Source organism: Camelina sativa, chromosome 18 (assembly GCF_030686135.1).
Source record: "Camelina sativa cultivar CO46 ecotype springtype chromosome 18, ASM3068613v1".
NCBI lineage: Eukaryota > Viridiplantae > Streptophyta > Magnoliopsida > Brassicales > Brassicaceae > Camelina > Camelina sativa.
In genome coordinates this window covers 5,463,519-5,532,390 of record NC_141897.1, presented here as the reverse complement: position 1 = coordinate 5,532,390, position 68,872 = coordinate 5,463,519, and the positions used below count along the sequence as shown (strand labels likewise).

General features: G+C 36.0%; 11 protein-coding genes across 11 annotated transcripts; 5 read left to right on the top strand and 6 right to left on the bottom strand.

Moving 5' to 3' along the window:
* Positions 1-1,187: 1,187 nt before the first annotated feature.
* Positions 1,188-8,446, top strand: LOC104760662 (protein ESSENTIAL FOR POTEXVIRUS ACCUMULATION 1). The gene is made up of 10 exons (XM_087499201.1): positions 1,188-1,457; positions 2,016-2,104; positions 2,192-3,061; positions 3,144-3,264; positions 3,349-3,444; positions 3,717-4,493; positions 4,606-7,108; positions 7,286-7,476; positions 7,556-7,615; positions 7,817-8,446. The coding sequence occupies exons 1-10, from the start codon at positions 1,376-1,378 to the stop codon at positions 8,185-8,187; spliced, it is 5,160 nt and encodes a 1,719-aa protein (XP_087355327.1). The 5' UTR covers positions 1,188-1,375; the 3' UTR covers positions 8,188-8,446.
* Positions 8,447-11,899: 3,453 nt separating this feature from the next.
* Positions 11,900-13,272, top strand: LOC104760660 (outer envelope pore protein 24B, chloroplastic). Its single transcript, XM_010483619.3, has 3 exons — positions 11,900-12,296; positions 12,483-12,839; positions 13,077-13,272. Exons 1-3 carry the CDS (start codon positions 12,093-12,095, stop codon positions 13,155-13,157), a joined length of 642 nt encoding a protein of 213 aa, XP_010481921.1. The 5' UTR covers positions 11,900-12,092; the 3' UTR covers positions 13,158-13,272.
* A 126-nt stretch (positions 13,273-13,398) lies between these two features.
* Positions 13,399-16,905, bottom strand: LOC104760659 (COP9 signalosome complex subunit 4). The gene is made up of 13 exons (XM_010483618.3): positions 16,605-16,905; positions 16,362-16,513; positions 15,999-16,102; positions 15,850-15,910; positions 15,306-15,398; positions 15,122-15,222; positions 14,798-14,906; positions 14,663-14,707; positions 14,367-14,435; positions 14,182-14,273; positions 14,007-14,109; positions 13,834-13,893; positions 13,399-13,743 (listed from the first exon to the last, which is right to left on the bottom strand). The coding sequence occupies exons 1-13, from the start codon at positions 16,903-16,905 to the stop codon at positions 13,669-13,671; spliced, it is 1,365 nt and encodes a 454-aa protein (XP_010481920.2). The 3' UTR covers positions 13,399-13,668.
* A 2,323-nt stretch (positions 16,906-19,228) lies between these two features.
* LOC104760658 (thioredoxin H3) lies at positions 19,229-20,517 on the top strand. The gene is made up of 3 exons (XM_010483617.3): positions 19,229-19,381; positions 19,948-20,070; positions 20,175-20,517. The coding sequence occupies exons 1-3, from the start codon at positions 19,295-19,297 to the stop codon at positions 20,316-20,318; spliced, it is 354 nt and encodes a 117-aa protein (XP_010481919.1). The 5' UTR covers positions 19,229-19,294; the 3' UTR covers positions 20,319-20,517.
* A 549-nt stretch (positions 20,518-21,066) lies between these two features.
* LOC104760657 (putative ubiquitin-conjugating enzyme E2 18) lies at positions 21,067-23,303 on the bottom strand. Its single transcript, XM_010483616.3, has 6 exons — positions 22,970-23,303; positions 22,784-22,887; positions 22,569-22,671; positions 22,294-22,357; positions 21,597-21,685; positions 21,067-21,491 (listed from the first exon to the last, which is right to left on the bottom strand). Exons 1-6 carry the CDS (start codon positions 22,997-22,999, stop codon positions 21,396-21,398), a joined length of 486 nt encoding a protein of 161 aa, XP_010481918.1. The 5' UTR covers positions 23,000-23,303; the 3' UTR covers positions 21,067-21,395.
* Positions 23,304-23,442: 139 nt separating this feature from the next.
* On the bottom strand, positions 23,443-24,115 carry LOC104760656 (uncharacterized). Its single transcript, XM_010483615.2, has one exon. The coding sequence runs from the start codon at positions 24,113-24,115 to the stop codon at positions 23,453-23,455; it is 663 nt and encodes a 220-aa protein (XP_010481917.2). The 3' UTR covers positions 23,443-23,452.
* A 4,264-nt stretch (positions 24,116-28,379) lies between these two features.
* On the bottom strand, positions 28,380-31,393 carry LOC104760655 (26S proteasome regulatory subunit 10B homolog A). The gene is made up of 10 exons (XM_010483614.3): positions 30,972-31,393; positions 30,572-30,691; positions 30,301-30,437; positions 30,043-30,204; positions 29,809-29,895; positions 29,638-29,724; positions 29,408-29,545; positions 28,983-29,174; positions 28,789-28,887; positions 28,380-28,700 (listed from the first exon to the last, which is right to left on the bottom strand). The coding sequence occupies exons 1-10, from the start codon at positions 31,072-31,074 to the stop codon at positions 28,626-28,628; spliced, it is 1,200 nt and encodes a 399-aa protein (XP_010481916.1). The 5' UTR covers positions 31,075-31,393; the 3' UTR covers positions 28,380-28,625.
* A 1,296-nt stretch (positions 31,394-32,689) lies between these two features.
* LOC104760654 (large ribosomal subunit protein eL14y) lies at positions 32,690-33,793 on the top strand. Its single transcript, XM_010483613.3, has 5 exons — positions 32,690-32,812; positions 32,915-33,016; positions 33,160-33,289; positions 33,369-33,481; positions 33,567-33,793. Exons 1-5 carry the CDS (start codon positions 32,810-32,812, stop codon positions 33,621-33,623), a joined length of 405 nt encoding a protein of 134 aa, XP_010481915.1. The 5' UTR covers positions 32,690-32,809; the 3' UTR covers positions 33,624-33,793.
* A 13,950-nt stretch (positions 33,794-47,743) lies between these two features.
* On the bottom strand, positions 47,744-50,930 carry LOC104760653 (putative inactive receptor kinase At5g67200). The gene is made up of 2 exons (XM_010483611.3): positions 49,058-50,930; positions 47,744-48,496 (listed from the first exon to the last, which is right to left on the bottom strand). Exons 1-2 carry the CDS (start codon positions 50,457-50,459, stop codon positions 47,874-47,876), a joined length of 2,025 nt encoding a protein of 674 aa, XP_010481913.2. The 5' UTR covers positions 50,460-50,930; the 3' UTR covers positions 47,744-47,873.
* Positions 50,931-56,496: 5,566 nt separating this feature from the next.
* LOC104760652 (uncharacterized) lies at positions 56,497-57,618 on the top strand. Its single transcript, XM_010483610.3, has 2 exons — positions 56,497-56,637; positions 56,927-57,618. Exon 2 carries the CDS (start codon positions 56,928-56,930, stop codon positions 57,405-57,407), a length of 480 nt encoding a protein of 159 aa, XP_010481912.1. The 5' UTR covers positions 56,497-56,637; position 56,927; the 3' UTR covers positions 57,408-57,618.
* Positions 57,619-58,395: 777 nt separating this feature from the next.
* LOC104760651 (putative cysteine protease RD21B) lies at positions 58,396-61,213 on the bottom strand. The gene is made up of 5 exons (XM_010483609.3): positions 60,418-61,213; positions 59,621-59,856; positions 59,372-59,512; positions 58,817-59,266; positions 58,396-58,724 (listed from the first exon to the last, which is right to left on the bottom strand). The coding sequence occupies exons 1-5, from the start codon at positions 60,905-60,907 to the stop codon at positions 58,638-58,640; spliced, it is 1,404 nt and encodes a 467-aa protein (XP_010481911.1). The 5' UTR covers positions 60,908-61,213; the 3' UTR covers positions 58,396-58,637.
* Between the last annotated feature and the right edge of the window lie 7,659 nt (positions 61,214-68,872).

Genomic DNA, 68,872 nt, shown 5'->3' with positions numbered 1-68,872 from the left:
ATGAGATCGTAGCCATCGAGCAACGCACGTACTTGACGACTCCACATCAAGAAGTTTGTACTGGTGAGCTTATTCACGTTCATTATGTTGACGGAAAGGATGTTTTGTGTCGCAGACACAACAATGGTCTAACCGGAAGAGGATGACATGGTGAGCTGCGTGAGAAAAACAGAAAAATTTAAGGTTTTTAGGTAGAGAGATCGCGGCTCTGATACCATATAATATGTGAGGCTGAATGATTCTTATTAGATGGAGAGATTACATTATATAGTAGGACTACAACATAGATTAGGGTTTTCTAACATTTACAATTATATCCTTTCCATATATACATTCTACATGACTTATATAGGAATATCCGTATATTCATAATAAAAAATTTAAATTCTTAAATTAATTAAAAATTAAATTAAGAGATGTGGCACAATTTTATATACAAATCATATTTTAATAATTTCAGATACATTTTTGTTTTAATGATATTAAGAAATTAATGTTTAACAAGAGAGAATTAATAATTTATATTTTTCTTACAAATAATTATTACTAATGTAGATATAAGATTAAATTTATGAGAAAACTACCCAAGTTCGAAAATGATTTTTTTATTATTTTAATAAGAAAATGGTTGTTTGTTTTTACTTAACCGATGGTTGTGATCATATTAAAAAAAAAAAAAAAAGTTAGAAGTTGTCAAAACGTGACATTTACAAACCACACATAAAGATACTCCCATACGCATGTGGTGGTGTATCAGTAGTACACACACAACCAGTCTGAAAGTCAAAACCCAATCCAAAACCGTCCTGCTCTGCCTCTTTAATTCCCGGATTAGGGTTCTTTCGTAGTAGCAACTCTCTCTATTCATACATGACCCAAGAGACGCCACGCTTCGTATCACAAAGGACTCGGTAAAACAAAAAACCAAAAAAAAAGTTCGAGCGAGAACAACAAAAACAAGCTAGTTTAACACACAAATTAACATCAATCTCATCTTCTCGTTCACTATACGGCGCGTACACAACACGTGGACTAATATTCAAAGGCAACTTCTACAACGCGCGTGTGCTCAGACACAAAGTGGATAATCATGGGGAAACTGTCTAAACCCTAAAGAGAAAAAGAAAAAAAAAAAAAAGATTTTAAATTTTTTTTTTTTTTTAATAGATTACCAAAGGAAATAGAGAATACTAAAATACGCTGGATATGAAAGAGCTTTAACGTACGCCGTTGTTTAGTCGTTCCTCTATGGGGGTCTCTCTCTTTTAAACCTACGTTCCTCTTCACCCTTAATCTCTCTCTCTCTCTATTCTCCTTTGTTGCTTCATCTCTCTCTCTCTTTGTAAACTCTGTAACTTACGAAACCGATCAATCCATGGCGAACTCCTCCGCTGGCTCCGCCGCAGACCACCGCAACAAGCACCTCACCGTCAATCCACCGCACCAGATCTTCAAGGGTATTTCCCCATTCTCAATCGTTTCTTTTTCCTTAGCTCCCCCCCACGATGATTGTGTGTGTTTTTAGTCTTCTTCTCATTACGGAGACTCGAAGACAAATCTTAATTTTTTTTAGTGTGATTGCAGCAGCTCCTTCTCTGATTGAATTAGCGTTAACAGAGTTTTATATAACTCTTTAATTAGGGTTTTTGGTTTCTTTGGATCGCTCTTCGTTTGAGAGCAAAAGCCATATCATTACAAAGTTTTTAGCTCTTGGGGTTTTGATTTTGTGACTGATTTTTTTTAATATTTGGAATCGTTTAAAGGAATTATTTTTTTGATGGTACCATGAGCTCTATGTGTGCTTGTTATCAATTTTATATGGATTCATTGCCTTGGAAGACAACTGTTGTTTTAAGTTCGTTGTTGTTGTTTAGTATTGTTGCAGATCCACTAGATGTGGATTGTTTCAGTCTTGTATGTCAGACCTTTTTGTGATTCATGGTGTGTCAATGTAACTCATACTGTGTCTTTTACTAGTGGGATGAGAGTGACATTTGTGGCCTTATCATGTGCAGATATCCAGGGTTCTGACAATGCGATTCCTCTTTCACCTCAGTGGCTTCTCTCCAAACCAGGGGAGAACAAGACTGGAATGGGAACTGGGGTATTGTTTATGTTGCTTATGCGTGCAGTTTTTTTTGTTTTGTTTTATCTTCGCTTTTTAACATGTGAACTGGCTTAACTATTACAGGATCCAAATCCTCATGGGAATCAGGATGTTGTGAGACCAACAGGAAATGGGGAGGAGACACCAGATAATCTGAAGAAAAAAGATGTTTTCCGGCCATCCTTACTTGATGCCGAAAGTGGTCGTCCTGATCGTTGGCGTGATGAGGAAAGGGATACCTTGTCCACTGTCAGAAAAGACCGCTGGCGGAATGGCGAGAAAGACTCTGCTGCTGATAATAAGAAGGTGGACAGGTGGGATAATGTGGCTCCTAAATTTGGAGAACCACGACGTGGTCAGAATGACCGGTGGACTGATTCAGGAAACAAGGATGCTGTGCCAGAGCAGCGGCGTGAGAGCAAGTGGAACTCTCGCTGGGGACCTGATGATAAGGAAGCTGAGATTCCGCGTAATAGGTGGGATGAACCTGGTAAGGACGGTGAAGTCATTCGTGAGAAGGGTCCATCTCTTCCCACTGGTGATGGAGACCATTACCGGCCCTGGAGACCCTCTCAAGGTCGAGGAAGAGGGGAAGCACTTCACAGCCAATCAACACCAAACAAGCAGGTTCCAGCCTTTTCTCACAGTAGGGGGCGCGGAGACAACACTGCTATCTTTTCAGCTGGACGTGGAAGGTTGAGTCCTGGTGGAAGCCTTTTTACTAGCGCGTCAAACCAGTCTCACGCCCCTGGATCTGCCTCTGACAAGGGGGAAAGTGGTCCTGGACAGCCTCCCCATCTGAGATATAGCAGAATGAAACTGTTGGATGTGTACAGGATGGCTGACTCAGAGTGTTATGAAAAGTTTCCAGATGGGTTCATTGAGGTTCCTTCCCTTACGTGTGATCAGCCATCGGATCCTTTGGCTCTTTGCGCCCCAAGTTCCGATGAAGTGGTGAGTATTTCCTAATTTAGTTGATCTTTTTCTTCCTAAAATATCTCAACTCTCATCTATATGTCCTTGTTGTTACTCACAGAATGTTCTGGATGCGATTGAGAAAGGAAAAATAGTGAGCAGTGGTGCCCCTCAGACGACCAAGGAGGGCACCGGTGGACGAAATCCAGCTGAATTTTCACAACCTAGGCGAATCAGGCCGAGTAAGAATTCTGTGAAAGACATCTAAGCTTCTAGTGTTTTGTATATGACATAAATGAGTAAAATTTGTGAATGCCTTGGTGCAGCTGGAAGCAGAGAAGATATGACATTCGCCGCTGAAGAATCTAAAGATGAAAGTAATGAAACAAGAAACTATCCAGATGATAAGTTTAGGCCTGAAGGTATGCGTTGCCATATTGGCGCTTTCATGCAGCTTTGTTGACTCGAAAGTCAAAAAAAAAAAAAAAAAAGTGCAGCTTTTTTTACTCTTGTTGGTGCTGTTAGATAAAAGCTGGTATTGGAATTGAGTGAATGTCGATTTCCATACTCAAATTCATTAAAATCCTATAAGCAGTGTTGTCAAAGCTGAAAATGCTAACATTTAATCTAGATGATTCAAGTTCTTTTTATGTCCCTACTAGCCTCTCACATTATGGTTTCTTTCTTTTTGCAGCTTCTCATGAAGGTTATGCACCTTTTAGGAAAGGCAATGAGGTACCTGTCAGAGAACAGAAAGAACTCAGTATGCAGGGAAATACTCATGTTCAATCTGTCTCTCCATGGCGTCAGCCTTCTGCGGGAGAAAGGTCAAATAGAAACTCACATGATTGGAATGACCCTTCAGCTGATAGCAGGCTGAAATCTTCTGACAGCGTCTGGTCGCATCCTAAAGATTCAATAATTCATTTAGGCAGCAATAATATGATCTTGCCACAATCCAAAGGTGACTCAAGATGGCAAATCAATGAAGATCCTGCACTTAGAAGGCAGCCATCTTTGGTGTTTGACAGGGACCAGGAAGTCAGAAAGCATCTGCCACCTTCACCTGAAGAACTTTCACTCTATTATAAAGATCCTCAGGGTCTAATTCAAGGCCCTTTTTCTGGATCTGATATCATTGGATGGTTTGAGGCTGGATATTTTGGCATAGATTTGCTAGTTCGTGTTGCAACTGCACCAAATGATTCTCCTTTTTCATTACTTGGTGATGTAATGCCACATTTGCGGGCTAAGTCGGGTCCACCACCTGGTTTTACTGGTGCCAAGCAAAACGAATTTGTTGATGCAGTTGGTCCATCAGCCTTCCCTGGTGTGGGAAATGTTCATTCTGGGATGGGTGAGGCTCAGATGGTGCAAAATGATATGAGGTATAAGCATGTTGCAGGGACTGTAGCGGAGAATCAGTTTATTGAATCATTGATGTCTGGGGGTTTGAACAGTTCAGCTCAAGGTAGTCCTAGCGTTAGTTATTTAAAGTGTTCTAAGAATATATTTTGTTATACTATTAGCTGTCCAGACCAGTAACTTTATTTGCTTTCTCTGTTTCAATGTTGTCTCTGTAGGTGTTCAAGGATATGGAGTAAATAGTTCCGGTGGGTTATCTTTACCAGTTACTGATGGTGGGGCTGACATGTATCTCTTGGCCAAGAAACTGGAACTTGAGAGGCAGAGATCAATACCTAGTCCATATTCGTATTGGCCTGGTCGAGAATCTGCAAACCTGATGCCAGGATCAGAGAATGTGTCAGAAAATGTTCAACAACCTGTCCGTTCTCCGAGTTCTGATTTGTTGTCCATCCTCCAAGGTGTAACTGATAGGTCGTCTCCTGCTGTTAGTGGTCCTCTTCCTGCTTGGTCACAATCCAATCAAAAGGAAAGTGATTTGCATCAATCCAAAAGTTTCCAAACGCAAACTCCATTTGGGGCCCAACAGCAGAGACTGCCAGAGCATAATATACCTTTGGCAGGTTTACTGGGTCAGCCTATTGAAAATAATCCTGCTGGCATGTTATCTCCTGATATGATGCTTGCCACTGGACTCTCTCAAGATCAGCAATCGCTCAATCTGTTGCAGCAGCAACAGCTCTTGTTGCGGTTGAATGCTCAGACACCACTTTCTGCCCAACATCAGCGTCTATTGGTGGAAAAGATGCTCTTGCTTAAACACCAACAGAAACAGGAAGAGCAGCAGCAGTTGTTACGACAGCAACAGCAGCTGTTTTCCCAGGTTCTGGCAGATCAACAACGTTCTCAGCAAAGGTTTGGAGAGCCATCTTATGGGCAGTTGCAGGCATCTTTTGATGCACTTAGGCTGCAACCATCAAAAGATATGTCACAGGTCAATCAACAGATGCAGGTTCCTGTTTCCCATGAGGAGAGAGGTGCCAACTTAGCTGATTTGCTCCCGGTAACTCATGCAAGTAATCAGAATGTTGCTTCGTTCGAAACCTCCTCTCGGCACCTGCAACACCAGCTGTTTGGTAATGTTGACCCTAGGATGAACGAGGGGATGGCTCTTGCTGATCAAATTGATGATACCCATAAAAATGATTCAAAATCAGAATATGAAAGAACGGTTTCTGCAGATTACATGAACAGCATGTCTTCTGAAAAGCCTGTCTTCCCACATGGCTATCATGCTACACATAATATGGATGAACCTGTGAGCTGTGCAACCAACGAAAGCTCCACTGCTACTGTAACAGCTCCCGAAACATGTGATAGTAAGTTGCTGGAGGAGCAGGCTAAGGACGTGTGTGCTGGACAGGGAGAGACCAGTAGTGAGTTATCTGTGGAGATTCCTGCAACTGAAGTTAAAAACAATGAAGTTTCTGGAGGACGGAAGACTTCTGAGAAGAAGTCCAGGAAGCAGCGGGCTAAGCAGTCTGCTGACCTGGCTAAGATAACGTCTAGAGCTCCTCTGCAGGAGGCGAAGCAACCTGAACCAGGAAGTGCTGATGATTCTGAGATAAAGGGAAAAGCTAGAAAGACGGTTGACACTTCGATAGACAGTGACACTCACCTCATTAAGAGCTCCACTGTCACAGCTTCTAACACCTCCCAAATGAGTTCCGAAGCAGGTTCAGTCAGGGGAGAAGAGTCTTCAATTCAAAACACACGAACACAACCAGCGCGAGCTTGGAAGCCTGCTCCTGGCTTTAAACCGAAGTCATTGCTAGAAATTCAAATGGAAGAACAGAGGGAAGCACAAGCAGAAGCTTTAGCTCCAAAAATTTCTACAACTGTGAGTTCAGTGGGTTCGGCTGCTCCTTGGGCTGGGATTGTTGCCCATTCAGATCCTAACATACTAAGAGAGACTCATGCAGAGTCAGCTAATACTCAAACCGGTGTTGTAAAGCCTGAAAGTGTCGCTGCTCTTAAGGCTAAGAAAAGCCACTTGCATGACTTGCTGGCTGATGATGTTTATGCCAAATCCAGTGACAAAGAGAGGGAAGTAAAGGAAATCAATTCTGACAATGATGCATTTATGAAAGTCACAACCACTAATACAGAGTCTTTAGACGATGACAACTTTATTGAGGCTAAGGAAACGAAAAAGAGCCGCAAGAAATCTGCGAGAGCTAAGAATTCTGGGGCAAAAATTGCTGCACATGTTCCTACTGTAGATACATCCCTCCAAACAAACTCGGTTGAGAAGGGAAAAAGTTCTCGTGTTGTACAGCAGCAGGAGAAGGAAGTTTTGCCTGCTATTCCTTCTGGGCCTTCTCTGGGAGATTTTGTTCTCTGGAAAGGAGAGACTGTAAACAATCCTCCACCGGCTGCTGCATGGTCTACTGGTCCGAAAAAATCCACAAAACCTAGCTCGCTTAGGGACATCGTGAGGGAGCAGGAGAAGATGACGACCTCGTCTCATCCACCCCCTAGTCCAGTACCTATCACCCAGAAATCTACTCCATCACAGGCTCATCAGGGCGGTGCTTCCTGGTCACGTTCTGCATCTTCCCCTTCGCAGGCGATTTCTCAATCTTCCTCTCAGTCAAAATCCAAAGGAGATGATGACCTTTTCTGGGGTCCAGTTGAGCAATCAACCCAGGAATCAAAACAGTACGAACCCATTTCTTGTTCCTTGAATTCTCAAGTTGTCATATGTGATGCTGTATTACTAAATATATTGAAGGAGCAGCTTTCCCTTATACTTTCTACATGCTATATGAGTTTGCATTTTATTACATCTTATATGTGTTGAAGATATAAGACTAACTGAGAGTTCTTTGCGAGCAGGGGAGACTTTCCTCATCTTACAAGTCAAAGCAGTTGGGGAACCAAAAACACTACTGGAAAAGTCAATGCGGGAACTTCACTGAATCGACAGAAATCAGTTTCAACTGGATCTGCAGATCGGGTTTTGTCTTCACCTGTTGTCACTCAGGCGTCACAAAAAGGGAAAAAGGAGGCAGTGACAAAACTCACAGGTATGCTTTTTACTGACAATCACTTTGTGTGTCTGAAACTCTTGGCTTGTTTTTCTTATGTGGATCTGTGGTTTTCCAGAGGCGGATGGCTTCAGAGATTGGTGCAAAGGCGAATGTCTCAGACTTCTTGGTTCAGAAGGTAAAAAGTTCATATTACATTGTAGTCTTCAATTTGTATTTGGTCTCTCATTTTCTGCGAGTTCTAGGTGAGCCTGCCCTAGGCAAACTGTCTTGTAACCTTTTGTTGGGACTGATTGAAGAACATATACGGGAACATCCTCTCTTTCCTTAGATCAAACATCTATTCTGTTTTTAATGTCGTGTGTATCTCTTTTGCCAGATACAAGTGTCTTGGAATTTTGTCTGAAGCTATCCCGATCAGAAGCTGAAACTCTTCTGACAGAAAACCTGGGGTCGCGTGATCCGGACCACAAGTTCATCGACAAATTTCTCAACTACAAAGACCTGTTACCTTCAGAAGTAGTTGAGATTGCATTTCAAACAAAAGGCTCGGGAGTCGGGACCCCGAACAACACAGGAGATGACTATTATTATAATAACACTAGTGCTGCAAATGACGGCTTCTCAAAAGTTGGAGGAAAGAAAAAGGCAAAGAAAGGGAAGAAGGTAAGCTTGAGCGCATCAGTTCTGGGATTTAATGTGGTTAGTAACAGGATCATGATGGGAGAGATTCAGACAATTGATGATTAAGAGGAGGAAGTTGGAGAGATGTTTATACACTTTTGGGCTTCAGTTTTCATTGTACATTTGGTTTTTTAGGACAAATCTTGGTCTCTTTAATTTTATATGGGATGGAACTTGTTTTATCTCTCTAGGAAGTTTTGTTAGACCACTTTCAGCGAGATGAGGTTTTTTCATGTTCCTCTTCCCTTTTTAGTCGCAACCCAAAAGAGATGTTGGATTTTGTTTGTTGTTTAACGTATTAGACACACCTTTTTGTTCACCCAAATATTCTTTTTCTTTTTTTTTTTCACAAGAGTTCAAGTTTTATTTATAGTCATCACAAATTTTTACAACTACAGAGGACTGAAGCCAACCATTGTGACAAAAGAAAGTCGTAAACCTTCCTAAAAGATAAGGTTCTTTCAATTCTTAGAAGAAGAAAAAGTTGAAAACTTTTTGAGTAATATACAAAAACATATTATTCTGAAAAATCAAAATATATATAGAATTTAATTTCATTCTAGAATAATATTATTGGTTACTCTTTATATGCCAACTTTAAGATATTCTTCGAATATTAATGGGAAAGTTTATATTATATACAAAAAATATATATATATATATATATATATATTCAAACTAAAGTTATTCATCAGAGAAATTCCCTTTGGTTCATATTGCATTATTTTTAAAAAACATATAAATATATATATGGAAAGAAAATAGAAACATATATCAATTTATTCGGTCAAAGTAGTATAAGCAGTACATGTTTTAAGTAATTTTAGAGTTTGGGACACAATAATTCAATACGCCACCTCTCTTCTTCAAATATTGTGCTTGATGGACAATTAAACTGGTCTGTCAGCAATAATAAGTGCACTTTTCCTTCTTTGACGAGAACTTTGCAAGTTGCAACAAAGAACATAGATGGTTTCATTTCCAAAGAAAACAACGACAATATTCAATACATACTTATGAGTGATTTTGACAAGACAAGTACATCCATAATGATTATCAGTAAAAAGCATACCTGTGAGTTTAACAAAACAGGAACAAAGACACACGTCAAAGTTGCAACAATGAATATCTTAGTAATCTGAGACTTAGGTGACACAAAATTTGCAGATTTCAAAGTTCATTTTACTGAAAAGTATTTTGTTCACCAATCACAAAATATGATGTCATTTGCGTTTTTGTAAGAAAAAATAAAAATAAATAAGCTGTTTGCGGTTTTGTAGAAGCATAGTTTACTCATGGGCCGCACATTTTTGGTTCTCTATCTATTACCCAGCGGTTTATGTCAAATTCGGCAGTGTCAACATATTTTTTTTTTTTTTTAATTTTGATTGGCAAAAGAAAGTTAAATATTCAACACATATTTTAATGATGAATCTATGCTAAATGTATTCTATAATTTATGGTTTTTATTTTTATTTTAGATCAGTTAAGATATTTTTAATTTATAAGTATATCAAATTTTTCTTTATTAACAAAAAGACTTACAAGAATTTAGAACTGAATTCTACCAATAAAAAATAATTTAGAGCTACATTAATTATTAAATACTTATTTACTACTCCTGTTTTAAATTATTTTTCGTTTAAGATTTTTATTTATAAATAAATTTTGGTATTTAAAATTTAGAAATTAAATTTTGTTTAGTTATTAATACAAAAAATGAAAATATATAATTATACTAGTTATTAATAAAATAATATGAAATCTGTACCGCAAATTGTTTCACCAATCAAATATTATTTTATACCGCTTATTTTGGAGTAACCGCACTTGTCTCGCAAATATGTTTATCCCGCACGTACCTCAGTTAAACCGTACCGCACAATCAAATTGTTTGTCCTGCATTACTATATATATATATATGTATGATTAAAAATTTTGAAAATGTGTTAGAAATACTCTTATGAATTATCTATATCATTTTTTTAACATTTTTATTTTTGCTTTGTTTTACACAATTATAGTACATTAAATTAATTTTTAGATTTGAATTCTTTATTTTATATTTATTGTCTAGCTTTGAAACGTTAGGATGGTCGATTGGTTGTAAGGTAAGGATAGCATGATTGACTGGTCGCAGGTCTTTTGAAAATGACTCATAATTTTTTTAGAAAGGTAATTCTCTCCTTGAGAAAATCAATTGGACCACTGGTACTCACTTTGGTTGACTTCTCGCCAAATCTGTATTTGAATTTGATCACTCTAACTAAAAGAGAATGCGTATAATTTGTAATATCATCAAAAAAAAAGTTAGGAGTTTTAATCTAAGGGACAGTCAAAATGTAATTATCATACAACATGTGTCAATGTTAAAAAAAACGTTTATTTAACTCTAAAATACTACTCGCTTTGTTTTATAAAGAACTAGATAAAGGCCCGCACGATGTGCGGGTTTAAAAATTGTTGGATAAAATAAATCCTTAAACAATTTTTTGAAAATATATAAAGAAATTTTATTTTCTAAAGTAAATATAAATAATTTAAGTTAGAAAATATTTGTATTTATCTTCATACATTTATTTCTGTTTTGAGAAAACACATATAATATAAGTAACTTACAATGGAAAATATATTAGTTTTGTTAATTTTCTTTTTTGATTTAGAATTTTTTTTAAGATATAAATATGTAAATTTTATTTAGATTTGATGTTATTTTCTTAATTATCTATTTTGAAAAATAATATTTTTTGACACGTGTCAATATCCCATCAGTGATCTTGACACGTATCATAATCATGTTAATGACTAATTTGAAAACTCTATTTTATATAGTAAGATTTTTAGTATAATAAAAAAAATAGTTCAAACTTCAATTCAAGCTTTTTTCCCAAGACTGCCCATCAGATTTTTCATGATTTTCATTTTCTTCATTTTCTTCGCATGTGCCTTCACAAATCTTGTTGCACCACTCAGTGTCCGAAATTGGCTAACCATAGAGACATAAAGTTTATATATTTTTTTTTGTGAAATATGGATGGCATATAGTATATTTTGTTTTACCATATAGTGGTTGAAAATCTTTTGTAACAGTGAAACTTTGATATGGATGACACATAGTATATTTATCTTAGTTGTTTTTTTTAATATAATAAGATTACAATTATCTTACGCTTTCTTTTATCAAGCTTTAAAACTGTGATTTCTTATCGTTAAAATTGACACGTGTCACGATCGGGTGAATTTTAAACTTTGATATTTGATCGTTAAAACTAACACGTATCACGATCCGGTGAGTTACTAACTTTGAGAACCAATGTTTATATAATAAGATGTCATTAATTTTATTTTTGTTTCACAAAAATATCATTTTACATTTCTAGTGCATTATTTTATATTTTTATGTATCTTTTATATTAGATTTCATAATGTTATCCTTAACCTATAACTAAATTAACCCATTAATTACTTATTAAATAAAGGATTATATGTATTATATTTTAATGTTTTTTAATTTTTATGAAATATATGTCAAAATGACATAATTACAAAGAGTCTATTAGATTCATTAAAAAAATTTAATGATTTTGAAAACCATGTATGTATTGATCAACTATCATAATTAAAGAGTAAAGATTATATAAAAGAGTGTATCCCAAAAAATCATGTAAAGCATTGGAATTTGAAAAATACATCAATCTTTCAAAACTAGAGGGATCTTGACGTACCTCAACAGTTTGATTTATAAAAAAAAACTCAAATGTTTGAAATTTATATATTTATCATGTATGTTTTCTTAACACCTCCTCTACCAAAGCAAGGTTTTAAAGCCCCAAAGAGGCTAATTCGCACGTGCGAACGAGGAACACGCGAGCGGAGAAGAAAAAACACCGTGCCTTAGTTTCTTTTTTCTTTTTTTATCGTCTCCTCCTCTTTCGCCGCTCTCTCTCTCACCAAACCTCTGCTCTGCGAAAATGGCGATGAAGGCTTCTCTCAAAGGCAAGTACGATGCTGACAAGACCAGTGGAATCGGTTCAATCGCCTTTAACGCCGGCGATATTAAACTACGTGCAACTATGACCGATGCTACCCTCGTCGCCGGCCCTACTTTGAACGGCCTCTCTCTCGCCGTCGAAAAGCCTGGTTCCTTCATCGTCGAGTACAACGTCCCTAAGAAGGTCAAATCCTTGCTTCTCCCCTTTCAATTAAGTCAAAGTTCCTTTATTTTTCAATTGATTGCTTCAAATCAGTTTAATTTCTGAAGAATTGATACACAATCAAAACAATTGCAGTAGAACTAAGAGTTTTAGGGTTTAGGGTTTGGTGTAATCTGATTTGGTCTGTGTGTGTTTTGGGGTTAACAGGATGTTAGGTTTCAGTTCATGAACACAGTAAGGATTGCTGAGAAGCCTTTGAATTTGACTTACATTCATAGCAGAGCAGATAACAGAACAATTCTCGATGGGAGTCTTTTGATTGATTCTGCAAACAAACTCTCTGCTAACTACATGGTTGGCACTAACAACTGTAAGCTTAAGTATTCTTATGCTCATGATGGGTTAGCTACCTTTGAGCCGTGCTATGACTTGGCGAAAAATACATGGGATTTCGCGGTTTCTCGGAGGTTTTACAGTGGTGACACTGTCAAGGCAACTTATCAGACGTCTAGTAAGTTGCTTGGTATGGAATGGTCGAAGAACACCAAAACAAGTGGATTCAAGGTATATATTGTTAGCTATCTTTGTTCTTTAAAGTTAAATGGTGATATCAGTGACTTATAACCTTATAAACAAACGATTAGATTGTTTGGCATGTAAAATAAGGTTTATGTTCATCATAATTAACGATTACATTCTTTTGTGTATTGGCATATCATATTTAGACATTGAGTTTTTTGCTTTCTTCCAAGCAACAACTATCTAGTTAAGCTTTATGGATTTTTCTTCTTGTTTCGACAGGTATGTGCATCTGTGAATCTGGCGGACGAAGTGAAAAACCCGAAATTGACTGCAGAAACTACATGGAACCTCGAAATGTAGTCTCCTTTTTTCACACACTTACCCGAGTTTCACTTCACATTGTTATGCTCATTATAATTACTAGCAGTTCTTCTTCGTCCATTATCTTTATAATGATTTCTAAAAATTTGCAATAGTTTTGTTGGTTCACGAATTAATCTTCAAGCAAGTAAACATCTAGAAGATTTAACAACTAAATGGACCAATATGTTAAAAGTAAATACTATTTTCATCATTCTCTTGCACCAAAAAGCTTCATATATGCATAAAATAATTTGTTCTGAGGTAATAATGTACCCTGAACAACCTCCTTTTTAACTTTCTTTCTTAAAAGCGTCTTTCAATGCTCATTCTTTTCCTCTGTATCAATTAACCTAAAGGCATAGAAATGAATTTGCAAGAAAGCAAATGAGGTGAAATAACTGTCCAGAAAACATAGCAATTTGGCAAAAACTTAGGTATGAGACTCGATCTGTTGGGCTCGACTAATACAAATTAATCATCACGAGACGGTCTCACTGCTTGGAATCAATCAGACAGGAACAGGCAGGCCTTTCTTTGCCATGCCATCCAGAATATCATTGAGAGCTTGGCATAATCCCGATATCTGCACAAATTCCACTTTTCATTATATTCCACACCAATAAAACAAACAGACATATATAGCTGCTCTAAAGAGAGGGAAGGGGGAGAGAACCTGTTGATCCCATTGTTGTAGTTCCTCAATGTCATCCTCAAAATGTATCACAGCCTCCTCCTGGACAGTAACATAACATATTTAGACACCACCTTAATAATCAACAATAACAAGATTTCTCTTCAGGGCTTTGCTTACAAAGCTCAACCGACAGTAATTTTGATTGCTTATACCTGATCTATGGAACCTCTCATTCTGTCTTGACCAATCATATTAGCTGCTATCTTCTCCGCCTTTCTTGGATCAATCCCCAGCAGAGTTCCCAGTTCATCAAACCTAAGGTACAAATAGTTTAGAAAAACAAACAAGTCTCAGAAACACAAACAAGATAAATTCTACATCTCATACCTTATGTTTGTGTAGAGTTTGCTTGCACTTAGAAGGTTATGCTCAATCATAGCACGTTCAAGAACAGTGGATTTGTCAGGCAAAGACGCTTTCTGTTGAATATCAACAACGTATAATCCTGTTATGAACCTACCAAGACCGATGATATCCAAAAACTACATCTAAATCTTAATAACAGTCCATACCTGATGTGGCCTTAGTTCTTCTGAAAAAGCATCAATCTCTGGTCTCCTTAAAATCCTTTCCAGATACACCTGGAAAGTTACATAAAAAATAATAAAGTTAGCATGCAATTCTGACCAAGCTTCTATACGCTATCATGATTTTTTTTTTTTTTTTTTTTTATGAATCAAATCTAATAAACATCACACTGGCTTAAGCAGGAGTAATACGTGAGTTCAAGCAATACTATATCCACATGCATGCAATGTATGTCTGTCTACTGGAGGAAACAAGATTTGTATGTAATAAGAGATAGAACCTTCTGCAGGATAGGATAAATCTTCAGCTTGGAGCAACGCTCATCCTGTTAATAAAAAGATATTGAGAAAGATATAGAAAACGATAAATAAGCAAGCAAGAAATAGCATTCTATTAATAATCCAAAGGGAATTACTTTATATAAAGTTGCAAGAACACGAGATCGCTGAGGACCAGCTCCAGCTAATATGGTACATGTGACAGCAGCGGATAGGGCCTGCTCTAAAGCATTCTCATCAATCTCTCTGAAAATATTATAAAAACCTTAGAACCGTATTAGAATAACGAGATATAAACGTATTGGAGAGAGAAAAGAGGAGGACAATTCAATCACACTGCGAAAGTGTCCAAAGAAGGATACACGATTGATTAACCGTTATATCCATTCGAACTGGAAACCAACAGAGGAGAAATTTGAAAAGGAAAAGATGTAGCAGAAAGATAAAGTCGGTTCATTTACTCATCCCCTATTTGGCGTTGCTCTATCTGGGAGATGCCGTAATACCGAAGTGCAGCCTCAAGAAACTTTCTTTTCATGTCCAAAATTCTAGCATAGCAGACCTGAAACAGAAATATATTAAATCTTGAAAAGGAGTGCTCCTTAATCACCCAGCAAATAAATTCTTAGTTTAAGGAGGTCCAACCTTGTACTGCAAATTCAAAACTTCATTCTGACTACTGCTCACTAAGAAAGAAGCTTTATTTATGAAAGCCTCTGCATTTACAGCATCATCATCCTGCAAAATATTCAAAACACCAATGTATTTGAGAACAAAAAAAAATCTAACTAATGTATATATACAACCCTGGTAGCCTCAATTTACTCTTTAGAAGCAAATAAACAAGTCATATTGTGAAGAAGAATAAAGTCATTTACACAGTCGAGACTCCTAGTTTCATGCTTAGATCTGTTCAAGAGACTAGTTAAGTTTGAATAAAATATCTCTAGAAAAATGTCCAAACATTTGAAGTCTGAATCAACAAATGGTTTCTTTTGAGCTTTTAAGATCTAACTTCTGTAACTGTAAAGAAGTGCAGCCACATAAGGAAACAAGACCAATTAGCTATAAACCATTACTACGATGCGAAAGTCCATCTCATAACTAGAGATAACAGATTTACATGCCTACAAATTAAGGAAAAGGAGACAATCTATCTTGCATATGTACATGGAAGGGAAAGACAAACCTCGAGATACAAACGAGCAATTTGGATACACTTTGAGAGCTTGAAGTTTTCATCAACGGCCCTAATACAGAATACCACAAATCCAAAATTAAGTAACAAAAAAGAACATAAAGAGGAAATTAAAGAAAATTCAGCTCACTGCAACACACCTCATTCCAGAGTCCAGATCAATGCCACTCAACATCTGCGCTGCTTTAGTCCATTCCTGCTCTGATTCATACAAACCCGCAAGTTTTTCTCTAATAACAAGTGCCTGCAAATACACCCAAAAACAGTTTCCTCTCTTAACATACAAAGATTGTAAAACAACACAATGTACATTGTCTCCGTTATCCCAAAACAATAGCATCCTTAGTAAAAAACAAACATCTCAAAGTAACTTTCACTGTAGATTCCAAACACCATACCAATACAATAGCAAACGTCTCTCTCTACATACTTCTCGACTTAGACTAATTAGGGTTTAGAAAAGTACACGACTGCTACGGATGCACAAGAAAGAGTAAACAAACCTGTTCCTCAAAGGAAACAACTCTGGGCTGAATCTGAGTAAGTGTAAACTGAGCAATCTCCTTCTGCGTCTCTGGTTCTAATCTCCCAAGCTCTTGTGCAAAGGATTGCAAAAGCTGCCTCGAAACCACCAACGGGACATCATCGGAAAGAACTGGAAAATTTTTACCAAATTGTCACGAAACATAAATCAAAATCGAACTAGAGTTTCTAACATAGATGAGGAAGATGAGAGAAACTATTACTGTGGTCGATGAATCGTTGGGCTTGGAGAAGATCGTTAGATGAAAGAACAGAGGAGAGGATGAGTTTGTACTGTTCGATCTTCTGGCGTTGGTCACCGATTGCAGAAGCGTTCGTCAGAGCTTCATCCATGGCTTCGCTTTCGGCAATTTCTTCTCTCCCGCTTCGATTGAAAACCCTAAGAAACCTTGAAAGGGTTTGATTTGTTTCTCTCGCTTTTTTTTTTTTCTTTTTTTTTTTGGGTCTCTCGTTTCTGGTTTTATATGAGGAAAATAAAATAAAATCACAACTCACACAAGGCATTTAGTAAAAAAAAAAATAGTATTAAAGCATAAAAATACTAGAATTTTTGGTAGTTAATAATTACTAGAATTGGCTGTCAAAAAAATAAACAAAAATAAATAATAGAATTGTGAAATTGTGATGGTAAAATTAACCAAAATTACGGTAGATCAAAATTTTTAACAAATTACAATTTTTGTAAGTTATTATTCGTTAGTGAGGGCAAGTTTCTACACAAACAATAAAAACATCTCAAGGTTTGAAAAAACATGATGATTGATGAGGATGTATTTTACGACGACATTTTAATCCTCTCAGTCAGAAAAAAAAAAAAAGGTAAGAAGAAGGAGAGATGACAATTATCGTGACACTAGCAAACCATGTCAAAAATAGATTATTTATAGTGTTTGAGAGTTTAGAGAACAATTTATAATAGAAAACGTATGAAAAGATCATTGTTTGAAGTAAAAGATCACCACTCTTTATACAAGCAAAAATTAAATGAAGGGAAAATATATTTTATCTTAGGTGGAGTTTATGGTGATCTAATTCGAGAACATCTATCTAAAAGTGTTGTGATAATTGTAAACTTCAACGAAATTATGTTTTTGGGAAAGAAAAAAAAAGGCTCAATTCTATGTTGTGCGAAACTTTTTGAACGGTAAACATCTCATTCACAGAAAACAAATTGTCGTAGTATAGATAGATCTCATGATAATAATCTAATTTCTGGTAGCTTGGAAAAATTGTCATAGGATGATTTTCTTATGCTCTGGGTGTTTTATCTTCGGATGTCTTTTTAATATGTCTTGTGAGAGTTTTACCTTGATTTGTAACAACTCCACATTATTCTCTTCATTTGGCTTGTTCATCTTCCACTGAATCTCTCTTGTTTGGCACTACAAGATCCATTCATTATATAAACATGCATGATGCAATAGCCACACAAGGTTCCTCCCTTCTCCAATCGTCCAAGCTTTTTTTTCTTTTTTCTTTTGTTAGCTAAAATTTTTTTTTTCCCCTTGTTCTTGTATACAAAAATCATGTCACTAACTATTGTATATGGTGAAAAATAAGATAGTCAAAATAAATAAATTATGTTCCGTCAACATGATCAAATCTTAAGCTAACAATTCTCCATGGGAAGATTCAATCTTATCATATAAAATTCAATCTTTACGAACTAAAACGAAAATGAAACCATCTAAAATTTAATATTAACTCGTAAATGATACTCATATATCTTCTTTTTCACCCCCATCCTTCAAGCAACAAAAACGGTTTTGAAGTATTTGCATGATTTCAAAATTAAGTAAGCACATTAGTGAAATTCATTGTTACTAACCTATAATTAAAATTGCATCTTTCACTAGGCGGAGATGGCTTTGGTGGAGGAAGAGAAGAAAATAAAAATGTGTTTCAGAAAGATTTGAGTGAACGAGATTTTCAGCAAAAACGATGGTTGCTCAATGTGAAGTCGCAAAAACACCATCCTTGTCCACCTTCATCGCCAGATAATGCGGCGTCGTCTAAATTCTCCTCAGATGTATCATCATCTTCTTCTTCTTCTTCATTTCCCTCTTTTTCCTTCACGTTATAACAGCCAACGTCTTCATCATATGCTGAATCTCCACCTTATACTATCCAGCTTGATTAATTAGCAAAACAAAAGAAAAACTAACGACAGTCCACGATACGTTGGTTTACTAAATGACGTTTTGTTTTTACAGTTAGTTTTATAGTGACGCTAACCCATGAAAAAAATGACGTTAAGTGCCGCATTTTTTGTAGTGGTCTCTATGCGCACTATATCTTAACGAATATGAGCTAAAAAGATAACAATCATATAAGTTTTATATAACTTATTTACTATAATAAAATAATTTAATATTTATAAAATAGTAACAATCATATAATTTTTTTTGTGTGTAGAACATAGAGATTCGTTTCTTATTTTATTTCTCAAATAAAATAAGAAAACTACCAATCATATTCATTGTACAAACCAAAAAGGCAAAAAACTAATAATATACCCACGACAAGTCTCACAAAATTCGTCTATTTTTTCCCAATGTGCGTACATTACACGCGTCTCTAGAGGCAGCATCCGATCTGTATTCTTCAATGTCAACCGTTAGATCTCTCAATCCCCGCATCCAATTCCACCGCGTGGTCTTTTTGGTCCATTTTTATATTATTATTATTATTATTCCAATTTAAAACTAATAATAATAATAATAATAAATAAAAAAAGGCATAAATGGAAATGGTAGTAAGATTCTCTCCGCCTCCTCCTTCCTCTCTATAAGAACCGACACTGCTGAGACGGAAGAAGAAAAAACGCACAACACTCACCAAGTCCAAATCTCATAAACACACCGAAGAAGCAAAACTAAAAATAAAAAAAAAAATGGCCGCAGAAGGAGAAGTGATCGCTTGCCACAACGTCGAGGAATGGAACGAGAAGCTTAAGACCGCCTCCGAATCCAAGAAACTGGTACCTTCCTCTCCGATCCACTTCTTCTCGGATCCGATCTCGTGTTTTTGAGATTCAGGATTTAGGGTTTCTTTGTAATGTTTCAGTTTTGATCTGTTACGTTTCTTGATTTTTGGGGCTTTTCGATTCGACTTGTGGTTTTGGGTTTGAATTTAACCTCCAGAATCGAATTTTATGAGTTCCGTATTCTGAAATTTATGAATCCTAATAGTTCGATTGGATGTTTAAGAACTGAAGATCTCAGAAAATAAGAAACCCTAACAAGTTCCATAGATAATGATGATATGTTGTGTGAAGCTCTCAACTATGCAAACTCAGTTCGATTTAGTTACCTTAACCCGTTTTGTATATATATGTTTGTATTTTCTGTCGATTTACTTCCATTGGAAGTCTAGAAACTTAATTAAGTAGATGGAAATGGTACCAGTTTCAATAGGAAATCGCAAATTCTGTGAAAAGAACACATTTGTTTATATTATATCAACCTGTGTTTGTTTGTATTCACCAATGATTTTTTAGCTTCGTTTTTGTTCTAAATCTTGGTTTTTGTGGGATTATTGACGTAGATTGTGATTGACTTCACTGCAACATGGTGCCCACCTTGCCGTTTCATTGCACCCATCTTTGCCGAGTTGGCCAAGAAGCACCTTAACGTTGTGTTCTTCAAGGTCGATGTTGACGAATTGAACGTGAGTTTCCCAATCATCAATCTTACAATAACAGTCAAATATCCGAGCTTTGTATTACTACTAACCTCTGGTCTCTTTAACTTGCTTTTTGGTGTTTCGTGCAGACTGTTGCTAAGGATTTTGACGTTCAGGCAATGCCGACGTTTATCTTCATGAAAGAAGGAGTGGTCGTTGATACAGTGGTTGGAGCTGCGAAAGAAGAGATCCTTGCCAAGCTCGAAAAGCACACGGCCGTTGCTGCTGCTTGATTCGCTTTTTTCTCTCTCTACCTATTCTGCTGATATGTTTGGTGTTTAATAAGTTCACCAGAGTGTTTGACCTTAATTGTGCTCTTTGTGTGGTGAATAAGTGTTGCAAACTTGATAACTAGCAGCTTTGCTAATTGTTCGTTCATGTTATCTTTTACTCTTGAGATTGTGTTGCTATGTTAGAGTTCAGTTCTCGGTTTCCATCGTTTTCATTTAATCAGACTTTTCTACAACTCATTTAATTTAGCAGTCTTAATCATGATATGTTTATGCAAGCCTTGGATCACCTTAAAGATGAGGCGTGGTTTGGGCCCCAACTGTTCTTCCCAGGTCAACATAATCCAACTTCTTTTTCTATTGGTGGGTCTGTACAAAATAGTGTACCTACCAGCTGTGACTCTACCATACCAGGGTGGGGTACAACCGAAAACAAAACACAACTTGTTTTGGACCCGGGAACGTGACCATGTCTAGTCTCACCAAAAGAGAACCTAATAATGTTCCTTTGTGTAGGATTCTATTGTCACAACAGATCCGGATGTTTGGCCAGCTTTTGTAATTGCCTTCCGGGAGCTTTGATAACATTTTCAGAGTTTCATCTTACTTACCATGGAAAGCTCAATAGAATGTATTCTTTCTTCTTTCTAGGGGTTATTGAAATGGGTTTCTTCTTACTTAGTATTCAATTCTTTATTTGTTTGATTGATACAGCAAATGTATTGAAATGGGTTCATGCCAGAAAAAGAAATGAGTTGGAAACTTGAAACATTTTCAAAGGTGAAAAATTTGGCCATCAAACGAGTTAAAATCCGTCTCCTGCACCAACTTAAGTTGGCATCGCCAGAATACAATTTTTTTTGCCTAAAATCTCGGTTACCTCAGAGAGGAGAAAAGCACAAGGTGTTAATTCAGACACTGAAACATTTCAGATGTCATTTATACATAATAATCCGTACAAAAAAAAAAAAAAGAGAGATAGTGGAGGCCATGAGGAATTTCAATTAGTATTATCGGTCTTGGGAAATTATATAAACCTCTTTAGTAAAATAAAAGGAGACATCTCGTAGGTCATCATTATCAAACCTTGTCGTCATGGAACCACCACCTTGTCTCTTTAGGAGATCTCCCGTTCTTGCAGTTCTTCACGTATCGATCATTATCAGCCGGACGTTGCTGAGAATAGATATAGACAATTACACATAGATAAGAGTTGTGTCAATGGGTCAAAATGTTCAGTTTTTCATAATACAAAGTGTGAAGAGTTCTAAATGTGTAAACCTTTTCAGGTGAACTCGATAGCATAGAGAGAATGCTGATGCAGACTGAACTCACTGTCATTGCTGGAGACCAGGAGTCATACAGAATATCTGCAAAACGGAGTAAGAGAGAATGTCAAATTGACCGCATATTGTATTGTAACATATTGTTTAAGTTCTTTTTGATTTGGAAAAACAGAAAAAATGAAAATGAAAACATATATAATGTGCAAGGGATATTGTTTCTGCTCATTCAAAGAGGAAAAAAGACTGCACAACTTAACCGACCAAAAGAAAAGTTCAATGTCACTAGTAATTCATAGGCAAAGATTCTGATTTTGCTAAGTAATCTAGTATACGGTGTTTTATAATACAATCACATCCTCACTTCATGTTTTGCAACACTAATTTGAGCATCAGACTGACTGATTTAACAATGTTGATATAGTATTTGATGATACTGCATCTCTTTAAACCACATTACAATCCATGAGCAACCAAAACATGTATGCATCATTCGTTTTATGTATGCAAACTATTTTTTGACTGACATGTTCATCATAGAATAAGACTAATCAAGACAAAAAACTTTTCCTCTGGGAAAATCACACACAGCAGAAGAGAGATACACACACACACAACTTGAGTTAGCATTTCAGAAGAGACCAAAAAAAACAAGAGCACATGCAGAGAGTAAAGAAACAATTGAGTAACATTACCTAAACAAATATGTCCATTGCTGTAAATATGAGGATGTAGCGGTGCTGGTGGAACAAAGATCACCTGCTCAAACACCAAAACACATCAAAATCACAACAAAACACAAAACCAAACAGTAAAATATCACTATCTCAAACTATATATCTGATTTGAAAAAAAAAAACATGCAAAAACACTCTTGGTTTTAGTCAATCAAGCCCAAAATTAAACAAATTTGTAGAAAAACCCTTAAACCAAAATCAACAAAGTCCAGACAAATGCAATGTAAACTTGCCTGAGGAGCTTCCATAGGGTAATGTTGAGGAAACTCAACCTGAAGATTATAAGTCTCATTAGCGTAAAGCGTACCAGGTGCTCCTGTTACCTCTATTATCCATCTTTTTTTTTTTTAACATCACACAAACACACAACGAATCAGAAAATCTCAAAAAAAAAAAAAAAAAAAAATCAGAAAATGAAAGATTTGAAGAAAAAAAAAATCAAAATTACTTTTGAAGATTATCAGTAACTCTATGCTTAAACCCAGTCGGTGGATTTACTTGCCACTCAGATAACTCTTTCTGTAACCTATTACAAGCGATCTTGCTTAACGCCTACGAAAAACCAACAAAAAAATAATCAGAAAACCTAAATCGGGATAATCAAATACATAAGAGTGAGAATCTAAAGAAGAACCTTGCGTGAAGGAGATGAAGAGCTTGTCATGGCGGAGACAGAGAGAGAGAGAGAGAGAAGAGACGAAGACGACAGAGAGAGGTTTGCTTAGGCTTTTCTATGGATCTTTCCCCTTTACTCTCTTTTTTTCGAATATTAAAAAAAAATCATAAAGTGGAAAATAAAAAATAATTTTTCGGGGTAAGGAAAGGGCACACGTGAAGGAGTCAAAATTACAAAAATAACCATTTTCATCCAACGGCTCTTAATGCTTCACACGTGTCGTAAATCTTTCACTGACTCCACGCACATTGAAGAGTCGATTTTTATTTATTTTTTTTTTCCTATATAACATATAGTTTTGTAACAAAGATTCTTCTTCTATGGCTTACGAAAGTCGTACGATCGCAAGTACACTGTACATAAGTCGTACATTACATTAAAAACATACGTCTCCATCTATATATATAACGTTACAGCTTTTTTATTCAAGCATTTGATAGTTTATGGGCCTTCATTAGGCCCAACATGAACAATCACTTGATCATGCTCTAGCTCAATACCATCATGAAGAACCATTCCTTGTTGTACCTCAATACCATCGAATGGAACATGATGAGGTGAAATGCAACCTCGTGACTCTTGGTTTAGCCGAACATCGTCGTGAAGAATCTGATTTTTTCCATCTGATGTGCTATGAAGAGGTCTAATAGGAGGATCTTGTCTCTCTTGATCTGGTCCAAGAACACGATAGGCTTCTTGTGGGACGAGTTCGAGCCCCGCGGAGAAAAGCGGAAGCAAGACTAGATAATGTCGATGAGAAAAGTACGAGACCGCGGAACCGATTACGTGGACAATGCATAACGTGAGTAGGTATGCGTTTAGTGTGTGCCAATAGAGGCTCCCATCTTTTGTGTAAAGCCAAAACATTCGGCCGTATCTTCCTATTTTCACTTCTTCTTCGATCAGGTTTTGGATTAGGTCGAGCAAAGTGAAGATTAACGTGTCGCAAGCGCATACGATTCCGAATATTTTGGCTAGATCTTTCTCCTTGTCGAGTAACTCTAAGACAAAGCAAAGAAACTCAACGAGGAATGCAATAGCCGAATGTGGTCGAAGACTTTGCCTAAAAACCACGAGTTTTATGACTGGTGTTAGCATCGCCATTTTTAGAATATACGATGATGATGTGAAGGTGAACTTTGTACGTGGTTGTATATATAGTGACATGAAGAGATGATTAATAAATGATCAAGGAGAGAAAAGTCAAAAGTTAAACTCGGAAATTTCCGCGCTAATCATAATGATCTTCACCTTTTTCATTGCATAGGGAATCAAAGAAAACGTTTTTTAGTTGTATATTTTGTGTTTGAGATCATTTGCAAGTAAACTAGTGTATTAGATGAAATCTCTAATCATTTTAAGCGTAGGATACAATGAATCCCAGCTGTTTGGTGATTTACGACGTAGATGATTTCGGCATGTTAATTTTCTTTTGAAAAAGTTTTCCTAGCTAATTGAATCCTAATCATGTCAAGTTATTAACTTCAGCAAAAATTATTGGAGATTAAGATTAAATAGGTGGAAATGCTAAGTCTGTGTTACCTACATTACTTAAATAGTATTTTATGAGCAAATAGTTTACATAAATATATGATGTTTTTTAGAAGTTATTTTGTTTCATATGTTTTCAAGTTTATATGTCATTTTAGATTAATTTAATATTTTATAGTATTTATATTATGCGGTATTATTTACGATTGGTTGAACTTTTAAAAACTAGATACTTCTTTTTTATTTTTTGTCATCTGATTTTATATTATAACTGAACAGATTACAATCTGTTGAATACAAAAAAGTGAAAACATAGAAATCACCTAAACTAAGCCCAAACAAGAGGAGCATAAGCTCGCAAGTTACACACTTCCACAGACATAAGCCGGCAAGTAACACACTTCTAGAAACAAATATACAAAGACTAAACAACCTGGAAATAACAGGTTACTAAGGAATAAACAAAAACCAAAGAACTAAAACTGCCTTGGTGAACCAGAAAGAAACACACAAGCTTTCCCATAGAACCTGTAAACGCCGGAGAGTACCAATACGGAAGTGCCATAAACATAATCAGGGGCGGATCTACTTGAGAGGGTAGTAGGGCACGTGCCATACACAGATTAGATAAATTTAATAAATTTTTTAATCAAATAATATGTTTCTAGCTTAGTTGGTAGAAGGTGCCTCATGTTACACCAAGGATTCAAGGTTCGATGCCCCTAAAATGCCTCATTTTTGATAATTTTGTTAATGAAATAATTGTTATTTATATATTGTGCCTCATGTAAAAATAGGTCCTGGATCCGCCACTGAACATAATAGCACACCGTCGACAAACCATCATCAGCACCAGCAAGAAATAAAGGAAGCTCGAACGACATCAGAGAAACAAAAGCCACAACCATTTAGCCACACAAAACCAGTCAGAAGAAGGCGGGCCAAACTAGGGACAAAGAAGAAACCTTGAGATTCAACCTCAGACAAGCCAAAGAGGACTAACAGCTCTTACACTCGTTGACCCAGCATTAACCATCTACAGAATCAAAATTGGTGACCTCCTCGCAAGAGAACAGTTGAAAGACAATTCCACTACTATGCCTAAAACCCAAAACCACAACTCAAAAAAGCCGCCAAAGAGAGCTAGTAGATGGCTAGCAACAAAATACCATCCGGTTGACAAGCAGAATGAACGAAACCTAGCATGTAGCCCAAAAAAAAGACTAGCCAGGAGACCTAATAAAGCAGAAGAACTAAGGATTGAGTATCAACCAACAGAGAAGGCAAGTTTGAGAGAAGACCCAAACCATAACCTTCTCTTTGCAACCTGAAACCATCGGTTGAGGCCACACTAATACCAACAACACAGCTTTGTTGAGAAACCCACAATCCAAAGAAGAGAGAAACGATAGAAATAACATACCAGACCAGGAACGACTCCTTCAAACCACCAGCCACCAGAGAACCACCAGAACCGAGCCAAAACCTAGACTAACCCGTTAACAAACAGATCCGTCTCTACCACAACCAAATCTCATTGTTGATGGCTTTCCCTTCTTCAGTCGATCTATGCTTCAAAGGGGACTTTGACAACAGAACCGCAACAACACCAAAAACAACAAATCTAAACCATAGAAAACGCAAACTACGAAGCAAGATAAAGAACTAACACCCTCCCACAGCTCCGGCATGGAGCTCGGCACCCGGAGAGGGCCAAACGGAATAAATTGTTTTTACTCGGCGGCGGCTGCTTGGGAGAGAAATTAGGTTTTTTAGAAAGAAGGAAGTGAAATTAGATACTTCATAATATGTGTGCTTTTAGATACCATATTAACACTTTAAGATTGTAAAAGTGATTTCTCATTAAACTGTAAAGAGTGTTTACAATAGCTTATATACAAGTGTAGAATTAAGTAAAAGGAAGCTTAAATTAACATCCACTATACAACATTATATTATGTTAATATACCCTTCTCAAGCTGAAGCTTCCAAGAGGCTTAAAACTGATAACCTGTTGAGTATGGAGTAAAATGGTGTTGGCTGAAACGGTTTTGTAAGAATGTCAGCCAGCTGGTTCTCTGTGGAGACATGTAAAACTTTGAGAAAGCCCTTCTTAACCTGATCACGAGTTGTATGACAATCAATCGCAATGTGTTTCGACCATTCATGAAAGACCAGGTTATTAGCAATATGCATTGCCGATTTATTGTCACATTAGAGTTTAGTAGATGTGTCCACCGTTATGTGAAGATCTTTCAACATTTGATTCAACCAAAGTAGCTCCCTTGTGGTGACGACCATGCTTCCGTGCTACTACTGCTCACAACATCTTGTTTCTTTGATTTCCATGAGATCAATGAAGTACCAAGAAAGACGCACATACCAGTAATAGATTGTCTACTCTCCAAGCACGTTTCCCAGTCAGCATTAGAGAAGCCATTAAAAACAAATATCAGTATGTTCAGAATAAAACAATCCTTGAATAAGGTTGTTCTCCAGGTACTTCAATATACATAGATCTGCTTTATAGTGCACGGCGATTGGGCATGACAAGTATTGGCTCAAATGATTCACAACAAAGGTGATATCTGGTCTCATAATACACAAATACAACAAACAACCAATAATTTCCCCATAAGGTTTGCCATGATAGAGTAACGTACCTGAATCTTTAGTCAAACTCTTCTTGTAATCCATAGGAGTAGATTTTTGTTTGCAACCAAGTAAACCAAAGTCATCCAGTAGATCCAAGCAATACTTCCTTTGATAAACAGAGATGTCTTCTGAATTTCTATTAATCTCCAAGCCTAAAAAGAAACAAGCAGTACCAAGATCCTTAGTCTTGAATTCTTGGCAAGAGTCACCTTGATACTCGCAACTGCTTCATCATTGTTGCTAACAATCAGTATGTCATCAACATAAACCAATATTGTTGTATGAGAGGTGCTTGTTTCTTTAACAAACAGTGTGTTATCAGCAGGAGATTGTTCAAAATCCTCATCAAGAAGCGCTTGAGATAAACATTTATCCATTGCCGTGAAACCTGATTCAAACCATAAATCAATTTGTGAAGCGTATAGACCGGATTTGGTGGTAAAACTCCAGAAGTCGGTGTATAATCTTGAGGTAAATTCATGTAGATCTCTTCTTCTAAGTCACTATGCAGAAATGCATTATTAACATTCATTTGAGTTAAGCTCCAACCCTTCTTGGCGGTAACACTAATTCAAGCTTAACACTAGCAAGTTTAGCAACATGTGAGAATGTATCAACATAGTCTACACCGTCCTGTTGAGTATAGCCTTTCGTAACAAGACGTGCTTTATACCTCTCTATTGAGCCATCTGAATTATACTTAATCCTATAAACCCATTTGCAGCCAACAACGTTCTAACCCGGTGGCAATGAAACAACAGAAAAAGTCCGTGTAAGCTCCATAGCACCCATTTCCACATCCATAACTTTAGTCCATATCAAAGATAGTATAGCTGGTTAGAAATTTTTTGGTTAAAGCATATATTTGAAATACATAGGGAGTAATTTTTATTGGTGAAAAAAGAATCATTTTTATAAGCACCTTTTCTATCTCATATAAAAAATCATTCAAAAGCATCTTGTTGTAGAACTTTCAGGCTTTTCACAAGAAAAAACTAAACTCTAATCCATCTTAGAAACTATTTTCATAATTTTCTAAGAAATATGAAAAATGGACAAAACAGTACACTGTAATTTCTTAACATACACTTTGAGATGCTCGGATATTTTGTGTTTTAGATCGGTCGATGTACATGGTTTGATATTTAGTAGATTTTAGTCTCTTTTACATTACATCTTTAACTGCAAGAATTGGTTCAGTTGATGTTTGTAACTCGTTTGGTTTAAGACTAAATTGATGTTTAGTCACCAAGTCCAAGACGCAAGCATATAATGGCCACAAAAGAGGCAAATGCTTGTTCGAAGCACTAAATTACTAAAACCAGTAACTAAGACCACACACTCCACAACAAGCTTTGCTCCTCAAGAAGTAAAACAAACAAGTTTCACATTGACAATAATAATAATAAGAAACTGCCATTGCAATGTCCTTTCTTCATCTCCAAAGCACAAGAAAGAGTGTGTACTCTCATTCTTTTCCAAAATCAGCGTTATAGTGCGAACTCGACTCGAGTTTCTTGGCCTCACTGAGCTTCCTTACAGCCTATAAAAATTGATTCGTTTTCCATATCAAACCAAGATTACAAAATGATTTAACCAATACTCAATACATTATATATTTCTACACATACCTTCATGAAATCTTCATGGATCACATAGTCCCGCTCTGCTCGGATGGCAAACATTCCGGCTTCCGTGCATATGTTACGGAGATCAGCACCATTGAAACCCTATTGGACCAATTAAACGTTTAGTGAGAAACTCACTCAAGGGAAGCAACACTCACAAACCCATCAAGTATTTGTAAGAAGAAAAAAAAACTAACCTCAGCAAGTTTGACAATAGCCTCGTAATCAATTTCACCATGTTTGGCGATTCCAGCTGCATGGATCTTGAGAATATCCATTCTTGATTGCTCATTTGGCAAAGGAATCTCAATCTTTCTGTCTAACCTACCCGGACGGAGAAGCGCAGGATCAAGCACATCTGGCCTGTTTGTGGCCATTATCATTTTCACCTAATACATATTCAAAAACACATTCATTCACACATCACACTCACAGAAACAGAATAGCAATGATGGTGGCTTTTAGTGTATAAGCAATTGTGTGAGACAGAAGCTAGAATGAGACACAATTCCATCAAGATATCCAACAATTTCAAGACAAGCACTATAACATCACAACGCAATCTTATGCACATGGACACCAGCTTTGAACTAGATATAAGTTGTCAAACAGAGAGCAATACCTTTCCGAGGTTGTCAAACCCATCAAGCTGATTGAGTAACTCCATTAGTGTTCTCTGAATTTCACGATCAGCACTAGTTCCCTCACTAAAACGACGCCCACCAATAGCATCGATTTCATCCATGAAAATGATACAAGGCTAGCCGACAGAAAAAGTTTATAATAAAGTCAAGAATGTGATACAATATCTGAAGAAGAATTTACACAACCATTATAAGCAAGATTTTTTACCTGGTGTTCACGGGCATAGTTAAACATCTCCCGAATCAGCCTAGCACTTTCTCCAATGTATTTGTCTATGATTGCACTAGATACAACCTAACAAGAGGAAACAGATTCGATCAAACCTCAGAATATGCCATAACGTAAAAATTTCAAAAACAAAGTAGCTGAGAATTAAACCTTCAAGAAGTTGGCATCAATATTGCTCGCTATGGCCCTAGCTAGTAGAGTTTTTCCAGTACCTGGAGGTCCATAAAGAAGGACACCCTGCATTGATATGAAGAAAAATTATAAAACCACATCATTAATCAGCTAAATCATACTGGCTATTATAAGATGATTAAGTCTAAATAAGCACAGCCTTGAAAATTTTGAGCAAAAAAAGCAAGGATCAATGGTATACGCAATAATTACCTTTGGAGGTTTGATTCCTACTCTGAGGAAAAGTTCAGGATTCATGAGAGGTAGCTCAATAGATTCCCTGAGTTCTCTGATCTGATCACCTAACCCACCTACGGCAGAGTAGCTAATGTTGCCAGGGTCTTCGTGAAGCATGTTATACACAACAGGATCAACCTACAATCAAAAGAAAAACCACATGATTATCAAGAGGAATACACTTACAAGGGTCTAACTATAACAGAACCAAACACATGTCCAAAAAAAACTTACTTCTCGGGGAAGGGCTCGCATTATTGTTAGTGTAGTCATATCGAGAACAACTCGAGTTCCCGAGGTTAGTTTTTCCTTATCAACTTTGCTTCGGCAACCCACCACATAACGAGGACCACTGCTCGCTTTCACAATCACTAAAACAAAAAACAAAAAAAAACAAGCAAGATTTTAAGCTTCAGACACCAGAAAAGTTGACTGTAGTGCAAGTAGAAGACCCAATGAGCAACAATCTCATAGAAGCATAAAGGGGGATTAAGAAGAAAATTACATCTTTCACTATCCAGAGGTCGAAGCACTTCTCCAATAATCTGGCCAACACTTTGAAGAGACTTGAGATCATCCTCAGTTTTGTTGAACTCCTTTTTAGCTCCTCTTAAATTCTCCCTAGCTACACGAACACACAACAAAACTTAGTCTTCTTCTCACAACCCATTCACTTATAACAAACTCGATTCATATGCTCATAATAGGAAACTCCATAGAACAGATAGTGAAACGAAAAAAAATCAAAACTTCAGATCTTTTCACCAATCGATTTCACTAATCGGAACCAGAAAAGGGGAATACTTTAAGCAATTGAGAGAAAACCCTAGATTCAAGTAATTCAAAGGCAAGTAGAGATACGAAAACAGAGCAATCTCGGTAAATTCTCAAAGTGGAAATCGAACCTGTTCGAACACGGGATTCGAGTTCCTTATGTTGGAGGAGCTTTTTCCGGTAATCGGAGACAGCCGCGGTACGGCGTCTAGCAGATTCGTCAACGTCGGCCATGGTCTCTCTGAATCCTTCTTCTACTTCTGCTTCTTCTACAGAGAGATCTCAGATTTTTTTTTTCTGAAAAGCGAAGAAGCAAACAAATCTCTTCCTCCGAACAAAATTTTCTAACTTTTCTTGAGCAATGGGTTTAGTCTCCCTACAAATTAGACTAAAATACCGAATCGAAAACGCTGTCGTTTTAACCTGAGATTTTTATTACTTTTTTTATTTTATCTTTTTTTGATTTTGGGGTTTATATCTTTTCCTCTTTGAACATTTAGTTTCAATATATTATTAGATGGAAGAAGAAGAAACAATGTGATCCTAATCCTACAATGACTTGGAACATACAAAATAAATTATATACTATGAAGAAAATTGAAAAGCTTTTTTGGCTAATTACTTATTGAAAATTCGAAACTAAAAATTTAAAAGCATTTGTTTAGTTAAAAAATAATCATGATTTTTATTTAACTAAACAATAAAGTGACAAAAAAAAAAAAAGAATAGTATTTATCCAAGCAGCAACTGCCCAGAGTCTGCTTGGAACCAATCGATTTCTGGGTCGGAGTCGGTCTCTCCTACCTGCGAGCTTATTATTTATAATAATATTTATTAAGCTAAGTAATATAAATGATAACAAGTCATTGTCTTTTCATGATTTCTTTAAGGATCAATATCAATATCTTCTAATTCTTTTTTTATTGTTTCAAATGTATTTGTTTTGGTGAGATTAATGAATATTCCACTAATAATTTGCTAAATATTACATGTATATATATCACTAATCTAGTAAATAAATATTTTTTCAAGTTCAACATTACTACCTTGAAATCATACGTTTGTAACTTTTTATATTACCATAGATATTGTCTATAAATTAATTCTTTATCGAATTCCATCTAATATTCGACCTTTTATGCTCAAAACTCATTCAACAAAAACTATAAATTTGATGAGAATACGTCTTAGTGAGATAATGATACTTCTACCAATTACTTATACATGTATCTGCATCAGTAAACTGAATATTAGTAAAGAAATACATTTCACCAAGTTCAACATTATTATCTTGCGATGGTCATATGTTTGTATTCTTTTATATTACATTTTTTTTGGACTCAATTTATAAATTGGTGATCTATCATTTCGTATAATTGATTTAGCTACATGTGTTATCATTTACTTATAGAAATTTATAATGAACAAGGAGATCACAAATCATAAGATATTCATTCCCAAGATAAATCTTCACAGATCTTGATCTAACAAATCATATACAAATCTAGTTATTTTAAAAATTATCAAATAAAATTCATAAATATATGAATCATGTAAAATATAAATAATACTAACAAAATTTAACATATATACTTTTGACTAAATATTTTTCTGTTTTTGTTAGAAGACTAAATTTATTTATTTTTCAAAATATATACAAATGTTATTGAATAATGTGTGGTTGGTTAAACCAAACAACAAAAAGAAAACGAACATATAAAAACGACACCATAATTCGAGTTGAACTTAGATTTTATTTTGGGCCATTTTGGTAGGTAATATTTGGGCCTTTAAAGTGTATCGTTCTTATAACTTTGGGCCTTTTGGATGTTTTAATGAAATTAGGGCTCTCAATCTCTAAAACGAGTTGGTATATATACACTAAAACCCTAGACGCTTCTCCTTTCAGCTGTCGCTCGTCTACTTTTACAATCGGAGCTTCGACCTTCCAATCCTACCGGCGGCGAAAATGGTGAGCTTCTTCAGCAATTTTTTTGGGGCGAGAATAGGCTTTAGATTTACTCAATCAAGTTATGAGAATGTAATATATTGAATGGTGGTGTGATTGTTTCAGGTTTTCAAGAGGTACGTTGAGATAGGGCGCGTCGCACTTGTGAACTACGGTGAAGATCATGGAAAGCTCGTCGTCATCGTCGACGTCGTTGACCAGAACAGAGTATGTTCCCCTCATCTATTCCAATCTCAGATTCCGCAATTTCTCTTTTGTTAGATTTAGGTGCAGAACTTGGTTAACTTAGGTGCTATGAGTGGTGTTGAAATGTGAATTGGAGTTGTGATTTATGGTTATTGTTAATTTAGGCTTTAGTGGATGCCCCTGATATGGAGAGGATCCAGATGAACTTCAAGAGGTTGTCTCTTACGGATATCGTGATTGACATTAACCGAGTGCCAAAGAAGAAGGCTTTGATTGAGGCAATGGAGAAGGCTGGTGAGAGTGTTGTGCAATGTTGGATTTTAGTTTCTTGATTGTTTCAATATGTTGTTAACCCTAAAAGAGTCTTTTGTAGATGTGAAGAACAAATGGGAGAATAGCTCATGGGGTAGGAAGCTTATCGTGCAGAAACGTAGGGCTAACCTCAATGATTTCGATAGGTTCAAGATTATGTTGGCCAAAATCAAGGTCAGTGTGTTGAGTTGTCATTGATAGTTTTGTGATCATTTGCGTTATGTTAAGTGTTAATGGCTTGTTTGTTTGTTATTTCCAGAAAGCTGGTGTTGTCAGGCAAGAGCTTGCTAAACTCAAGAAGGAGATCACTGCCTAGTCAAAAGATAATATTATCTGCAAATCTGTTTTTTGACTTTTGGATTCGGTAATTAGTGTTTTTTTGCAAGTCTCAAACATCATTATGTGCTCAAGTATCCCATGTTTTGAAACCTTGTTTGAAAGATTTATTTCTTGTTATTTTATCTTTTAAGTGACCAGTTTTTCTTATTGCCTCTTATGTTGGTTAGTTTTATTCTACTCACTCTGATATTGTGATGCCAGAGCTTTGCAATACTCGTTAACTTAAGCTCCTGATAATCAAATTTTATTCAAATTCACTTCATTATCTGCTCTTAACTATCTTTAGCCATTTACCCCTCCATGAGTCCCTCATGATGAGGGAACGCCTCTTGTCTTTTCCGGGGAATGGCCAGCAAACCACGTATCTCCGTCATGTTTACTTTAACCGTCTTTCCGTCCCACTGTAATTTTTTTTTGAACCGTCTCTTGTTCATGTTATTATTGGTAGTTGGCTAATAGTAGATTAGCTTGTAATTTTCCTTTGGAATGAAATCTTCACAACTAAACCATAAAACTATCTCTAGTTTCAAGTGATGTAATCTTATTGAGTAGCCATTTCAATGGACCGCATGAACAACGAGAAACTTTAGAATAAGATATCGGTGGTGTCTGATTGTGTAAATTTGACAAATTTAGTAGATTGTGTAACTTGTAAATTTAGTAATTTAGTAATGTACTAGATGCGGACCCGCACGTTCGTGCTGAATTATATTTGTAAATAACTTTTTTGATATAGTATTTATAATTAAAACATGACATTAAATCTCATTTAAAATGATAACTTAGGGGGAGGTATTGGTTTAGGATTTATAAAGAATTTTAATGACTTTAAAAGTTAGGTAAAATATGTTATTATTCAATCAAGACTTTTAAAAACTCTTTAAAAATTTGGTGTTATTAGTTGTGGATTTGTAAAAAGTTATCTAAAATCTTGATAAATCTAGTGTTATTGGATTAAGAGTTTTATAAAGTCATTAAAAGTTTTATGTTATTTAAGTAAAACAAAAGAATCTTGGATTGTTAATGAATTCAAATTTTATGTTATTGGTTTAGGATTTTATATCATTTCCTTCATAACAAAAGTCACGAAAACTCTTTCATCAAATAGAAAGATTTTACAAAATTAGAAAAAACAAATCATCAAGATTTTAAATAACTTCCTAAACAATCTCTTAGAATCCTTCATTTTTAACTTTCAATTTTCTATGATTTTAACAATCATCAAGAACATAAAGTCATTAAAATTCTTTCTAAATCCTAAACCAATACCTCCCCCTAATTGAGTATTTAGTCTGATTTTTGGTTTGGTTTTATTTATTAACGTTTGAATATTAAAAATAATATAGGTTTTACCTGTACATTAAAATCGAATTATCCAGCGATCGAATCGGTATCAAACTGAACTGGAGTAATAGTTGGTTAGATTTTTTTTATTAAACTCATGAAACCGATACATTTGATTGAGTATAAATCCGATACAACTGATTAAAACCCATTTAAGACAAATACAAATACTTAGGAACGGTCATAATTCCTTCCCGTTCTATCCCATTTTGTACTATATATATTCTCAAATTCTCGTCTCATACAGAATACATTATCAATATGGGACGTTCCAAGTATAAGATAAATTTTGTATTTCCGATTGAAAACGGGAAAGGACGGAACTAAAAATTCCCGAAATCCCATATATAGGAAACACAATATAATTCATAGTGTCATACGATATAATAAAATATTACAAAATTAGTTGACTTCTTTATTTTTGTTATTTTGTATGTGGTTCATCTATATTGTATTACATTTCATTCTTATTTTTTAACTATTTACTTATATGTAACTTTTTGAAAAACATTTTTATGATAGATAAATTTTTTTTTTAAAAACATGTTTTCTATAAAGAAAGATGATGTTTTTTTCTTATTAATTTTAAATGGTTTTATCGAAAAAAAAAACATAGAACTGTAAATGCAAAAGTTTAGCCACTTACTCCAATTGGTATCCTACTGGTTTAGTCTCGTCTGGTTTAGGGTTTAATCCAATGTACACACATGTACTCATTCTTCCGGTCTTCGTCAACATTGATTTGTTTTTTACCCTGGCAACCCTCAATCTTGTTTCTTTCTTTAGATCTTTGTCGACATTGGTTCGTTTTTTTTTAACACCAACCAACTTTCAGTATGGCCAAGTTAAGTGTGTATTATTGAAAAAAAAAAGTGTGTATTATTATTGTTTATGTGCTTCCTTCTCTTATGTATGAGACGTTAGACTTTTTTCTCTAACCTATGAGACGGTAGTTATGCAATTTTCATAATATGGTTGGTGAGTTTGCTTAAAAATTTTATCAGTGTAAATTTCATATGCATTTTTAGAGATTTGATGATTATAAATAAATTGATAAGCATTTCTGAAAGTTTTCAACGGTGGATAAGCAATAAATGAAATATTGCAAAACGATTTCAGTAAAATGGATGGAAGCAACAATTATATCAAGGTCTGCTGTTATATTCTTCTACAAAAACATGTTAAAAAAATCAAGTATGCTTAGAAAAACAAAAGGTAATTATAGTAAGATAACATATGAGAGTTCTTTAGCTCATGAAAATTTTATGAACATAAGGATAAGTGCATTAGACCAAAGTTTTCTATGGATTCACTTCTGTTATTTGCCTCTTGAAACAGATGTTTGGGCTTTTTCACACAAGCATGGATCATTGTAAGAAGTTATGTGATTGCTGTTTTCCTAAAATTACATCGAAAATTTGAAAAACATATAGTCTTATTTGCTAAGACTTTCATTAGTCTCTCTGGACTTGACAATGTATGTGTGCATAGCATGTATGCAAGATCTTCACTTTTATACACCTCAATTATTATTATTTTTTTTTTGTCAAAACACTTCAATTGTATGTCGACCATCTTCTACGCACCTCACTTTTATACCTACCGTCTCATAGGTTAGAGAAGGAAAGTCTTCCGTCTCATACGTAAGAGACGGAAGCACACAAACAATAATCCGTGTTAGTTTTGTGGTCAGAGCTTTTGAAACATTAATCAAAGAAACAAATATGTGTTTGCGCTTTATATTAGAACATTTAATTGAAGGATATTCTACCGTATCGAACACAACCTAGAAAATCAAAAGTAACAAAAACATAGAATATGATAATATTTTACATTAAAACAAAAAAAAATTGCAAGATAGAGAAAATTCCCACGCATGTGCGTCATATATGACATACTCTTGCAAGTCATAGACGACTAAATTTAAATAACTGCTGGGGAAAAAAACATTTATAGTCTTGTATTCCGAACTATCTCACATTCTCACTACTAACCTGAAATTAGGACAACCATAGAGCAGAGTGACTATGAATGGGCAAATAAACTATCATATCCAAAGTAAACAGTGACTTACCTTATTCCCAACTTTTATTACTTGAAACACCTCTTGGATAAAGACATCCAACTTTTTTTTCTTATATATGAAAGATGATCTTTAGTACTTGTGACTTTAGAGACTGCTAAATAGAGTTTTTAAATAATAATTAAGAATATAAACAGTTTTTATCACTTTACACTATTTAGTCTTAGAACTTTAGAGTAGTAAGAAACCTCATTAGATTGCAACAGCTCAATGATGGTTTTGTGGAGGCAGAAGAAAGTAGTCATGTATAATTAAGGAGAACCAAATATTCTTTCAAGAATATGTTAGAGCAAGACGGTCTTTTGGTAAGACATAAATAGTTGAAGTACAAATTAGAAAACTTGTAGAACTTCAAAACATGGATTTAAAAACAAAAATATAAAAATAGCTCATCTATATTGTATTCATATAGACTTGCAATTGGTTTACTTGTCTTTTTTAAGATTATCTGCACAACACATCAAATGTTTAGTACACTCACAACAAAAAACGTGAAATTTCATATAACAAAAAAAAGAGAAATTAAATAGAGTATGATTAAATAACATTTTCGGATAAGATACTTAAGAATTTTTTTTATTGAAGTAATAGGTGGTTTGGTTTGTGAATCAAGAATGATAAGAATAGTACTTATTTATAAGGAGGATAAGTGAGCAAACACAAATTTAGCAATAAATGTTGTTAACGCCGAATTAGGCAATAGATTAGATTTTCTGTTTTTATAGATTTTAAGGTTCATATATAGATTTTGTTTGTTAGAAAGATTCGCATTTAGTATAGATTTGGAGAAAAAAATCAAATTCGAATCGCGTTAATCACGACTTGGAGAAAAAATGCAAGTTCGAATTATAAGTTGAATTGTAGTAGCTGTGTCAAGTTCGATATGTTATTTACTGTCATTTTAAATGCTAATATCATATTAGTTAATATTCAGCAAGATTCGGAATTTCACTATTATGGTACCTTACTAAATACTCCCTCCGTTTTTTTACTTGTCGTTCGAGAGCTTTGCACACAAATTAAGAAAATAAATCAATGATCTATTATACCACTTATTTAATACATTTTCTAATTTTTTATTGGTCAAAACATTAAAATAGTTGGAATAAAATTGGTATTTTTACCAAACATATGCATTGGAAACCTAAAATGACAAGTATTGGAAAACAAAATTTTTACTCTACAATGACAACTAAAAGAAACCAGAGGGAGTATATATATGTTAACGTTTATCTTCCTGTTTAAATGTAAAAATGGTAATCGAATATATTGTCGTTAATATTCAGCACGATTTTTATGGTATCTTATAATTCTAATCGAATATAATTATTGTTTTTTTAGTTTCGATAATGTGATAGCAAATGGAAAAGCAACACAAGTCATTATTCCTGATCCGCGTGTCTTAATCAAGATCCGAACGAATCAAAATCCGACCCAACATAAGATCTGCATCTTATGCTTTGTAAACGGGTTACTATGTTTTTAAATCTGTTTGGATACACCCTTTATAATAGGGGCATTATATGGAATTCTGTTTTTTTTTTTTTTTTTTTATGCCTAAGTGTGCTCCCCTATTAATAGTATAGATGTGTATTTTGTAGACAGTGCCTTTGATATTGTTCATTGAGTATATTACAGAACTGATTCATCAAATTTTCAAAAGCTTGAAAATGTATGTATATTTCAAGAATTATTTTTCGAGTCTTCCAAAAGTACGTGTTATTTAAAAACTTGAAAACTGAGTTAATATATATTATTATTTTTGAAATACATTTTGTGTTATGTCCTTGAAGTTTTGGTTATTTAATTTATTTTATTTACAACATTAACCCTTAAAAAATTTCCAAAACTAACATTACTACAAATTTTGTTTCCTAAATATTTTACATTTCATTCCAACTAAATATATAACAGCAATCAATATGGAAATAGAAACTATCATATATTTAATTACACATTCTATTGTGTTTTGAAGATATTCTATATCTGAATCATTCGCAAACAAAGAAAACAACAATTTGATTCTCATTTTGTTTTCCAAAACCTGTGAGATTTGATTATTAACGTAAGAAAAACTTCGATTAACATTTAATTAAATATTATAATTAACATATATAAACTTAAATAAATTTTTTAATTATTACGAATATGTAAAACTAAAAAGTTTAAAATACTATATAATGTGGTTATATAGTAGATGAGTTATAAAGATGACATGTTGGAATTAATAAAATATTATTATATTTGTGTTAATACGGGTTAAATCCTCATTTAATTATTTATCAACACTACTAATATTAAAATATTTGACATAAAATCAAGTTAATTTAAATAAGATTGTGTAAAATGATTAAATCATTAGGAAAAATATGACTTAATCACAGCATATAAATTACTTATTATGTATTTTTTTTTAACTCTGATTTGATTATAACGAAAGAGAGGTAGTTCAAGTACAAAAACATCAATGCCAACCATTGAGCAAAGAAGAAAACAGAGCAAAAAAATAGTAGAAACTGTGCCTATGCCTCACCGTTCTTGATCTATCTGATGTTATAGCCAAGCAGGTCCCCCTAAGGCAAGGTAGGATTGAAGACGACCCTCTCGTGTGACACTAGATGCAATCGCCCTAGCCAAAAAATTGGATTTCGGTGAAGAAAGCTTGATAGTAGGCTCCCCTGTCACCCGTATTACACTAATGATTTTGTCTATATCCAAACGATATTTTGGCCATTTATCCGGACATTCTAAGGCCATCACCACCGCATGACAGTCAGTCCAAACTTCACAAGACGTATAGTGAAGTGTAATAAGGCTTTGTAGACACCACATAAGGCAGCTAAGCTCAGCGGAGATCCTGTTACTTCGCGGCAGGAATGCATCCCTTGCATGAAACAGAACCTCTCCAGTATGATCTCTGAGTATCCAAGCGCCACCACAATACCAAGATTCCTTGCCCCACGCTGCATGAATGTTGCATTTAAGTTTGCCAGGAGGGGGTCGGATTCAGCGGTGAACGTGTTGTACATGTCGATTAGCGTCTCTATTGGTAGCCTGGGATATTAGCGTCTGTTGTTTCAACCACTCCTCTGCCTCCTCAATCGCCAAAGCCACAATGACATGAGAGTCTTGATCCCGTTGTGTGAAGACAACATCATTATGAGCCTTCCAAATCCCCCATAAGATCCAAGGAATTGCTTGCCTAGTACCCTCAGCAATTTCTGCTTGTTTCATAAAGTTTAAGATCAGAGAAACATTGTCCACAACCGAGTTTGAGAAGCCTTGTGCCGGAGTGGGAAGACCAGTTGCAGACCAGACTCCACGCGCCAGAGGACAACTAAATAACACATGAGTGATTGTCTCATCCTCAACGTGACATACCAGACAGAGAGGGCTAATAGATAGTCCATGGCTGCTCATACACTCTGCTACCGCCAAAGCTTGTGACAAAGCTCTGCAAAGGAACAACCGGATTTTAGGCTCAATTGCAGTCTCCAAAACCCAAATTTTAACCTTGTTAACGCGAATCATATCTGTAGATATAGGATTCAAAATGTCACTCTCCTGAGATAACAACCAGTTCCCACTTTTGACTGTATATTGGCCATTTTGAGTGAAAGCCCAAACATATCGGTCATGTAGGTGTTGTGCTGGAGGAAATGACCTAAACCTAGGTATCTCACAAGGAGGGAACAGATCATGGAGGGTTTGTGGATTCCACCCCCCATCGTCCTGAATGAGAGTCGAGACATTGAGATTTAAGTCAATCGTTAGTTCCTTGTTGAACGGTCTTCTCGGCCTATCATCAAACACCCATTTGTCGAGCCACACCCTAGTATCCTGACCATTTCCAATGGACTTCATGACACCTTTTTCTAGTAACTCACGTCCAAACATTATACTCCGCCAAGCATACGACGGCTTGTACCCGATTCTAGCCTCAAAGAAGGGGACATTCTCAAAATATTTAGCCTTATAAACACGAGTCACCAAAGAGTTAGGAGAGTCTAGGAGTCTCCATCCTTGTTTGGCTAGCAAGCCTGGTTAAAGCGACCAATGTCTCGAAAGCCTAAAACTCCACGTTCCTTCGATTGACAAACTTTATCCCTAGACACCCAATGCATCTTATGTTTGTCTGCACTTGCATTCCACCAAAACTGACACATCGCACTTGTGAGTTGTCTGCACTGGTGCTTCGTTAAGCGAAAACATGACATAACATAGACTGGAAACGCCATAGCCACTGACTTAAGAAAAACTTCCTTACCTCTCAAGGAAAGCGTTTTCTCATACCACCCACTAAGTCGAGACTTTAGACTATCACTTATAAACTGCATAAAGTCTCGTTTTGAACCACTAAAGCATTCTGGCAGGCCCAAATATTTGCCTGTCCCACCCTCCTGCTCTATACCAGTGAACAGACTAAGCAAGTGACGCATATACGGATCCATCTTTTTTCCAAAAGTAATTGCGGACTTCTGAAAGTTGATCACTTGCCCTGAAGCATCCCCATATAGTTTAAGGCATTTCAGGAATTCAGAGCATTCTCGAAGATTAGCTTGACATAAGAACAAGCTATCATCAACAAATAGGAGGTGTTGGATCGATGGACAAGAAGAGGATAGTTTCATTCCTGTGAAACGACCTTCCACCTCTGCTCTGTTCATGATATGAACCAATGCCTCAGCACAGAGGATAAATAGAAATGGCGAGAGCGGATTCCCCTGCCGAATCCCATGCTCAAGTTTAATGTAGCCATATGATGCACCATTTAAAAGGACTGAGTAGGTAACTGAAGTTACACAACTTATGATCCATCGCACCCATTTCATGTGAAATCCCAACCAGATCAGTAATTCCTCAAGAAACTTCCAGTCTTGGACATATCAGTCTTGATCGCCATGAAGTCTTCATCACATTGTGGATTGGTTCGCAAGGCATGGGTCATCTCATGGGCTATAAGAATATTATCTGAAATCAATCGTCCTTAGACAAATGCGCCTTGAGTATCCGAGACAATCGTGGGAAGAAAACGCTTGAGTCGATTGCAAAGAACCTTGGAGACTATCTTGTATAACATCGAGCATAAACTAATTGGCCTCAAGTAAGTCATTTTCTCTGGAGCAGTCTTTTTTGGGATTAGACAAATCTGTGTGAAGTTCCATTCCGACTGGACGGAACCAGATTCAAAAAACTGTTGAACCTCCTCAATCACTTGAGAGCCAACAATATCCCAATATTCCTGATAAAAATGCCCTGTCATGCCATATGCACTTGGTGTCTTGTCTCCTTGAATGCTAAAGGTTGCAATCTTGATTTCCGCACTAGAAGGTGATTTAATCAGCTCATTGTTCATCTGCTTCGTAACTCGAGGAGTCATACCATCAAGAGCATCCGATATCGCCTCAGGATTTGAAGTGGAGAACATATTACGAAAATATGACACCGCTATCTCACCTTTAGACCCTTCTGTAAAATGCTCCACACCATTCTGATCTCTAAGAGACAGGATTCTGTTTTGGACTCGACGTCGTTGAACGCTTCCATGGAAGAAACGAGTGTTACGATCACCATCTTGCATCCACCTCTCTCTACTTTGCTGTTTCCAGAACAACTCGTATGCTCTGTAAGCTTCTGCTAGTTCCCACCGTAGATTCTTCATAAGATGAAGATCCGGCTGTGACTTAGTGCTTTTTGCATCTAGTTGCAGACGAAAACAAGAAATGTTCTCTTTAGAATTTTGTTGAGTTGATTTCTTCCACGTCGAAAGAGCTTTTCTGCAACCAGCAACTCGATTTAACACGGTTTGTGATCCTCGATCATCGCCCCTAGACCATCCGTCCTTCACTATTTGAGCAAATTTCTGTTTAGACGTCCATCATCTTTGGAACATAAATCGGCCTTTAGTCGTATCATTACCACCAACGAACCTCAGCAAAAGAGGTCGATGATCAGAGCCAACCCTCTCTAAGAACTCTGCTTGAACTCGCGGGAAAAGATGAAACCAAGCTGCATTTCCCAAAGATCTGTCTAGACAACACTGTATCCACATCTTATTGCGTTCCCCTGCCCACGAGAACTTGTTACCAATACTAGTGACCTCCCGTAGTCGGCAATCAGAGATCATATTCCTGAACGGATAGAATGACGATTCCGACCGTGCTGGTCCCCCAAGCTTCTCAGTATTATCAACCAACTCATTAAGATCCCCCAGAACCAATCAAGGATCATCTCTTGTTGTACCAAGGGAGATCAAATTATTCCAAACTATCTGCCTCTGCTGATAAACTGGATCCCCATAGACACAAGAAATGAAAAAGTTGATTGCTCTTAACTTAACTTCCACATCAATTATCCTTGTATCCGAACTAAGAACTTGAACTACATAAGTCGATTTCCAAAATAGAGCCAGGCCTCGACTTAGGCCTACCGGATCGACTATGTGCGAGTTCTCATAATCTAACGACTTTTGTAGATTCACCACGTACGAACTGGAGTTTTTTTGTCTCCAGGAGGAACAAAAAGTCCGGGAAATGTGTACGCCTCATCTCCCGCAAAGTAGGAATTGTCAAGGTGCCCCCAAGTCCTTGACAATTCCAGCTCATAAAGCTTATACTTGCACCAGGGTTCCTCATAGGGAACCACCGTATCATCACCACGTTTGGCCAGTTTTGATGATATTAAAGCCTCATATGTAGCTTTTCTTTTTGAAGAAAGTACCTCATCAGAATCCTCTGTTAGCACAGGTCTATTCTGAATAGCTTGAGCCTTATGTATCCACTTGTTTGGGCGACGTCGTTTCTTCAGTTGTTAAGGCTTGGGTCCGGTAGTACCTGTAGAGAAATTATCCCTCACTTCCGTAGATCCCACGTTTACCGCTGAAGTTGTAGCATAAGACACAGCCGAGGATTGGTTTGGAAAGGCTAAACGGTCTAAAGCACTCTCTGATCTCAAAACCGGAGCCGAGTGTGCTTCTCCGGAGATTGTATCAGATCTGACACCTTCAAAGTTGAAGACTAAACCTTTTCCCTTGTCCACATTTGTAGTGATAGTTGGAGGTGCCTCCAGGCGGAGAAAGCGTTGTTGGCCTTCAGTGTCTCCCTCCAAATTCCACACAAACTGACGTACTCTCTCTATATGAATCTTCTTCAGCTGAGGATCTGCAACTGATAGATACTGACGCATCTCGTCCAAGACAGGTTTAGCTATTTTTGGCTTACCTGAAGTTGGATCAATACCCACATCTGCATCCGTCAAGACGCCAAACAGAGGGTCGTCTTTGCTGATCTTCGGGATTAATCGACTCGGAACCAGAGTTGCACCTTTAATCCCTCCCGTAGCAAGAATTTGCCGGTTCACAGGATTAAACGGACATCTTTCCTTATCATGTGTGAGTCTTTGGCACTGATAGCATCGACGCCTGATCCTTTCATACTCAATTCCAATAGCTACCGTTTCACCTGATGGGAGTTGGAGCTCTCGAGAATTCTTTAAAGGTCGACTTACATCAAATAAAATCTTGACCCTGACATATCCTTTACTCAAAGGTTTTAGGGGGTCGAAAGCAACATGCGTGACTCGACCAATCCGCCTTGCAATCTCCTTATGGTATCCGTTGTATTATAGTTCACCGAATGTTTCTCAGTCGGATCCATATTGGTAGAACCTTCAAATAATCTTCTGGTGGCTTTTCCACCCATCTTTCCAAAGTGACACTCTAGTCATTGAAAGTCCAGGCACCAGTATCCAGTACCGTGGAGAGATCTGACTCTGAGTCAAATATGAATTGAAACCTATCATTAGGTAGAGCAATACCCCTTGCCCGGTTATAGACACGCCACATACGTGGCATTTCATGAATCATACTAGACATTTTTTGATTTTCTGGACACATAAGCTTCCCGATGATACTACGTTCATTATGAACGCAAGAGCTAAACTGAGGAAGATCATGTAAAACAATTGGCTGGTCATCTTCAAGCGACATCTCTTGCAGAGCTCTGTCCAAAGCGTACTCCATAGATTATTCCACACGTAAGCAACCCTAGAAATCGAGTGCAGGTCTGGGGTTTATTTTCTGGCGGCGTGGTGAGGCTGAAGAAATAGGTTATACTTGAGTCGTAATCGTCAAAGGTTCGATAAATATAGTGAAATAAACTGAAAATATCCTATCAGATCCGGCGAAAACGAAGATTTTCCCGGTATACTTCAGCTTTTTCAATAGAAGGAAACCCTCTATATGAAAAAGAGAGTCCTAAGCTTTTTTGTTTTTTCTTAATTCAACTTTTTATTTTTGTTATACTTATTTGATCAAACTAAAACTTTTATAGATCCCTTATTTTTTGTTATAATAACTAAAAATCAGAATAGAATCTCAAACACTAAACAAAACAAAATAAATATAACAAACAAATGGTCATGAAGTGTATTGCGGGTTAAAAAAATAATATAAATATTTATCCGTACAACAACCAGAAAATTTAGTTATTTCTTTAGTTACAAAACATTTAATATTTAACAAATAAATAACACATAAATATAAATTATAATAAAACTTATATGCCCGCGGTGTACCGCACGTTAAAATCTAGTAGGAATGAATTTTTGAATACTTGATGAGAATATTAATACATTTTTGTAATATAATTAGTTTAACATACGGTAGAATTGTTACTTATTAGATAACATCATATGCGATATTAATATATTTTTAAAATGATAGTTTTTTGTCAAGAAATTTCAAATCTTTACAAAACATGGTTTCTAGTTGTTTTTAATTATTTTAATACTAACTCATATATTGATATATATATATATATATATATATATATAGATTTTGTATAATAATATACTAGGCTAGTACCCGCGCGCATTAGAATTTAAGAAAAAACAGTTTTGATACTTTAGGATATAGTATTTTTTATTTAATATTTTTAATATTTGGTAATTGAAATTTCTAATATTTAATAGTTGACATCTTAAAATATTGTTTTTTATTTTTAGAAAAAAAATTTATGATATTTTTCTGGATTGTCATGAACATGTATTGGAGACCCATATATTTCAATTTGCATATATAAAGAAGGGTTTACCTTCTAAAGATCCATAGTTGTTGATAGAGGATATGAGAGAGTTTGGTAGAGAGTTTGAACATTTTTTTAATTCTAAATTGTATATGTTTTTCCTATTTATAACCTAGCTAATTATGTATCCAACTGATAATAACATATAATCAATCTTTAGAATGTGTTCGGTCGTATATACTTTGAGTTATGGTTTCTTGATCTAAATAGTATATTTCAAAATAGACTGAAAACAAAAAAATTAGACATTCTTGTGCATCTGAAATTGTTTTCCCAGCTAAAATTATGGGTTAGTACAACTTTGTTTCTGACAAAAAAATATTTATTCTAAAAAAACTTTGCCAATTTTGTTTTATCAGATCTTTCTTGTACATGATATTGACATTAAAAACATATATTAGAAAACAAAATATACACTCATGATTTTCTAAACCTATATAAACGAGATGCTTTAAATTTTTGCACATTTCGTGTAGAACCGCGATGAGAGGTAGTTTCGCTTTGAACGTGACTTATTTCCAAGTTAACGAGGTGAGGACTTAAACTCCAGTATATCCAACTCGTTTATTTAATTATTTGCATTGATTAACTTCTGATGAATTCTATATACACGAGGTGCTAATACCGATCCTAAGGTTAAGTGTAAATTGATGCAAAATGTGCATTGATTAACTCCAAAATCATTGTTTCAATAATTGTAAATTCTAAAAATCAAAACACATGAATTTTGAAATAACATGTTTTATCTTTGGATTTGAATCTATCTAATTTACACTTTCAAATTCATTTAAAATATAATGTGGATTTTGAAATCCAAAAACAAATCATTAAATGAATAACATGAGATTTTAACAAGTATTTGTAAATCATAGAACAAATAACATATAATTTTGATAAATATTTTAAAATCAACGATTGAATAACATATGATATTTGTTTGGATTTCCAAATCCATTAAAATCATAGAACCAATAATCCCTCTTAATTTACACAAATTGAAAATAATGCACCTACCATATCTAAAATTAGGTAAATATTTAGTATATTTATCAAAAATAAAACTTTTTCAAGAAATACAAGAATATTACTGTTCATATCTTTCAAACTGCCACCATTTCTATCACTTTGATTCTCAAACAGTTCACAGTTGCTTATACTTTAACTACCAATATCTCCATCTCTGATAAAGTCTTGCACTTTTCTTCCCCTCACAATAAACATATTTTGTTCATCTTCAGCTTTCTTACTAAATGATTTATAAATTTTGTTACTACCATAATTATAATCACGTTCAGTTCATTTCCATGCTCCATAAATATATATATCTATATCTATATATATATCTATATATATATATATATATATATATATATATATAGCTCTAGTCCAAGTAGCAGACTTGCACATTTTCTTGAAATTGAAATTACTTTTACACGATACCTTAAGTCCTTTAAATTCTCATATTGAAACTTGTATTAAAGGCTTTAGGCTCTCTAGTCTCTACACATATAGTCTGAACTCGCTTAATTTTTAGTTAACGATATTTTATGATTTGAAGAAAATATCAAGACCTAGTAGTAAACGGGGTAACGATAAGGAACCATGGCATTAATCTAAAACCGCCACTGTTACATATAGTTTTAAGATTAGTGAAAGACATAAAAAGAGAGATTTAGTTTAGAAAAAAAAAAAAGTAAATAAAAATACTGTCCTTAAATTAGGAGCTTCCAGAATTAGTAGAATCCATAACAAGTTCACACTCTTCCATCACAGCCGCTTCTTTAATCTCTTGCAACATTTTCAAAACTTGCCACATCGTAGGCCTCTGCTCCGGCGATGTTAAGCTACAAGCCACCGCGACTTCAGTCAACATCCCAAATTTGTCCCTATCCTCTCTCCAGTTCCCACTCTTCTTCTCACCTTCCTCTCTCACTTTCCTAACCCATTCCATCATCCCATCCAACGTCAAAACCGGAATCTTCGAAGGTTGTTTCCCTGTCAAAAGCTCCAAGAGAAGAATCCCAAATGCGTAAACATCAGCTTTAAGAGATTGGTAATTTAAACTCTTGTGTCGAGCTTCAGGGGCTTTATAAGCCGCTGCATCGACGTCTTCTTGACCATCACCACTGGATGCTAGAGGAGGGTTTGTTGCAAGAGCAATGAGACAGTAATCGGCAATACAAGCTTCGAAGTCTGGTCCAAGAAGGACATTGGAGGATTTGAGATTGCCGTGAACAAGCTGCCATGCTTGGTGGATGTAAGATAGACCCTGAGCCACGTCTTCTGCTATCTTCAAGCAAGATGTCCAGTGCAATGGTGTTGCTCTTGACGATTTTGTACCTACACAATATCATATATCAACTTTTAACATAATTAAGCTTTGAATATACTAAAAACCAAACAAAACGTTTAATATAAGCTCCTCAATGCTCATATTGTAATTAACTAACTCCATATACCAAATCTATCACATTCCTCTTGCTAGACATGGACATGCATAATGCATACAAATTAATAAAAACTATAAAACACACATCTCACAAGTCTATTTCATATATATTATTTAAAAAAAAATTTCCAAGTAATCACTAATTATTAAAAAAAAAAAAGAGATATCTTGCATTGAAACTTTTTTTTTTTAATAAATCACTTCTGAATTTTCTGAAACAAAATAGTACCAAAATTTGAATTTTCAATTAAAATTTTGAATTTATTTTTAAAATCAATAAATGTGGCCACTGAAGCTAACTGTACAGTAAAGTTAAAAAATTGACTGAACAAAGTAAATTCAGAAGTAGTAAATATAATACAAGCATTAATCACGCAAACCAAACAAAATGCTTGATGTCTTCAATGATATAAATGTGAAAATCCAATGTGAGAGGGTTTACGAAAGCTTACCGTGGACAAGAGACGAGAGACTGCCATTTGGCAAATAGTCATAAATCAAAAGCCTCTCTTCCTTAGCTTGAAAATAAGCTCTGAGTGGAACCAAATTCGGATGCCCCAAAGCACCAACTGATTCCATGTGACGCTCAAATTTATCTCTCCCTACACCCGCTAATCTAATGGCGTCTAATCTCTTAACCGTCACGATCAAACGGCTGTCAAGCAACGCCTTGTAGGTGGTCCCAACTGTTCTTCTACCCAATAACTCAGCCGATGCTGTCATTAGCTGGTCCATCGTATACACGTGCGCCTCACCCGCGCAGAATACTAAACTCCCGCTTTTTGTCGCTTGTAGCTTCTTCACTTTCTCCTCGATCTCACTCTCTTGCTCAATCGCCGCCGCTACTTCCGCCGTCTCTGCCGCGTCGAATGTGACGACCGCCGTTGATTCTTTTCCTGTTTTTGACTTCTCGTTTTTGTCTCTCCGTCGTCTCTTCACCGCGCCGATTAGGCACGCGATGGATATGAAGAGTATAAATGCGCCGGATATAAACGCTAGGATCACCACGAATCGTGAATGTTTGCCGTGATTTGGCCGGGATAGTCCCACTCCTCCGATTTGCGCGATTTGACCGAGCATTTTAGCCGGTGGTGGCGGCGGTGGCGTCGTAACCGGAGTGAAGAACTTGGGTCTTGGATTGCATTCTTTGTGAACGATCTCGCCGCAGAGATTAGGGTTTTTGAGAAATGAAGAAATACCGAACCGTAACAACACGGCGGTTACTGGTACAGCACCGGTTAAGTTGTTAACCGAAACGTTGAATGTATGAAGTGAGGATTGGTTTAGAGCAGGGATGGGACCGTTGAAGCGATTCGAATCGAGACGGAGGTAGTTCAACCGGCCGGAAAGAGCTAAACCGGGTGGAATTAGACCGGTGAGGTTGTTGGAGGAGAAATCGAGAGTTCTTAACCGGTGAAGTGCGAGAACCGAGAGGGGAAACGAACCGGAGAAAGAGTTGTGATCGAGAAATAACGATTTGAGATTAACTAAACCGGAAAGATCCGGTATAGGTCCGGTTAAGGAAGTATTTTTAAGACTGAGAACACGGAGCTGGTCGAGTCTATTGACTGAGTCAGGAACGAGTTGACCTCCGAGATAAAGATCTTCAATGACCAAACGAACCACTCTGTTTCCATAGCACGTAACACCCCACCATTGACAGAAGTGAGAGCTTGTGTTTATCTTGTTCCACAGATCAGCTTTGGACTTGAAACGTAACAAAGCAGTAACGTCGCGGTGATGATGAAACGCCTGTTTTGTGCGGTTTAAGGAAGAAGAAGACGAAGCAACAATAGTGAAGAAGAAACAAAAGAAAAGGAACCCAGAAATGGGTAAGTTACAACGAAGAAGCATAGCTTGTAAGAATGTATTAAAGAAGCATGTTAATGTCTCTGATTATTACATATGAAAGAGTTTTTAGAATGTAGTAGTAGAGAGAGAGAGGTGAAGAGAGCAGGAGGTACGTGACAAAAGGATGTAAGACACAAGAGAGTAGCTGTCGGGGACTGGAAAGTTTCAGAGTCACGTGAAGACTGAATAAAGCAAAGAAGTTGAGTAATTATTATATATAGTATTAATGATACTTGTATTAACTGTTGAAACGAAGTAAAAAAAAGCATAGAAGATGAAATATATTAATGCCGATTTTGTAGGAAGAAAGCTAATACGGGAGATCTAACTCTTTTGTTTTCTTTCAAAACCGGATCTAACTACGGTAGCGAAAGAAACAATAGTATTATTATGTTTCAGTCTTTCAGATAGATTTAGGCAACAATTATTAGTACAGGTTGTATGGTTGTTGACACTTGAAGCTAGTTAAAGTGAGAAAAAGCCAAATCTATTATTTTTGTACTAGTAAGTAAAGTAAGTAAGTCATTTTGTTTCTCTTTTGTTTTGTTTGTTCATGTTTTTGCCTTGAATTGAAGATTCAATGATCAAGTTTGTTTGAGTATTATTAAACATGGTTTGGACGTCGGCAAAAACAAAAACATGGTTTGGATAATCTTAAACATGGGTACGGACTGTTGGATATGGGCTTTGCCCCCAACATTTATAGAAGCCCAAACAGGAGATTCTACGAAGTTTTGGGCCTGAGGTCTTGGATTTGGCCCGCCGCAGGGGTAAAATTGTCATTTTACGAAGGGACAGAAGAAGCCCTAGGACAATGGCCCACTATAAATACCAGAGATCGTTGTCACAGAAAAGAATCCACTTTTTGGGTAATTAGAGCTCAACCTCACCAGACAGCGCCGCCGGCAAACACCGCACATTCACTAGCACGCATCAAGGACCAATACTTGCCACATTTGGCGCAACGATAACATCTCAAAAAAAAAAAAAAAAAAAAAAAAAAATCGTCACACGCTCGACAATATCGAGCTCACGGGATAAGCCGGAAGCAAAAGCCGCACCTAGCTTGCACATCGTCGCCCTGGACAGGTGTACGATTTTAAATGCGCTCCGCATGGGTGCAGTGATGAAATAATCCACTTCCTTACTTTGGTAGGACATTTTAAGCCGAGCCCAGACTCGCAATGAGCTAGCAGGAAGTGGAGTGAGTAAGCCGAGACCCCGACTCGCACACACGTAATTCCTGCAGCACCCACAAGGTAAGCCGGTCACGCGTACCGCACCCAAAACAGTACAACAAGTCCGTCTTGTCTACTCAAGACGTTTCGGGGAAAAACATATCCAGGATAAGCCAGGAGACGTCTTGCACTGCAAAATATGCCCTGTAAATAAGAAAAACGTCGCATCTCTATTTTGAGGGTAATTTCGCAATAATCTAACTTTGCGCGACAAAAATCAGCAATAATAAACCTTTACGTGAAAATCATCAATAAAAGTACGAATGACCAAGCTCATAAAGCAACCAAGTTCGCAATAACTAAAAAAAAAAAAAAGGGGGAATAAACGATAATTAGAAGACGTATCACTCTTGAGTAGTCTCGTCGGTGTCTCCGATAACAAACTCCGGGATATGCTCAAGATCATCTTCACGACATGACTTCATGTCTAGGTGCAATCACAAAAACAATCTAGCCGTTTTGTATGCACGCCTCAACACCACAACTTCCACGTATGCACCTAGAAATGTCAAGCTAAGTCATCTCGCCATTTCGTATGCGTGCCTCGATGCCACGACGTTCCCGTATGCTCCTCGCTGTATCACCTCGCCACATTTCCACCAAAATTTCGATTTCGTCAAGGCCACTCTCAAACGCGCGATACTGATCGTCCCCAAGCTCCTTCGGAACATCTCCAAAGACATCATCTCCGGATGCCATTGCGCGAAACCTTGCAAAACTAACCAAGCAACCAGTCAGTACTAAAGCAACAGGACACCGAAAGCGCAATAGGTTCCCGATAGAACGAGCACAACCAAATGAACTGCGTACTGCGTACCGCGTACCGCGCAATGCGTACTGCGTACCGCGCACTGTGTCCTGCATCCTGCATACTGCGTACCGCGCACTGCGTACCACGTACCGCGCACTGCACACTGCGTATTGCGTCCTGCGTACTGTGCACTACACCCTGCGTCCCGCGTACTACGTACCATGTACTGCGTACTGCATACCGCGCACCACGCACTGCACACTGCTTACTGCGTCCTGCGTACTGCGCACTGCACCCTGCGGCCCGTGTACTACGTACCATGTACTGCGTACTGCGTACCATGCACTGCGCACTGCGTACTGCGTACCACTTACCGCGCACTGCGCACTGCATACTGCGTCCTGCGTACTGCGCACTGCACCCTGCGTCCCGCGTACTACGTACCATATACTGCAAACTGCGCACCACGACCCGCGTACTGCGCGCCATGTACTGCATATCGCATCCTGCGTACTGCATCCTATCTCAACGAGACACCTGCGAGAACACCATCTCGCCAATCGAACACATGTGCGAGCTCGCCATCACATCTCGCAGGACCATCAATCTCGCCTACGCATTGCCGAGAAACCACCAAGCAAGTCTCCACCTCGCCACTACCGTACGGAGCCCATCGCTCCAACAACATTCATTTGAATCTCTACCTTCAAAATCTCCACCTTTCCACCGCGAATCTTGGAGCTCACCTCTTCACTACTTCGCCCAAGAATCCAGCACGCCTCGAATAGAAAAGAGCACTCCTCGTATCAAAATCGGCACGCCCCGTGTAAATCTCGCCACCAAGTAATCCACCTCGCCGCGGCACACCGCACCACCGTCTCACCAAGTGCGCCGTCAATCTCCACCGCATGTCCACTGCACGCCATCAACGCGTCTCGTGTGGGAATCGGATCGGGACGCCTCACGGTCCAGATCCGGACGATAAGGCACGGCATCACGGCAGGCGGGACCAGGACGCCTAACGGTCCTGGTCCGGATGACGACACACGGCGTCACGGCAGGCGGGACCAGGACGCCTAACGGTCTTGGTCCGGATGACGACACACGACATCACGGCATGCGGGACCAGGACGCCTAACGGTCCTGGTCCGGACGACGAGCACGGTGGTGCGCCAGGGTGAGAAGCAATCGGCGGATTCGGCCAGATCTGGCTGGTCGGGGAGCGGCTGTCCGACAAGGAGCGTGTGGAAGTGGAGCGACGGAGGAGTAGGAGCGACGGAGGCCCAGATCTGGAGCGCAAGATGGCGACACCGGCGGACCAAACCAACCTCATCAACGGACGAGGAACCGGCGGCGCAGGCCTGAGGCGGCTAGGGGAGGACCCTCCGCGGCGGCGGCGGAGACGAATCTGGCGAGACCATGGCCTTACATGCCAAAGTCGGAAAAACAAAAAAAAAAAGAAGAAGAAGAAGATAAGGGAGAGAAAGAAAAGAATTTACCTTTTGGAAGAGAAGAAGGAGATAAGAAGTAAAAGAAAGTCAAGGAGACATATTTATATGGGAGGACCAGCGCGTTGACTGAGATAAAAAGGAAAACCCTAATTTTTAAGCTGTCTCCACTTCCCGCGCCACAGGAAACATACAGAACACGCAAAACTTCCCGTTTTAAAGCCCAACGGACCTCGAAAAACGTGCGCAATGCGCTATTCATCCCGGAATCTCCCGGATGCCTCGAAAAACGTGCGCAATGCACTATTCATCCCGGAATCTCCCGGATGCCTCGAAAAACGTGCGCAATGCACTATTCATCCCGGAATCTCCCGGATGCCTCGAAAAACGTGTGCAATGCGCTATTCATCCAGGAACCTTCCGGGAGGCCTTCAAGCTCTTAAAAATCTTTTGTTCCTTCTGCAAGACGGACCTAGAGACACATAACTGTACCCGAGGGGCTCAAGCAAGCCATCGCACATCGGACTAGGGGGGACCATTGTTGGATATGGGCTTTGCCCCCAACATTTATAGAAGCCCAAACATGAGATCCTACGAAGTTTTGGGCCTGAGGTCTTGGATTTGGCCCATCTGGCCGCAGGGGTAAAATCGTCATTTTACGAAGGGACAGAAGAAGCCCTAGGACAATGACCCACTATAAATACCAGAGGTCGTTGTCAGAGAAAATGATCCACTTTTTGGGCAATTAGAGAGAGAAGAACAATTATTTTCATATTAACTGCGCTTAGCTCCTTGATTGTCATTTTCCGTAAACCCTCACTTCAATTCAACATTAATAAAAGGACTAGTTCCGATTTATTCCCATTAAGATTCGTATTATTAATATTGTCGGTTTCATACATCAACACGGACTAAACCCAAACTAGGATTAAAAATCATGTTCAGTAGACTTGGCACTTGTCTTTGTTGTGTTGCAAAGTGGAAGATCTTGGAAATTAATGGTCGCTTTCTAGATGACGGAGCTCACGCCTTAAACCATCCAATTATTTATAAACTTCCTCATTGATGAACAAATTTACCCTTTCGAAATAGTCAACAGCTAGCTTGAAAAAATGTTCTTCCAACAAAGGTACGACCAGACTAGTCTGTGTGCATATTCCTGATGTGGTATGAAGAATATTGAAATCTTATTGCGATCCGGAGACCGGAAAAAGGCAGGTGAATATAAGTTTAAACTTGTAGGTGGGCATGGAGGTTACCAAGTCATGGAGAAAAAAGTTCGACAACATGATTTCTATCTCTATCTCATATGAGATTCTCTGGTTCGTGTTAACTTTGTAGATGTGAGTTTATTTTAATCTAGTTTTATAATTTTGTAATCTTAGTTAATCTCGAGATAGTATGTAATTCATCAAATTATCATTCATTTTTGTAGGTGAAGTAAGTGAAAAAGATCATCAATCAACCAATGCAATACGTCTATCTTGAGAATGAGGAAACTTTAGATTATTTTTCTTTTCTGGTCGAACTGTCACAATTTTGATTAAGCAACAGCTAATTGAATGATCTTGAAGATTCATTAGTTCGATCCTATAGTTCTTTCTTTGTAATATAAATACGTTGTTGATTGCTTTGCTCGTGCATAACGTGCTCACCTCAAGAATTAAATAGATCAACTGACAAAAGTGATGGAGATGATCTAACATGGTTTAAGGTGTTTAATTCTATATTGGCATGGTCCGTTTTTCTCCCTTTTAAGACTGATGTTGTTTATCTATCATTTGCGTGTATAAAACGGTAGAAATATTTATTTCTAGGCATTCAGATATTTGGTTTAGTATTTTTGTTTTCGGATAATTTGAATTTTGGGCTTATTAATTATTCTTTTTTTTTTTTAGAATTTTGGTTTGGTATTTTTGGATTTTCGAGTAATTTTGGATATCTTCGGATTTTCGAGTAATTTTGTTTTCGGATTTTTAGAGGTATGTTTAGATATTTGTCAGTTTTTTGGATATAAAGTATTTTTGTTTTATTTGGGTAACTAACGGTAAATTTTAGATAATTTCAAGGTTTTTGGTTCAGTTATTCTGGTAGTTTTTTGGTTGTACACGTATTGTTTTTATCTACTTGTTATAAAATTAGCTAATATTTTTAGGTATAATTCAGATATCCATTCGATTTGATTCAGTTTTGATTTTTTTTTCGGTTATTGAGTTTCGTATCCATTTGGTTAGTACGTCAATTTTAATTCGGTTTCGGTTCCTCTCGGTTTGAGTTGGATTCGATAGAATACATTTGGACCAGTTTTTTCACCAGGACTAGATAAATAATCATGATCTAATCTACATGTACCGAGCAGATCGGGCATTTGGCCCCAAGGATAAACAACAAATTAATCAATTTTCTTAGATATTAACTTTTAAATAAAATAAATCTAAATTATCAGTTTTACACTTTTTTTAGTTTTTATATAAAATTTCCCAAACTAACTAAAAACCAAAAATTCGAATTAGTGAAAGTTCGGATTAATCAAAAACTTTGAGTAAATTATGATAATTATCCATTTGAACGCAATTTAGATAAATTATAATTGAAGGGCCCAACTCAAGTGGCTTCTTCTTCATCTGTAATTAGATAAATCCAGACTTAAAAAAAAAAAATCTAATGCTTCAAAACCCTTGTTGGTTCTTCTTCTCGCTCCATTAATTCATCTTAAGCAAGCTTCTTCGATCTCCCTCGTGTTGGTAATTCCTTTTCCCAAGTCCTGTGTTTGATTTCATACTTCACCTAGATTTTAGATACTTATGTTTTAGGAAATGTGACCCTTAATTTCGTTGCAATCGCACTGTTTTTGCGCATTCTTTTCCAAGATCTTGTTTCTTGAAGAAGCATTATTCAATTTATTTTTAGAATTTACTAAGAAACAAGCTTCTTGGCTTGTTTTATAATGGTAATGAAAAAGAGTTGAAATTTTTGACATTTTCCCTGTTGCATTCAGATAAAAAAGGTTTCTTGGATATTGATTGTTTTCAGGATGGCACATTCTTTGAGTTTCATCTCCACCAACTTGAACAGTTTAGTCCTTAATCATCATCAGTGGCAGAGTTTTGGAACGTCTGTGTTGTCGCCATCAAAATGTAAGAGGAAAATTGCAAGAAGGGTTAGAGCTTTGCAAGAGACTGAAGGTGGTCCAACTCCAAGAAGATTGATCGACATTATAAGATCGGTTCCTGAAATCTCTAGGAATTACTTCAAGAAGCCATCAAGGAGAACGCTTTTCGGAGGAATCTCGTTGTTAGGTGGGTTCTATGTCGCGCAGACTATCTCTCTGTCGTTTGGTGCTTTAGGTGTGAATGATGTTATCGCTGCGGTTTTGTGTGTTCTTTTGACAGAGTATGCGACTAGGTTCTACTATAGTCGTACCACGGTGACGTTTCCGATTGCTCTACTTAATAATTTCAAGATGGGTTTCACTTATGGTCTCTTTATTGACGCGTTCAAGCTGGCTAGCTGACTTTTGTTTGCACGACAGAAAGAGATTCAAAGTGTAGATGTAAAGATTAAAATCAAGCTTTTGGAATCGTTTGAGAACTCCGTTACATGTTTTTTTTTTTCCCTTGATGTAATATTGTTATCATAATTTTTGTATTCAAGCAACCGAAAACTTCAAAGTTAGAGAGAATCTGTAGTATGCTAAAGGGTTATTTCTTGTTAGCTATGTGAAATACTTTGCCTTCTCTTGTTTGTGCTGCAAGGTCAACGTGTCCTGCCGTGAGAACGAAAAACGGCGAGTACACTGCAAAACAGTGTTGATAAGAGAAGTAGCTAAGAGACATGATGAATGGATGGATGGATGGAAGAAGGCATTCTCGGCTAAGGACATTGCATCTCTTGATGAACTGTAATACTGTATCCCCCCTGAGAAGCATTAGACTGAGCCAACTTTGTTGCTTTCAGAGAATACTTCACTACTCCAATATCATCCTGGGAGTGACTTAATCATTCGAGAGAGAGAGAGAGAGAGAGAGAGAAGAATTGAGTGTTGTCGAACAAGACTGGAGATTCATAAAACACTGGCTCAGGCAGAGAAGTATCCAAGTGTCTGAGTTCACAGAGAAAGGAAAATCACTGGTCCTAAACATGTAGCTCTTTAAGTTTTTTTAACCCAATATAACAACGAAGAGTTTGGTGTATGATACAAAACCTGACTCTCTCAACACTTATATTAGCTATAGGTGTTAAAGCTTTAGTCACCGGAGCCAACATTGCTCTGTCTATTCTCTGAAAGTCCCAAATCCCAATCATAGACAAACTCGGCATTTCTTGATTCACGACAGAAAAGCCACTAAACACATCATTTAGTGACTCATCATTCACTATATGTCGTCCACTCCAAGACCAAAAAAAATTCTTTCGAGCATTGGTCATTAGTGTTTTAAATAGATATGCCTAGTTGGTAATTTGTGAGTGGAGGGAAAAACTCAAATCCAAATATAGCAAAGTGAGAATGAAAAGTGAATTTTATATCCATAATAGATCTCGATAAATAGCAAAGTTGAAAGAGATTCAATAACCGAACCCATATGTTTTGAGTTTTGTTACTTTAACAATGATGAAACTGAATGCAACTTAGGGAGAGATTTTATATGTACAGAAAACCTCAGCAGCAGAATCAGCAATTTTTAAAATTTGAACAACAACATAAAATGCTTTTGATGAATCCTCAATGTTTCAAAGCTTTCTCTTAAGCAATGTGCTTTCTGCTCTTTGCCCAGAACGGTATTGCGTGTGTACGCTTGAGAGCCTTCACGCTCAACGAACTGTTCTTGCTCTGCCAAAACCACAAACATTTCAAAATCAGTTAAAATATTCATCAACAAAAGTCAATGCTCTTGATACCAATAGTGGTATAAAGAAACTAACCTTCAAACAGGCTCCACGGTTAGTGTCACAAACCGGGTAGTCATGAGGACAGCATGTAGAGTTATCATCGCAGCAAGTAGCAGCTTCTTCCGGGCAACATCCCCAACCGAAGCAGTACTTACCGTACTTGAAGAGACAACAACAAGTGTTGCTCTCAGGGCAAGAGAAATATTTGTCACATTGGGTTGGTGGCTTAATGGGAGATGGTGGTGACGGGCCAGGGTTTGGCGGGTTCTGACCTTTCTTGATTGGATACGAAGCCTCCATCGCGATACCACACTTTCCAGTTGGCTCTGCGATGTTACGTGCCATCTTTATGTATCCGCTCTCGCCCCATCTGTTTCCCCATGAGTTTCTCACAATCCAGTAGTCTTTTCCGTTCTCAGTTCCGTAACCTACAGCCACAACTCCGTGGTCTAGCTCCGTTCCACAGATTCCATCAAATACACCCTGAAAATAAAAAGACCAACCAACATTTTAACATCTTCAAAATCAAGATAGTGCAAATGCTTGCCTAGCATTTTCTTGAAACAATTGAGTTATATTATCTCATACCGAAGAGTAGAGCTGGAAAGCACGACCACCAGCTTCAATGGCGACACTAATAGGCTGGTGAGCCAATGCTTTCTTTAAAGACGCCTCGCTGTTCTCAGGCACATCCTCGTAAGAATCAATTGTGACAACCTTTGCATTTTTCTGCAACCATAATAAAAAAAGAAACAGAGAAAACTTCAGTTTCAAAGCCTAATGATTTGAGGTTTCACAAAACAAAAATGCACAAAACCAAACAAAAACTAAACTAACCCTGTTCTGATCACAACGACCATCAGAAGCCTTGTATGGATAATCCTGTTCGGTATCAATACCACCATTTTTGATGATAAACTCAAAGGCATAGTCCATCAAACCTCCATTACAACCTTGGTTATACGATGTGTCACAATCAACCAGTTCTTGTTCAGACAAAGAGATTAAATCTCCTGTCACAATCTTGTTTATTCCTTCCACGGCTCCAATAGTTGAGAACGCCCAACAACTCCCTAATAAACAAGAGAAGATTAGTTACAATCAATCAAACTGTCACAATCAAACGCTAACATATATACCAACCAACCAAAATATTCGTCCCCACCAGTCAGTCCTTTTAAATTCTTGAAAAAAGCAAATCTCGTATGGGTCCATAAAGTCTTTAAAGTTCAATGACCATAAGGTCCTACCAAACGTTAAACACAAACGTATCATCAAAAACTTTAGTAATTTTCCCAGATTTGACCATAATTATGCATCTCCATATATTTCAAATTCTTGGTTTAGCGAAACGTACACCTAAAAGTAAAAGTCAACACTTAAGACCAAACTCATCATTCCCCGGACAAGTTTCAATATATGTCCGAAATCTTTATCAAAGTTTTTTGAGAAAAAAAATAGATTATGAAACAATCCAAAATTTTCGATACTTTTCACATAAACACATTTCAATTCTTTAAAATAAAAAATAGATTCGTCCGTTAAAAAGTTCAGGAATTTGTGGGATTTTTTCCAGATTCTTTTTTTTTTTTAATCCAAAAAATAAACCAAAAAAAAAAAGAAAGAGATCATACCGCAGCTTCCTTGATCTTTGACATCGGCGACGGCACCTTCTTTTCTCCAGTCAACGGAATCAGGAAGGGAGTCACCAACACGCGCCTCATACCGATCACTGGTTTTCAAAACCCTCTTGGTCGGTTTAGCACCAAGGTACATAGATCGGTACTCTTGGTTGGTCAAATCAGCGAACCGGTTTAAACCGAGTTTATAACTGAGGTTTTTGGTGTTATGTTCATCGATGAAACGGAGGTTATCTTTAAAGATCTCGAACCGTTGATCCTTCTCTGCACCAAGAACGTTATTCTGGTTCATCTTCTTCTTCCCATGTTCTACCAACCACGCGTCGTAGATTCTCTCAACCTCCGCGTCGCTACGGCTTGTCACGGTGGTGGTGGTGGTGATGTGGTGTTTCTCGTCGTATGTGATGATAGACATGTCCATGGCATATGAAACGCCGATCATGGCTAAGAGAAGGATCATCGGAGATAACTTTACGAATCCCATTTTTTGGAGAAGAAGAAGATGAAGATGAAGATGAAGATGAAATGTTTTTAGACGATTTGTTTGATCGAGACAAGAGAGATTTGTGTATATTTAAAGGAGAAACTCAATTAGCGTCATAATTAATTATTAATTAATTTTGGGTCCACTTTTCAAAGTTCTAAGAAAAGTATTTGGGTTTTGTTTTTTTTTTGTTTTTAATTTGTTTGTGTGGGGCTAGTGGAGCCAATTATAAGAAATTCGGCGGTTAAACAAATAAAAGAGAAGTTGTAGGTTCAAAATGAAAAGAAAAATAATTTGTGAAGATTCAATTATTTTTGATGGAGGTGAGAATGAATAAGAGTGATTAGTAAATTATTTCTTACCTTTTCCACTTTTGGATTTCTTTTTATAAGTAATCCTCTATATATATCTATATTAAAATTTAGTTATTTGGAAATATTATAAATAAAACTATTTATAAAATTAATAACATAAGATTTATTCATCTATACATGATACTGGATTCTTTTACCTAGCTGTTTCTGAAATAAGCATCATTATTACTTAGTTATACGTTTCTTTATTTTTGTTTTAAAAGTTTTGTTTAATTAGCAGAGGCAAGGTGAATAAATAAGGTGAATTGAAAAAAAAAATTGTAGGATGGAAATAGGAATGTAATTTTGTGAAGAGTTCATTCCACTTTTCAAAATGTTTAAGTATTATCTTCTCATGTGTTTACTACAATTTTGAAAATAATATTACAGTTTTGTATTCGTATCTTTTTCAACTAACATGAACCAAACTATCCATATAATTAATATCATATCTATTATTTATTATTAATTTAATAAAATAGCTTAAAACTATAGTTCGATTAATCTTTGTTTAATCTTCAATTTCTTTACTAGACGCTAGGTCTACTCTCATCGCTCGACTAGCACCTAGCACATAGCGATTTTTTAAATAAGGGTTCTAGTTATTCCGAATTTGGGTTTTTAGGATTTTAGAAAAATTTCTATTCGAGATAAAATATTATTTTGGTTCAAATATTTTAAGTTTTTATTTTTAGACGATTTTTTGGTTCAGATAATTTTTGATTAGTTTGATTCAATTTTATTTGGTTTGGATTATTTAGTATAAAAATTTTTGATTTCCTTTAAATTATTTTATAATTCACTATAGGTTTAGGTATGAAAATTTCGATTCGGGTTACAAATTTTTGTCCGAGTTCAAAAGTTTTTATCCAACCTCGTTTTGAATATCCTAGAAAATTTAATTATTAATTAAAATAGAATTCAAGAAACTAATGGTTTGATGAAATTTAATTATTAATTTAATTATCTATCTACTCCTGCAATGTTTTGAAGTTTTTGATCATACAGTTTGTGTGAAGCTACTCTAACAGAGAGCATTAGTTAATATGTTTCGTAAGTAGGCAGTCTTGAATAACACACTAATGTTGTGTTTGTGAAACTTACAATGACTGTATAATATCAATGACTGCCACTTGGTTCTTGTACTTGCCACTTGGTTCCATGTGTTATATCAATGACTGTATAATATTCTGCGAAATGGGAACCTATTCTTGAAGTTTTTCTTTGGCCTGATTTTTTATTTTCACATTTTGTGATTCTCCTCTTGAGCCCACCAAAGCCTGTTTCCGATCACCACATTGCTTTCTGTTATTGGCTAGTTACTTTGTGTTTCTTTTTGTGTACCACCTCTCGGAGATTTCGTTGAATATTTTTTGTACTTTTCTTGGTTTTTTGTTCTTCTGCTAGATCTTTGAGAAAAGTCCAGTTGAATAAGTAGTACTAGTTTGACATTGTTATCTTATCTCCTGGAAACCAGCAACTTCAGTGCAACAAATAAGTTTAGGATAGACTTTTGGAGATGGGGTTCCAGAAGCAGGTGAATTACATATTCTCTCGCTTGCCAAAGCAGAGGAGGACTGACCTCTTTTCAGCTACACAAACAGAAGGTGTTGAAGAGCTCGCCAAGGCTGGGCTTTGGAACTCTGTGAGAGTTGAAGTTCGAGTTAAGTCGAAGTCGGAAGTTACTCTGCAGATTCTTCATGACTTGTTCATGCAGTATATTCATTTTCAAGTTTTTATAAATATACAATATTAAAAATATTAAACAAAATTTATTATACTATAATAATTTTCAAAATATTAAATTTGAATTAAGGACCACAATATTAGATACTGCCAATCCATAAAAACAGAAAATTTCTTAAGTTTGTTAACTTCACTTTTATTCACTTTTATTCAAAATTAATGTTTTTAGCAACTTTGCTTAAATGCATCCAATGGAGATGCTCTTAGTAGTGGTTGTTAAAATATATTATAAGAAGGACTTGAGATATTCTTTCTCATTCATTGTTTGAGTTAATTTTTTGTTGACAAAAAAAACAAAAAAAAAACTTGAGATATTAAAAAATACTTTGTATAATAGCCTTTTATATTTAACATGTTATATCATTATAATATTTTGATTGGCTCATGGCATCGTTTATGTTATAAGAGATTCCTATGGGGCCACTAAAATTTTAGAGTTAATATAAAAATAGCAATACCCATTGTAGTTACATAAAAATAGCAATACCCATTGTAGTTTATCATCATTCACATTAGAATAAGAAACTGTATTATTGAAAAAAGAAACGAAGAAAATGAAACTTTCTCTTGCGTGGAGAAGACACATAGTGGGACTTTTTCGTTTTGAGTTAATATAATTGGTTAACAAAACTGTTTACTTACAAGTCGTATTTTAAGATATCTGTTGCAGGTTGGCGGTGGAGTTTGTGATGTGAGCCGTAGAGCCACTGTCAGGGAGCCATTCAGTGCCGTTAGTGAGACCATTACCCTCAAAGATACGCATAGCAGCTAAAACTGTAGCCTGTTGTTGGACATAGTCTTCATTGAAGCGGTTGTAGCAATCATGTGCACTGTGACCATACTTGCCAGAAATTTGACAGGTTGGTTTAGAGGATCCTGTCATCTTGTGCTGACCATCTTGTCCAGGTGTATCGCGACCATGTTGTTGAAAACCACGACCCCGAGTGGAGTAATTGCCACGACCTTTGTAGCCACCACCAGATCTGCCACCGCGGTTACCAGAACCTCCTCTGTCAAAGTAGCTACTTTGAGGTGTAACCGATGAAGCTGAGGAGTAAGTCTTGAATTAATGTTCAATAACCGTAGAAACATTAATTCTTTTTCTAATCCAGACAATAAACCATGAATCTTCTCTAAATCGGTCATAGGAAAACCAATAGAGTCAAGCTGATCGAAGATTTGCTTAAGTTCGCTAAGATACTCTTCCATAGTTCTTCCTAGCTTAATACAAACACGTAGGCGATTCTGAAGTTCAAACTTCCTAGTAGTAGACACTCTATTAAACTTATTAGCGAGAGCAGTCGATACCTCTTGAGAAGATTGCATACCATAGACTACACGCAAGGCAGGTTCAGACAGAGAGCTGAAGATCCATGCCACGACAAGCTGGTCATTTCGAACCCACTTGGTAAAGTCCGGATTAGGCTCTATGGTGACCCCAACAACACCAGTAACAGAACGAGTAGTTTCCAAACGAGAGATTGAGCCATTGACGTAGCCCAACAACAATTGTGGAGAAAGAAAGGACTCGAACTGATTCTTCCATAGTAGGTAGTTGGATTCAATAAGCTTGAGAGTCACAACCTGAGATATAGAAAGAGGAGCGGAAGAAAAAGACTCTGTTGTAGTCATTGAGGCGTACTACCAGAGCTCTGATACCATGAAAGCAAGAGATGAAGCTCTAGGTTAAAACAGAGTAATGGTGGCTCAAAGATATTTTTCTTCTTAGATAATACTTCAGGTTACATCACATTGCTTTATATAGGAGGAGACACATGATGACCTAATGATTACAAAGTAAGTAGATGTCTGACAAGTGTCTCCATCAGTTGCACAAGATCGGTGAGGCAAGAGCAGAGAATTGGTTTCTTGTTTGGACCATAGTGTGAGCTGTATTTGTTGTCACGTCCGTACATTGCAGAGCACATGGGATGAGTACTTTTCCTTTGTTACCGTTAGAGACCAGAGTGAGTAAACACACTGCATTGGGCTTGATCATATCTTCAAGGCCCAACTTTGTTTGTTGGACTGAGTTTTGGACTGAGTTTTCAGTGGTCCTCCTTACACGTATGATGCACTGGTCGATCAACAATATTTGTGACCTCCTATATAAAAAATATTATTTGTGACCTCCTGGCTGATTTTTAGGTCATAGGCAATGGCATTATAGTGACACTCACAGAGAATAACAGTCAAGGCATTATTTATCCTTTAAATAATCTTGCCATGCCTCAGAAAATGATTCATTAGTTAGCTCCTTACTTAAAACTAAATTACATGTTCCTAATATTTATCGTCTTTTACTTTGGAAAGAATTTCAACAAGAACTCTTTTTCATTCTTTCTAATATGTGATTAGCTAGATCCTATTAGAAGCACTACCATTGCATAGATTTGTTTCCCAAGTAAAATGAGAAAATATATCAACTTGATGACATCTTTGAAAACACACAATTCATCTTTTCCGTCATGTACGTGCAATACTATTGATCAAAGTAATCCAGTTACTTCTCCATGTGAATGTTAAATTTTGGGCTTATCTTGGAATTCTAACTAAAAACCAATTGGCAATTAGTAGATTGACCCTAACATTTTATATATTAATGATAGTTTTATCAAACTTCAGATATGGGACTTGGATTGCATTCCAACAATCTCCCCTTCAAACCAAGGACCAAATATTGGATTTTAACACGCCTCCTCGAGATGATAACTTCATCTCGAACCGATCCCACTTGGACCAATAATAAACCCCTTCTTGGACCCCCATTATTCGGGTTAACAAAAGGCATGTCTGTATCCACTTTTCTAGATCCACCAGAATTTTAATCTTGGGCTCTGATACCATGTTAAATTTTGGGCTTATCTTGGGCTTCTAACTAAAAACCAATTGGCAATTAGTAGATTGACCCTAACCCTTTATATATTAATGATAGTTTTATCAAACTTCTGATGTGGGACTTGGATTGCATTCCAACAGTGAATAGTAAGGAACATGGAGTATTAGAATGTATTTTTTCTTCTATAGCTATTGTGCTCATCAACATCTCTACCATACTTGGTTATTGGTGCATATGAAATGGTACATTCACCCTTTTCACACCAACTCCATATTGATTTCCTCGATTATTTATGTCGTCCAACCTTAAATTAATGTTTTTGTTTTATTTTTTGTCCTCAAAAAATTCTCCAAATATACAGAACATAAGTTTTTTTCTATAACTAGGTTTTGAACCCACACTACGTGTGGGTATATTTGATATATTTTGATGAAAACTATATATGATTGATGATGGTAGTAAAATATTATCTTATAAAAAAAATTAAATTAGTATTAAAGAAAAAGTTAAATTTCAGATACACAATTTTTTGAAATATAAAAATTAGTTGTGTTATAAAATCAAATCTGATAAAAAAAATCATGATATTAATTCGACATCCAGGCGAAGCGAATTAAACTGATGACCTCACCTATCCTAAACCATTTCTTTGACCACCAGAAAAACAAAACAATTTTATCATCATGAATTTAACTCGTTTTCATATTTAATTGATTGTTACCACCTATGTTTTCGTGTTTTTTATTCAATGTTTTCTTATTCTTCATATTCTTTGTTGTCATTTATATTGTCAAATTTTGTGGTAATCGACATCATTACTTTTACCGTCTGGTTCTTTGCTATACTCTTTTTCTTCTTCGTCCTCGTCAACTTCTTCACTTTCTTCCACTAAAAATTTTTTTTTTAGACTACCACACAACTTGTTAATCCATCAAACTCCAAGAACAATATCATTTCTTTTCTCATAAAAATAAAAAATATGATAAAAATAAAAAATTAATGAAAAATATCAACTTATCTATAAAATCATACACAAAAATATGTTTTACAGCTCATAAGAAATAAAAAGTACAAACGTAGATAAATAAGATAATTTATGTTTTACATAAATATTTATAATATTTTAAACTTTTAAAAGGTTTCGAAATATAAATTTTGAACCTTTTAAAAAGTTTCAAATATTTATAATATTTTAAAATTTTAAAATTATAATATTTTAAAACTTTTTAAAAGCTAAAAACTTTTAAAAATTTCAATATTTATAATATTTTAAACTTTTAAAATTGAAAAATTATAATATTTAAAAACTTTTGAAAAGCTAAGAACTTTTAAAAGTTTCAATATTTATAATATTAAAACTTTTAAAAATTTTAAATATTATAATTTATTTTTTTGAAACTTTTTAAAGTTTTAATTTGATCAAATAAAAAACAGGATTAAACCGAATATACTTTTAAACTTGGACGCCTGATAAATCAAGCTTTCATGCTCATTCATTGTTGGAAGCATATTAATCTTATTTATACTGGTTATGAACCATTGTCTAAAATTTTCTAGCCGATGTGGGATATTGTGCATAGTTCTTTTATTTCCATAAATTTAAATTTTTTTTTTCTAAAAAATTCTGTAATTTTAAAAAATGTTAATGAATGACATGTCAAATCCTGATTGGTTGTTTAAAATAATTATTAATATAGAAAATTCTGGAGATTTTAGAAAATGTTAATTAGTGAAGTGTCTAATCACAATTGGAAGTTTAAAATCCTATGTAGATGACTTTAGAAGCTTATAACTCCTATTTTTTATTAGAATATATTCTTTGGGTATATTTAGGGCTGAGTGTCCTCTCCTAGGCATCAGCTTTGAGACTCTCTTACAAAAACTCTTCTCTAATTTAGAATGGATTATATGACAAAACGTCAACGGTATTGTGAGAATGTCCCTCTCGAATAATGATTTTTTTTTTTTTTTTTTTTGCATTTGTGGCAGAGTTTTAACCCTTTCGCGTTACACATGCAGTCATTCAAGAAGTTCTCAAGACCTTTTAAATAAAATTTTGGTTCATTTTTTTTATAGAGTTTTCTTCAATTTATCCCTAGTGTAATCTTCATTTGCTAGATATTTTGGCATTTGCTTTTTTATATTTCATCTTCATTTGGATGTAATTCATCTTTTTGAAAGATTTAGAGACTTTAATAATTGACCAAAAAAAATACTGAAAAGTTGCAAATAACTATAAATACAATATCTATATATATATCTCATTATATAAAGTTTGATGTCAAAATTACTCATTAACAAGATCGCGACATGTGTCAATTGTATCATTCAGATATTGACAAATGTCAATTTTGAATTTATTAAAAATATAAAAAAGAAAAATGTAAAAATTCAAAACCTACCATAAAAAGGTTTTATATAAAAGTAAAATAGAGAAAAGAAAACCTAATTTTATTTCAAATATTTAAACAGTTTTAAAATTTAGAAAAATTATTATAAGGAAATTATATATATATATATATATCATAAAATTCAAAATTATAATATTGTTTACTTATTTTAATTTTAAGTTGCAAATTTTACAAGAAAAAATTACTTTTTATATATAAAAAATGATTGTGAAAATTATACAATTATTTACTGTTTCTAAAAAAAATGTAAATACCCACCTTTACACAAAGAAAAATTGTTGAAAAAAAAAAGATTGTCTCATATTTTTTTCACCAATAAAATAATTTATTCAAAAAGATTGCTATTATAATATACTCCCTTTGTTTCAAAATATAGGATGTTTTAACTAAAGCACGCAGATTAAGAAGTTTTTACTTTTAACAAGTTCAACCAATCAGAAACAATACTGCATAATATAAAATACTAAACTAATCTAAAAGTTGCATAGAAACTTGAAAACATCCTATATTATAAAATAAAAAACTTCTCTAAAACATCCTATATTTTGAAACGGAGGGAGTATAAGATAGGAGTATGTAAGATTAATATATTCATTTTTGTAACTACACAAATGTT

Excerpts from the sequence above, each read along its gene's own strand:
- LOC104760662 (XM_087499201.1), top strand. The coding sequence starts at position 1,376 with ATGGCGAACTCCTCCGCTGGCTCCGCCGCAGACCACCGCAACAAGCAC. Across the intron at positions 4,494-4,605 it reads TTTGAACAGTTCAGCTCAAG|GTGTTCAAGGATATGGAGTA; the intron begins GTAGTCCTAGCG and ends TTGTCTCTGTAG. Across the intron at positions 7,616-7,816 it reads CAGACTTCTTGGTTCAGAAG|ATACAAGTGTCTTGGAATTT; the intron begins GTAAAAAGTTCA and ends CTCTTTTGCCAG.
- LOC104760660 (XM_010483619.3), top strand. The coding sequence starts at position 12,093 with ATGGCGATGAAGGCTTCTCTCAAAGGCAAGTACGATGCTGACAAGACC. Across the intron at positions 12,297-12,482 it reads AGTACAACGTCCCTAAGAAG|GATGTTAGGTTTCAGTTCAT; the intron begins GTCAAATCCTTG and ends TGGGGTTAACAG. Across the intron at positions 12,840-13,076 it reads CCAAAACAAGTGGATTCAAG|GTATGTGCATCTGTGAATCT; the intron begins GTATATATTGTT and ends TTGTTTCGACAG.
- LOC104760659 (XM_010483618.3), bottom strand. The coding sequence starts at position 16,905 with ATGCCTTGTGTGAGTTGTGATTTTATTTTATTTTCCTCATATAAAACC. Across the intron at positions 16,103-16,361 it reads TTGTTTCCTTTGAGGAACAG|GCACTTGTTATTAGAGAAAA; the intron begins GTTTGTTTACTC and ends GTGTATTTGCAG. Across the intron at positions 15,223-15,305 it reads TTTTGAATTTGCAGTACAAG|GTCTGCTATGCTAGAATTTT; the intron begins GTTGGACCTCCT and ends TTTCTGTTTCAG.
- LOC104760658 (XM_010483617.3), top strand. The coding sequence starts at position 19,295 with ATGGCCGCAGAAGGAGAAGTGATCGCTTGCCACAACGTCGAGGAATGG. Across the intron at positions 19,382-19,947 it reads CCTCCGAATCCAAGAAACTG|ATTGTGATTGACTTCACTGC; the intron begins GTACCTTCCTCT and ends TTATTGACGTAG. Across the intron at positions 20,071-20,174 it reads TCGATGTTGACGAATTGAAC|ACTGTTGCTAAGGATTTTGA; the intron begins GTGAGTTTCCCA and ends TGTTTCGTGCAG.
- LOC104760657 (XM_010483616.3), bottom strand. The coding sequence starts at position 22,999 with ATGACAAGCTCTTCATCTCCTTCACGCAAG. Across the intron at positions 22,672-22,783 it reads GTTACTGATAATCTTCAAAA|ATGGATAATAGAGGTAACAG; the intron begins GTAATTTTGATT and ends AAAAAAAAAAAG. Across the intron at positions 21,686-22,293 it reads CAATGGACATATTTGTTTAG|ATATTCTGTATGACTCCTGG; the intron begins GTAATGTTACTC and ends TCCGTTTTGCAG.
- LOC104760656 (XM_010483615.2), bottom strand. The coding sequence starts at position 24,115 with ATGGCGATGCTAACACCAGTCATAAAACTCGTGGTTTTTAGGCAAAGT.
- LOC104760655 (XM_010483614.3), bottom strand. The coding sequence starts at position 31,074 with ATGGCCGACGTTGACGAATCTGCTAGACGCCGTACCGCGGCTGTCTCC. Across the intron at positions 29,546-29,637 it reads ACTATGCCCGTGAACACCAG|CCTTGTATCATTTTCATGGA; the intron begins GTAAAAAATCTT and ends TCTGTCGGCTAG. Across the intron at positions 29,175-29,407 it reads GGTTTGACAACCTCGGAAAG|GTGAAAATGATAATGGCCAC; the intron begins GTATTGCTCTCT and ends AATATGTATTAG.
- LOC104760654 (XM_010483613.3), top strand. Across the intron at positions 33,290-33,368 it reads TGAGGCAATGGAGAAGGCTG|ATGTGAAGAACAAATGGGAG; the intron begins GTGAGAGTGTTG and ends AGTCTTTTGTAG. Across the intron at positions 33,482-33,566 it reads TTATGTTGGCCAAAATCAAG|AAAGCTGGTGTTGTCAGGCA; the intron begins GTCAGTGTGTTG and ends TGTTATTTCCAG.
- LOC104760653 (XM_010483611.3), bottom strand. The coding sequence starts at position 50,459 with ATGCTTCTTCGTTGTAACTTACCCATTTCTGGGTTCCTTTTCTTTTGT. Across the intron at positions 48,497-49,057 it reads TCTCTCGTCTCTTGTCCACG|GTACAAAATCGTCAAGAGCA; the intron begins GTAAGCTTTCGT and ends GATATTGTGTAG.
- LOC104760652 (XM_010483610.3), top strand. The coding sequence starts at position 56,928 with ATGGCACATTCTTTGAGTTTCATCTCCACCAACTTGAACAGTTTAGTC.
- LOC104760651 (XM_010483609.3), bottom strand. The coding sequence starts at position 60,907 with ATGGGATTCGTAAAGTTATCTCCGATGATCCTTCTCTTAGCCATGATC. Across the intron at positions 59,513-59,620 it reads GTCGTTGTGATCAGAACAGG|AAAAATGCAAAGGTTGTCAC; the intron begins GTTAGTTTAGTT and ends TTATGGTTGCAG. Across the intron at positions 59,267-59,371 it reads CTTTCCAGCTCTACTCTTCG|GGTGTATTTGATGGAATCTG; the intron begins GTATGAGATAAT and ends TTTTATTTTCAG.